Source organism: Salmo trutta, unplaced genomic scaffold (assembly GCF_901001165.1).
Source record: "Salmo trutta unplaced genomic scaffold, fSalTru1.1, whole genome shotgun sequence".
Taxonomy (NCBI): domain Eukaryota; kingdom Metazoa; phylum Chordata; class Actinopteri; order Salmoniformes; family Salmonidae; genus Salmo; species Salmo trutta.
Genome location: NW_021823110.1, coordinates 1 through 57400, shown reverse-complemented (window position 1 = coordinate 57400; position 57400 = coordinate 1). Strand labels below are relative to the sequence as shown.

Here is a 57400-nt window from a genome sequence, read left to right as displayed (position 1 = left end):
GAGAGACGGGGGAGAGAGAGACGGGGAGAGAGAGAGACGGGGGGAGAGAGAGACGGGAGAGAGAGCGGAGGATGGGAGAGAGAGACGGGGGATGAGAGAGACGGGAGAGGGCGAGAGAGAGACGGGGGAGAGAGAGAGCCGGGGGAGAGAGAGGACGGAGAGAGACGAGGGGAGAGACGGGGAGGGCGAGAGAGATGGAGAGAGAGAGGGGAGAGAAGAGAGAGAGATGACGGGGGGATGAGAGAAGAGCGAGGAGACGGGAGAGAGAGAGAGAGACGGGGAGGGAGAGAGGACGGGGAGCGAGAGAGACGGAGCGAGGACGGGAGAGACGAGAGAGACGTGGGAGGAGAGAGAGAGAGAGAAGACGGGGGGGGAGAGAGGTAGGAGAGAGATTTTTTAGGAGCGCGAGAGATAGAGAGGAGACGGGGGGAGAGAGAGAGAGAGACGGGGGGGACGGAGAGAGAGAGAGGACGGGGGGAGCGGAGAGAGACGGGTGGGGAGAGAGAGAGACACGGGGGGGAGAGGAGAGACGGGGGAGAGAAGACGGGGGGGGGAGTGGGGGGAGAGCGGAGAGGACGGGGGGATGAGGGGAGAGAGAGAGCGGGGGAGGAGAGGAGACGGGGGAGAGAGAGAGAGTCGGGGGGAGACGAGAGAGACGGTGGGGAGAGCGAGAGACGGGGGAGAGAGAGAGGACGGGGGAGAGCGATGAGACGGGGGAGAGAGAGAGACGGGGAGAGAGAGAGACGGGGGGAGAGAGAGAGACGGGGGGAGAGAGAGAGACGGGGGGAGAGAGAGAGGTTATATACACTCAGCAACACAACGGGTTAAAGGTTGGAAACTCCTAAGGCTACTCAGTACTTACTGTCGACAGCCACCAGTACAGCAGTTCGTCCTCTGCGTTCATGTTCATTCATGGTCTCATCAACATCAGGTCTGATCTGCAGTCCGTTCCTCCTCATCCACTCCCTGTTCCCTATCAACACCACGTAGGATGCTGTCTGCTCCAGGGCTATAGAGGAACACAGAGAGGTTACTGGCTGTCTGCTCCAGGGCTATAGAGGAACACAGAGAGGTTACTGGCTGTCTGCTCCAGGGCTATAGAGGAACACAGAGAGGTTACTGGCTGTCTGCTCCAGGGCTATAGAGGAACACAGAGAGGTTACTGGCTGTCTGCTCCAGGGCTATAGAGGAACACAGAGAGGTTACTGGCTGTCTGCTCCAGGGCTATAGAGGAACACAGAGAGGTTACTGGCTGTCTGCTCCAGGGCTATAGAGGAACACAGAGAGGTTACTGGCTGTCTGCTCCAGGGCTATAGAGGAACACAGAGAGGTTACTGGCTGTCTGCTCCAGGGCTATAGAGGAACACAGAGAGGTTACTGGCTGTCTGCTCCAGGGCTATAGAGGAACACAGAGAGGTTACTGGCTGTCTGCTCCAGGGCTATAGAGGAACACAGAGAGGTTACTGGCTGTCTGCTCCAGGGCTATAGAGGAACACAGAGAGGTTACTGGCTGTCTGCTCCAGGGCTATAGAGGAACACAGAGAGGTTACTGGCTGTCTGCTCCAGGGCTATAGAGGAACACAGAGAGGTTACTGGCTGTCTGCTCCAGGGCTATAGAGGAACACAGAGAGGTTACTGGCTGTCTGCTCCAGGGCTATAGAGGAACACAGAGAGGTTACTGGCTGTCTGCTCCAGGGCTATAGAGGAACACAGAGAGGTTACTGGCTGTCTGCTCCAGGGCTATAGAGGAACACAGAGAGGTTACTGGCTGTCTGCTCCAGGGCTATAGAGGAACACAGAGAGGTTACTGGCTGTCTGCTCCAGGGCTATAGAGGAACACAGAGAGGTTACTGGCTGTCTGCTCCAGGGCTATAGAGGAACACAGAGAGGTTACTGGCTGTCTGCTCCAGGGCTATAGAGGAACACAGAGAGGTTACTGGCTGTCTGCTCCAGGGCTATAGAGGAACACAGAGAGGTTACTGGCTGTCTGCTCCAGGGCTATAGAGGAACACAGAGAGGTTACTGGCTGTCTGCTCCAGGGCTATAGAGGAACACAGAGAGGTTACTGGCTGTCTGCTCCAGGGCTACAGAGGAACACAGAGAGATTACTGGCTGTCTGCTCCAGGGCTATAGAGGAACACAGAGAGGTTACTGGCTGTCTGCTCCAGGGCTACAGAGGAACACAGAGAGGTTACTGGCTGTCTGCTCCAGGGCTATAGAGGAACACAGAGAGGTTACTGGCTGTCTGCTCCAGGGCTACAGAGGAACACAGAGAGGTTACTGGCTGTCTGCTCCAGGGCTATAGAGGAACACAGAGAGGTTACTGGTTGTCTGCACCAGGGCTATAGAGGAACACAGAGGTTACTGGTTGTCTGCACCAGGGCTATAGAGGAACACAGAGAGGTTACTGGCTGTCTGCTCCAGGGCTATAGAGGAACACAGAGGTTACTGGCTGTCTGCTCCAGGGCTATAGAGGAACACAGAGAGGTTACTGGCTGTCTGCTCCAGGGCTATAGAGGAACACAGAGAGGTTACTGGCTGTCTGCTCCAGGGCTATAGAGGAACACAGAGAGGTTACTGGTTGTCTGCACCAGGGCTATAGAGGAACACAGAGGTTACTGGTTGTCTGCACCAGGGCTATAGAGGAACACAGAGGTTACTGGTTGTCTGCTCCAGGGCTATAGAGGAACACAGAGGTTACTGGTTGTCTGCTCCAGGGCTATAGAGGAACACAGAGGTTACTGGTTGTCTGCACCAGGGCTATAGAGGAACACAGAGGTTACTGGTTGTCTGCACCAGGGCTATAGAGGAACACAGAGGTTACTGGCTGTCTGCTCCAGGGCTATAGACAGAATGTATAACATCCATTTAAATCCATGCAGTGGAAACAGGGGAATCGTTAGGCCTCATGGTGAATAATAATTGACAATAAGGGCTAATTGAAGACTGTATTTTCCATTGGGCTTTAAAACATTTGAAAATAGCTGTCCTATTTTGCACTACACATCCCAGTACGCACTGCGAGGTTGCGGGTCCATGATGAGAGGGTGAGATCCTGGCTGGGTTCTGGAGTCACTGATATGGACCAGAACACTGTTTCTCTGGTTGTTGTCTTCACTGTCCCCGTCCTCCTGATGTTGTCTCAGCAGGGTCTCTGTGTTACTGACCTAACACACACACACACACACACACAGGTTTAGTTTATTACACAGCCATCACTGTCCTCTCCAGATGGTCTCTGTGTTACTGACCTAACACACACACACACACACACACACAGGTTTAGTTTATTACACAGCCATCACGGTCCTCTCCAGATGGTCTCTGTGTTACTGACCTAACACACACACACACACAGGTTTAGTTTATTACACAGCCATCACGGTCCTCTCCAGATGGTCTCTGTGTTACTGACCTAACACACACACACACACACACACAGGTTTAGTTTATTACACAGCCATCACGGTCCTCTCCAGATGGTCTCTGTGTTACTGACCTAACACACACACACACACGTTTAGTTTATTACACAGCCATCACGGTCCTCTCCAGATGGTCTCTGTGTTACTGACCTCACACACACACACACACACACACACGTTTAGTTTATTACACAGCCATCACTGTCCTCTCCAGATGGTCTCTGTGTTACTGACCTAACACACACACACACACACACACACACAGGTTTAGTTTATTACACAGCCATCACGGTCCTCTCCAGATGGTCTCTGTGTACTGACCTGGCATCGTACTCCACAGCCCGGCACAGCCTGGAAGTCAGTACACGCACCAAGGGACTCTGTACCCAGCTCCTAATACAGAGACACACATTAGTACACTTTATCTGGATCCACAATGACAGATAGGGACCAGATATTTCAAGTCATCAAGACACTTGGAATGATCCACTCACGTGGACCCACAACCAGTCTACTACCTGTCAGCTGTAGGACCGAGGTTCAGGTGGACTCAGACCCACCCGTTTGCAGTACTTGGTAACGGAATCAGACCCACCCGTTTGCAGTACTTGGTAACGGAATCAGACCCACCCGTTGACAGTACTTGGTAACGGAATCAGACCCACCCGTTGACAGTACTTGGTAACGGAATCAGACCCACCCGTTGACAGTACTTGGTAACGGAATCAGACCCACCCGTTGACAGTACTTGGTAATGGAATCAGACCCACCCGTTTGCAGTACTTGGTAACGGAATCAGACCCACCCGTTTGCAGTACTTGGTAACGGAATCAGACCCACCCGTTTGCAGTACTTGGTAACGGAATCAGACCCACCCGTTTGCAGTACTTGGTAACGGAATCAGACCCACCTGTTTACAGTACTTGGTGATGGCAGCTCCCAGCGGGTGTTCACTGTTGTTCTCTGCAGTCCCTACGATGGCCAGCAGACGGGAGCGAGGCATCCTGTTCCCTTCCACTACAATCTTCACCTGGATGACTTTAGGAGCTCCGTAAGTGATGGTACCAGTCTTATCAAACACCACTGTCTGGATCTGTAAAATATACCGGTTTTTATAACGAGTTAGGAATAACACCCAGTAACTGCAACAGTCGCAAACAATCTGACTACAAACATGAGGCATAACATATCAAACCTAATTATTTTTACTATCAATATGTTATTATTAGTGATCGACTATGGTCTGATTGGTAGTCTTCTGCCCTCACCTTGTGTGCCATCTCTAGTGGTTCCCCTCCCTTGATGAGGATACCGTTCTGAGCACCCACCCCCGTGCCCACCATCACAGCTGTCGGGGTTGCCAGTCCCAGAGAGCAGGGGCAGGCGATACACAGCACCGTGATGGAGGCCTGGAAGGCAAACCTGATCACAGCTTCTGCCTTGGAGATGCTCTTATCATAGCCCTGTAGAGGGAGACAGAGAGACGTTAGACAGGGTAGTCTACAGCTTGGAGATGCTCTTATCATAGCCCTGTAGAAGGAGACAGAGAGACGTTAGACAGGGTAGTCTACAGCTTGGAGATGCTCTCATCATAGCCCTGTAGAAGGAGACAGAGAGACGTTAGACAGGGTAGTCTACAGCTTGGAGATGCTCTCATCATAGCCCTGTAGAAGGAGACAGAGAGACGTTAGACAGGGTAGTCTACAGCTTGGAGATGCTCTCATCATAGCCCTGTAGAAGGAGACAGAGAGACGTTAGACAGGGTAGTCTACAGCTTGGAGATGCTCTCATCATAGCCCTGTAGAAGGAGACAGAGAGACGTTAGACAGGGTAGTCTACAGCTTGGAGATGCTCTCATCATAGCCCTGTAGAAGGAGACAGAGAGACGTTAGACAGGGCAGTCTACAGCTTGGAGATGCTCTCATAGCCCTGTAGAGGGAGACAGAGAGACGTTAGACAGGGCAGTCTACAGCTTGGAGATGCTCTCATCATAGCCCTGTAGAGGGAGACAGAGAGACGTTAGACAGGGTAGTCTACAGCTTGGAGATGCTCTCATCATAGCCCTGTAGAGGGAGACAGAGAGACGTTAGACAGGGTAGTCTACAGCTTGGAGATGCTCTCATCATAGCCCTGTAGAGGGAGACAGAGAGACGTTAGACAGGGTAGTCTACAGCTTGGAGATGCTCTCATCATAGCCCTGTAGAGGGAGACAGAGAGACGTTAGACAGGGTAGTCTACAGCTTGGAGATGCTCTCATCATAGCCCTGTAGAGGGAGACAGAGAGACGTTAGACAGGGTAGTCTACAGCTTGGAGATGCTCTCATAGCCCTGTAGAGGTTTGACACAGATATCAGTATAGTAAAGGTTTGACACAGATATCAGTATAGTAAAGGTTTGACACAGATATCAGTATAGTAAAGGTTTGACACAGATATCAGTATAGTAAAGGTTTGACACAGATATCAGTATAGTAAAGGTTTGACACAGATATCAGTATAGTAAAGGTTTGACACAGATATCAGTATAGTAAAGGTTTGACACAGATATCAGTATAGTAAAGGTTTGACACAGATATCAGTATAGTAAAGGTTTGACACAGATATCAGTATAGTAAAGGTTACTCACAGGGAAGTATTTCTCCACCAGTGGAAAGTCAACAAAGCCAATGAGGATCCAGGCGAACAGAGTGAGGAGAGAGACCCCAACGATGAACGGGACAAAGTAACCACTGATCTTATCTGCAAACTGCTGTATGGGAGCCTGCAGGGGAGAGGTCAGAGGTGAAGGTTTTACCATGAAGGTAATAGGTTAAAGCATAGGTCAGAGGTGAAGCTCTTCCAGCTCAGAACAACTGAAAAATTTATTCTGAGACAAATCCTCCATGTGTTGCCCAAGGTCAGTCCTGTCAAAATCAAATATTGACAAATATATATCAAATATCCCTTATATCCAACTCAAACTCCAGGAAACAGAAGATCATTTACACAAAAATGAACATATTACCACCACCACCCTCACCTTAGATGTCTGAGCCTCCTCCACTAGTTTAACTATCTGAGACAGGGTTGTGTCCAGGCCGACGTGTGTAGCACTGATGAGCAGAGCGCCGTTCTGGTTGATAGAACCAGCTATCACTGAGCTGCCTGGCTTCTTAGTCACTGGCATGGCCTCGCCTGGGACACAAAACACATCACAGATGAGACATCAGCTTTGAGATGTATCTTCTCCAGTATCCTCAGAGTTGATCTTCCACTGTAACCCACCTGTGATGAGAGACTCGTCAGCCATGCTGTGTCCCTCGATGACCCTCCCATCAACGGGGAACTTCCCTCCAGGGACCACCCTGATCACGTCTCCTCTCTGGACCAGCTCGACATCTACCTGCTCCTCACTGACATGGACAGAGAGATAGGCATGTAGTCGTCACCAATCTGGACCAGCTCTACATCTACCTGCTCCTCACTGACATGGACAGAGAGATAGGCATGTAGTCGTCTCCTCTCTGGACCAGCTCTACATCTACCTGCTCCTCACTGACATGGACAGAGAGATAGGCATGTAGTCGTCTCCTCTCTGGACCAGCTCTACATCTACCTGCTCCTCACTGACATGGACAGAGAGATAGGCATGTAGTCGTCACCTCTCTGGACCAGCTCTACATCTACCTGCTCCTCACTGACATGGACAGAGAGATAGGCATGTAGTCGTCTCCTCTCTGGACCAGCTCTACATCTACCTGCTCCTCACTGACATGGACAGAGAGACAGGCATGTAGTCGTCACCTCTCTGGACCAGCTCTACATCTACCTGCTCCTCACTGACATGGACAGAGAGATAGGCATGTAGTCGTCTCCTCTCTGGACCAGCTCTACATCTACCTGCTCCTCACTGACATGGACAGAGAGACAGGCATGTAGTCGTCACCTCTCTGGACCAGCTCTACATCTACCTGCTCCTCACTGACATGGACAGAGAGATAGGCATGTAGTCGGATGTATAATTCACTGGTTCTATGTCATGTCTCAAAAGAGTTTGCTGTTCAATGTTGGCATGCGGTCAGTTCTGATTACCGTAATTTCCGGACTATTAAGCGCACCTGAATATAAGCCGCACCCACTGAATTTAAAAAAATATATTATTTTGAACATAAATAAGCCACACGTCACCAAGCCGCAGGTGCCTACCGGTACATTGAAACAAATGAACTTTACACAGGCTTTAACGAAACACGGCTTGTAACAAAAATAAATAACGAAACACGGCTTGTAACAAAAAAATCAAAATTAGCAGTAAGCTTTAGTGGTCTTTTTGCACTGAGTCAATTCCTCACGCTGCTGTTTCCAACGTCTTATCATCGACTCATTAAGACCAACCTCCCGTGCAGCAGCTCTATTTCCTTTTCCAACAGCCAGATCAATCGCCTTCAACTTGAAAGCTGCATCATATGTATTTCTCCGTGTCTTTGCCATGATGAGGGTGACAAAATGACTACCATAATCAGAATGATGGGAAGTTTGAGAGCGCTCGATTTAATCTAAACAGTAAACAAAAAAGTTGTTTGACCGTAACCCGTTCGGCAATTTCATTGGTCTAATGAAAGCTTCATGCCGCCAAAAAACTGAGCACGTCACAGAATGTGTTTTTTTGGAGGAAAAAAAATTTGAAAGCGGGAAAAATCCATATATTAGCCGCATCATTGTTTAAGCCACGAGGTTCAAAGCCTGGGAAAAAAGTTGCGGCTTATAGTCCGGAATTTACGGTAAACATCGAAATGAAACTTAAAACACTTGAAATAGTGTAAAATATCTTACAGCCTACCTTATCCAATTCCTAATCTCAGTGGCAGAAACTGTTTTGGTTAAGAGCAGAAACACCCAGGCTATCCGACGCCAGGTCTAGAAACAGGAGATCTTTAGTGAAGTACCTGAGTACAGACATGTCCGTGTTGAGCGTGACCACCGTGGCCTCGCTGGCCTGGAGGGACATCAGCTTGGACAGAGCTTCTGAAGTCTTACTCTGCAGGGGAGACAGAGCAGGTCAGGAGCATATGGTTGCAATAGCTACAGAGCATTCGGCCGGATGTGATGCTGGTTTCGAACCAGGGACTGCAGTGACGCCACTTGCGCTGAGGTGCAGTGCCTTAGACCGCTGCACCACTCGGGAGCCCATGTCTTATAGAAGATATGCTTCTACATCTTTATAGCAACAGACAGTAGTAGCTGCAGAGCATGGTGTTATTTCTGTAGCTAGAGTACATCTCTATTCATGATAAGTTATCCCTTTGTGTTATAGCTAAAGTATGCTTTTATATACACAGTGCCTTCAGGAAGTATTCAGACCCCTTGACTTTTCCCACATTTTGTTACATTACAGCCTTTTTCTTAAATTGATTAAATTGTCTGTCCCCCCTTATCAATCTACACACAATACCTCAATGACAATGCTGCGTTGTCTTGGCTGTGTGCCTAAGGTCGTTGTCCTGTTGGAAGGTGAACCTTTTCCCCAGTCTGAGGTCCTGAGCCCTCTGGAGCAGGTTTTCATCAAGGATATCTCTACTTTGCTCCGTTCATCTTTGCCTCTGTCCTGACCAGTATCCCAGTCCCTGCCTCTTAAAAACATCTTAAAAGCATGATGCTGCCACCACCATGCTTCACCATAGGGATGGTGTCAGGTTTCCTCCAGACGTGACACTTGGCATTCAGACCAAAGAGTTCAATCTTGGTTTCATCAGACCAGAGAATCTTGTTTCTCATGGTCTGAGAGTCTTTAGGTGCCTTTTGGCAAACTCCAAGCAGGCTGTCATGTGCCTTTTACTGAGGAGTGGCTTCTGTCTGGCCTCTCTACCATAAAGGCCTGATTGGTGGAGTGATGCAGAGATGGTTGTCTTTCTGGAAGGTTCTCCCATCTCCACAGAGGAACTCTGGAGCTCTGACAGCGTGACCATCGGGTTCTTGGTCACCTCCCTGACCAAGGCCCTTCTCCCCCGATTGCTCAGTTTGGCCGGGCGGCCAGCTCTAGGAAAAGTCTTGGTGGTTCCAAACTTCTTCCATTTCAGAATGATGGAGGTCACTGTGTTCTTAGGGACCTTCAATGCTGCAAACATTTATTATCAAGGCTTGGTATTTGCTCTGACATCCACTGTCAACTGTGGGACCTTATATAGACAGGTGTGTGCCTTCACAAATCATGTCCAACCAATTGAATTTACCACAGGTGGACTCCAATCAAGTTGTAGAAACATCAAGGATGATCAATGGAAACAGGATGCCCCTGAGCTCAATTTAGAGTCTCATAGCAAAGGGTCTGAATACTTATGTAAATAAGTATTCATATTAAATATGTTTCAGTTTGTGATTTTGTAAATTTGCAAAGACTTCTAAAAACCTGTTTTCGCGTTGTCCTTACGTGGTATTGTGTGTAGATTGCTGAAGGAAAACAATTATTGAATCCATTTTAGAATAAGGCTGTAATGTAACAAAATGTGGGAAAAGTCAAGGGGTCTGAATACTTCCTGAAGGCACTGTATATAAAAGCATACTTTAGCTATAACACAAAGGGATAACTTATCATGAATAGAGACGTACTCTAGCTACAGAAATAACACCATGCTCTGCAGCTACTACTGTCTGTTGCCTGGCTGCATCACATCTGGCCGTGATCGGGAGTCGCATAGGGCGGCGCACAATTAGCCCAGCGTCGTCCAGGTTTGGCCGGGGTAGGCCGTCATTGTAAATAACAATTTGTTCTTAATTGACTTGCCTAGTTAAATAAAAGGTTAAATAAAAGAGATATATAGGTTCAGTACCTTGGCGATCTGCTCCAGCCAGCGCCCCAGGGAGATGAAGACAAAGAGCATGGGGGGCGTGTCAAAGAAGGTGATGGGGTTGACCTTTGCCCTCTCTACCATGGCGACCATGAGGATGACCACGGAGTAGGTGAAGGCTATGGAGGTGGCCAGCACGATGAGCACGTCCATGTTGGCTGTTTTGTGTTTCAGGGCCTTGTAGGCCTGGGTGTAGAAGTAACGTCCACCAATAAACTAAAGACAAGAATGTTAGATCTTAAAAATCTGGAAAAATATTTGTTTCAGGTTTGATTAGAAAATGACTTTCACACTTGAGTCACAAATGGTGATTATTATTTAAGTAAGTATTGTGTTACTTAGAAAGCTACACAAGATTACCAAAAGTATGTGGACACCTGCTAGTCGAACATTTCATTCCAAAATCATGGGCATTAATATGGAGTTGGTCCCCCCCTTCGCTGCTATAACAGCCTCCACTCTTCTGGGAAGACTTTTCACTAAATGTTGGAATATTGTGGCAGTGACTTGCTTCCATTCAGCCACAAGAGCATTAGTGAGGTGGGATGTTGGTCGATTAGGCCTGGATCGCAGTCGGTGTTCCAATTCATCCCAAAGGTGTTTGATGGGGTTGAGGTCAGGGCTCTATGCACACCAGTAAAGTTTTTCCACACCGATCTCGACAAACCATTTCTGTATGGACCTCGCTTTGTGAACAGGGGCACTGTCATGCTGAAACAGGACAGGGCCTTTCCCAAACTGTTGCCACAAAGTTGGAAGCACAGAATCGTCTAAAATGTCATTGTATGCTGTAGCGTTAAGATTGACCTTCGCTGGAACTATGGGGCCTAGCCTGAAACATGAAAAACAGCCCCAGACCATTTTCCCCCCTCCACCAAACTTTACAGTTTGTACTGTGCATTCAGGCAGCTAGCGTTCTCCTGGCATCCACCAAACCCAGATTCGTCCGTCGGACTGCCAGATGATAAATTGGGATTCATCACTCCAGAGAACGCATTTCCACTGCTCCAGAGTCCAATGGTGGTGAGCTTTACACCTGTCCAGCCAACACTTGGCATTGCGAATGGTGATCTTAGGCTTGTGTGTGGCTGCTCGTCCATGGAAACCCATTTCATGAAGCTTCTGACGAACAGTTCTTGTGCTGAAGCAGCTTCCAGAAGTATTTTAGAACTCGGTAGTGAATGTTGCAAACGAGGACAGACCATTTATACACGCTTCAGCACTCGGCGGTCCCGTTCTGTGAGCTTGTGTGGCCTACCACTTTGCGGCTGAGCCGTTGTTGCTCTTAGTTGTTTCCACAATAACAGTACTTACAGTTGACTGGGGCAGCTCCAGCAGGGCATCCTTGTTGGAAAGGTGGTATCCTATGACGGTGCCACGTTAAAAGTCACTGAGCTCTTCAGTAAGACCATTCTACTGCCAATATTTGTCTATGGCGATTGCGTGGGTGTGTGCTCGATTTTATACCCGTCAGCAACGTGTGGCTGAAATAGCCAAATCCACTAATTTGAAGGTGAGTCCACATACTTTGGTATACAGTGCCTTCGGAAAGTATTCAGACCCCTTGACTTTTTCCATATTTTGTTAGGTTACAGCCTTATTCTAAAATTGATTAAATTGTTTTTTTTGCTCATCAATGTACACACAATACTTCATAATGACAAAGCAAAATCAGGTTTTTGAAATGTTTGCTAATTCACTAAATATAAAAAAACATTTACACAAGTATTCAGACGATTTACTCAGTGCTTTGTTGAAGAACCTTTGGCATTGATTACAGCCTCGAGTCTTCTTGGGTATGACGCTACAAGCTTGGCAGACCTGTATTTGGGGAGTTTCACCCATTCTTCTCTGCAGATCCTCTCAAGCTCTGTCAGGTTGGATGGGGAGCGTCGCTGCACAGCCATTTTCAGGTCTCTCCAGAGATGTTCGATCGGGTTCAAGTCTGGGCTCTGGCTGGGCCACTCAAGGACAATCATATACTTGTTCCGACGCCACTCCTGCGTTGTCTTGGCTGTATGCTTAGGGTCGCTGTCCTGTTGGAAGGTGAACCTTCGGCCCAGTCCGAGGTCCTGAGCAAGTTTTCATCAAGGATCTCTCTGTACTTGACTCCGTTCAGCTTTCCCTTGATCCTGACTAGCCTCCCAGTCCCTGCTACTGAAAAAAATCCCCAAAGCATGATGCTGCCACCACCATGCTTCACCGTAAGGATGGTGCCAGGTTTCCTCCAGACGTGACGCTTGGCATTCAGGCCAAAGAGTTCAATCTTGGTTTCATCAGACCAGATGATCTTGTTTCTCATCGTCTGAGTGTCTTTAAGGAAACGCCAAGCGGGCTGTCATGTGCCTTTTACTGAGAAATGGCTTCCATCCGGCCAATCTACCATAAAGGCCTGATTGGTGGAGTACTGCAGAGCTTGTTGACCTTCTGGAAGGTTCTCCCATCTCCACCCCAGGAACTCTGGATCTCTGTCAGAGTGACCATCTGGTTCTTGGTCACCTCCCTGACCAAGGCCCTTTTCCCCTGATTGCTCAGTTCGCCCGGGCGGCCAGCTCTAGGAAGAGTCTTGGTGGTTCCAAACTTCTTCCATTTAAGAATGATGAGGTCACTGTGTTCTTTGGGACCTTCAATGCTATAGACATTTTTTGGTACCCTTCTCCAGATCTGTGCCTCAATACAATCCTGTCTCAGAGGTCTAAGGACAATTCCTTCGACCTCATGCTTGGTTTTTGCTCTGTCAACTGTGGGACCTTATATAGACAGGTGTGTGCCTTTCCAAATCATGTCCAGTCACTTGAATTTACTACAGGTGGACTCCAATCAAGTTGTAGAAACATCTCAAGGATGATCAATGGAAACATGATGCACCTGAGCTCAATTTCGAGTCTCATATCAAAGGGTCTGAATACTTATGTAAATAAGGTCTCCGTTTTTTTTTTTTAATTTGCAAACATTTCTAAAAACCTGTTTTTGCTTTGTCATTATGGGTTATTGTGTGTAGATTGTTGAGAATTAAAAAAAAGTATGTAATTCATTTTAGAATAAGGCTGTAACGTAACAAAATGTGGAAAAAGTCAAGGGGTCCGAATACTTTCCCGAGGCACTGTATATAGTGTATGTCTAATTAGAAATCAGTGGCGTATTCAGTCTGATATGATCTATTCAACAGAGTCTTGTTGTTTTACATAATATATTTCTATCTGAATGTTCTATAACCTTGCACTCTTTTGAATACGCCCCAACTGACTGCTCCCTCCCTCCCCCAGTCTATACGCCCCAAGTGACTGCTCCCTCCCTCCCTCCCCCAGTCTATACGCCCCAAGTGACTGCTCCCTCCCTCCCTCCCCCAGTCTATACGCCCCAAGTGACTGCTCCCTCCCTCCCCCATCTATACGCCCCAAGTGACTGCTCCCTCCCTCCCTCTCCATGTATGCCTCCCTCTCTCTCTCCATCCCTCCCCATCTATCTATCTATCTCTATCCATCTATCTATCTATCCATCTATCTATCTATCCCTCCCTCCCAATGTATGCCTCCCTCTCTCTCTCCCTCTCCATCCCTCCCCATCTATCCCTCCCTCCCCATCTATCCTCTCCCCTCCATCTATCCTCTCCCCTCCATCTATCCCCTCCCCCTCCCTCCATCTATCCTCCCCATCTATCCCTCCCTCCATCTAGCCCTCCCCATCTAGCCCTCCCCATCTAGCCCTCCCTCCATCCCTCCCCATCTATCCCTCCCTCCATCTAGCCCTCCCCATCTAGCCCTCCCCATCTAGCCCTCCCTCCCTCCATCCCTCCCCATCTATCCCTCCCCATCTATCCCTCCCCATCTATCCCTCCCCATCTATCCCTCCCTCCATCCCTCCCCATCTATCCCTCCCTCCATCCCTCCCCATCTATCCCTCCCTCCATCCCTCCCTCCATCCCTCCCCATCTATATCTATCCCCCCCTCCATCCATCCCCATACCTCCCTCTATGCACCCATCCCTCCCCCCTCCATCTATCCCTCCCCATCTACCCCTCCCTCTTTTTCTCCTACCTGTACAGGGACACAGAAGAGGAATGAGATCAGGTTCATGATGGAGAGGCCTGGAAGCAGCTGTCTCTCCAGGAACATGGTGGAGTGGTAGTGTTCCCGGTCCTGTGCGGTGGCGTTGTGCTGGTGAGACGTGCTGATCTGGTGATCTACTATGATCATGTAGGTCATCATCCCCATGACTGGGACGCAGAAGAACAGGCTGACCAGGAACGACTTCCTCCATCTGGGAGAAGAGAGAGAGAGGATGTGGTACGGAGATGGAGAGAGAGGGGTACGGAGATGGAGAGAGAGGGGTACGGAGATGGAGAGAGAGAGGTACGGAGATGGAGAGAGAGAGGTACGGAGATGGAGAGAGAGAGGTACGGAGATGGAGAGAGAGAGGTACGGAGATGGAGAGAGAGAGGTACGGAGATGGAGAGAGAGAGGTACGGAGATGGAGAGAGAGAGGTACGGAGATGGAGAGAGAGAGAGGTACGGAGATGGAGAGAGAGAGAGGTACGGAGATGGAGAGAGAGGTACGGAGATGGAGAGAGAGGTACGGAGATGGAGAGAGAGGTACGGAGATGGAGAGAGAGGTACGGAGATGGAGAGAGAGGTACGGAGATGGAGAGAGAGGTACGGAGATGGAGAGAGAGGTATGGAGACAGACGTATGGAGATGGAGACAGACGAGTGATCTCGTCTAAATAGCCAGTGAGGAAAAACCCAAGCAGCTGAACTACTGTCGCCCGCTATCCCCCCCACCACCTCCCGCTATCCCCCCCACCACCTCCCGCTATCCCCCCCACCACCTCCCGCTATCCCCCCCACCACCTCCCGCTATCCCCCCCACCACCTCCCGCTATCCCCCACACCTCCCGCTATCCCCCACACCTCCCGCTATCCCCTTCCATTACTGTGTGATCTCTCTGCTGTGGTCCAGGTGACTGCCTGTGCGATCCTTCTTCACCAGAGATGCCTCGAAGCCCAGGTTCTGATAAACAGACAAAATGAATGAATCAATTTAACCCTTTAATTTACGAGGTAAACAAACTGATATCACATTGTCATTTAAAGAAACAACCCGGGGGATGAGATGAAGGGCAGAGGAGAGGGGTTGGACGACTGAAGATAAATGAAGTACCTCTATGAGTTTGATGACGTCTCTCGGTCCTGTCACCTCCGGGTCGTACTTGATGTGGGCTTTGTTGGTTGCCAGGGCAACAGAGGCGTAGACGATACCGTTCTCTTTCATCATGCGGGACTCTATTTTGTGAACGCAGGAGGCACACGTCATTCCCCTGACCTGGAGAGAGGTGGAGAGGAGAATGTACTGTTAATACACAGTTTAGAGGAAAAGGGGACATCTAGCAGGAGTGTAGCACATAGAGACATCTGGAACAGAGGCAGCGGAAATATCACTAGCCCTATAAAACATAATGATTGTGAGAATCCTCCAAAACACCAGATCACACCATTACGGTGTGGTGATTAGAATCAGAACACCAAACAGCAGATCACACCATTACGGTGTGGTGATTAGAATCAGAACACCAAACAGTAGATCACACCATTACGGTGTGGTGATTAGAATCAGAACACCAAATCACACCATTACAGTGTGGTGATTAGAATCAGAACACCAAACAGATCACACCATTACAGTGTGGTGATTAGAATCAGAACACCAAACAGATCACACCATTACGGTGTGGTGATTAGAATCAGAACACCAAATCACACCATTACAGTGTGGTGATTAGAATCAGAACACCAAACAGCAGATCACACCATTACGGTGTGGTGATTAGAATCAGAACACCAAATCACACCATTACAGTGTGGTGATTAGAATCAGAACACCTAACAGATCACACCATTACAGTGTGGTGATTAGAATCAGAACACCAAACAGATCACACCATTACGGTGTGGTGATTAGAATCAGAACACCAAACAGCAGATCACACCATTACAGTGTGGTGATTAGAATCAGAACACCAAACAGCAGATCACACCATTACGGTGTGGTGATTAGAATCAGAACACCAAACAGCAGATCACACCATTACGGTGTGGTGATTAGAATCAGAACACCAAACAGCAGATCACACCATTACGGACTTGTTTACGTGCTGCTGTGCGTTTTGTTGCCGATCTTACTTTGCTACCCGACTACCTCACGGTTTTTACTTTTTCATTACCGTATATTTTTAGTTTTTCCCTCACTCAACTTTTTTCATTCAACTTCTTCACCCCGGAGGTTTTATCTGGACATGGTTCGTCAGGACTTCAAACAGCCGAAGCTAAGTAACATTAACACAATGCCTTCTAATTGCAGTCGTTGTACTTATAATATACAGGAGAACGATCGCCTTATGGCGAGGATAGCTGTGCTGCAAGCCCAGCTTCAGACGCAATCATTAGGCAAGGGTCATTTCAGTGTAGGAAAGGATGAAACAGCGTCTGTGCCACCAGTAAGTACAGATAGTAACGTTAGTATAAACCCCCTCGCACGGTCCCCGCAGCCGGACATCTTTCTCATGGCTTCTGGAGGGAAACGCTGTAGGAATGCTCAACCGGTGTCGCTTATTCAGCCGACAGAAACTTTCAACCGGTTCTCCCCATTAAGCGAGTCGGAGGCCGAAACTTCTCTGGTCTCTACTCCTCCCATTGTGGGGTCTGAGACGTCGAAGGCTCCCACCATTAGCTCTGACAAATTGAAAACCCTAGTCATTGGCGACTCCTTTACCCGCAGTATTAGACTTAAAACGAATCATCCAGCGATCATACACTGTTTACCAGGGGACAGGGCTACCGACGTTAAGGCTAATCTGAAGAAACAGGACAACGACCTTAGGCACACAGCCAAGACAACGCAGCATTGTCATTGAGGTATTGTGTGTGCTAAAGCTAAAACTGGCGAGTGTAGAGAGTATAGAGATATTGTTATCCACGTCGGCACCAACGATGTTAGGATGAAACAGTCAGAGGTCACCAAGCGCAACATAGCTTCAGCGTGTAAATCAGCTAGAAAGATGTGTCGGCATCGATTAAATTGTCTCTGGCCCCCTCCCAGTTAGGGGGAGTGATGAGCTCTACAGCAGAGTCTCACAACTCAATCGCTGGTTGAAAACTGTGTTCTGCCCCTCCCAAAAGATAGAATTTGTAGATAATTGGCCCTCTTTCTGGGACTCACCCACAAACAGGACCAAGCCTGGCCTGTTGAGGAGTGACGGACTCCATCCTAGCTGGAGGGGTGCTCTCATCTTATCTACGAACATAGACAGGGCTCTAACTCCTCTAGCTCCACAATGAAATAGGGTGCAGGCCAGGCAGCAGGCTGTTAGCCAGCCCGCTAGTTTAGTGGAGTCTGCCACTAGCACAGTCAGTGTAGTCAGCTCAGCTTTCCCCATTGAGATCATGTCTGTGCCTCGATCTAGGTTGGGCAAAATTAAAGATGGCGGTGTTCGCTTTAGCAATCTCACTAGTATAAAGACCTCCTCCGTTCCTGCCATTATTGAAAGAGATTGTGATACCTCACATCTCAAAATTGGGTTACTTAATGTTAGATCCCTCACTTCCAAGGCAGTTATAGTCAATGAACTAATCACTGATCATAATCTTGATGTGATTGGCCTGACAAACATGGCTTAAGCCTGATGAATTTACTGTGTTAAATGAGGCCTCACCCCCTGGTTACACTAGTGACCATACCCCCCGTGCATCCGGCAAAGGCGGAGGTGTTGCTAACATTTATGATAGCAAATTTCAATTTACAAAAAAAAAAACAATGACGTTTTCGTCTTTTGAGCTTCTAGTCATAAAATCTATGCAGCCTACTCAATCACTTTTTATAGCTACTGTTTACAGGCCTCCTGGGCCATATGCAGTGTTCCTCACTGAGTTCCCTGAATTCCTATTGTAGTCATAGCAGATAATATTAAAATTTTTGGTGACTTTAACATTCACATGGAAAAGTCCACAGACCCACTCCAAAAGGCTTTTGGAGCCATCATCGACTCAGTGGGTTTTGTCCAACATGTCTCTGGACCTACTCACTGCCACAGTCATACTCTGGACCTAGTTTTGTCCCATGGAATAAATGTTGTGGATCTTAATGTTATTCCTCATAATCCTAAATTATCGGACCACCATTTTATTGCGTTTGCAACAAATAATCTACTCAGACCCCAACCAAGGAGCATTAAAAGTCGTGCTATAAATTCTCAGACAACCCAAAGATTCCTTGATGCCCTTCCAGACTCCCTCTGCCTACCCAAGGACGTCAGAGGACAAAAATCAGTTAACCACCTAACCGAGGAACTCAATTTAACCTTGCGCAATACCCTAGATGCAGTTGCACCCCTAAAAACATGTCATAAGAAACTAGCTCCCTGGTATACAGAAAATACACGAGCTCTGAAGCAAGCTTCCAGAAAATTGGAACGGAAATGGCGCCACACCAAACTGGAAGTCTTCCGACTAGCTTGGAAAGACAGTACCGTGCAGTATCGAAGAGCCCTCACTGCTGCTCGATCATCCTATTTTTCCAACTTAATTGAGGAAAATAAGAACAAACCCGAAATGTATTTTTTATACTGTCGCAAAGCTAACTAAAAAGCAGCATTCGCAAATGGAGGATGGCTTTCACTTCAGCAGTAATACATTTATGAACTTCTTTGAGGAAAAGATCATGATCATTAGAAAGCAAATTACGGACTCCTCTTTAAATCTGCGTATTCCTCCAAAGCTCCATTGTCCCGAGTCTGCACAACTCTGCCAGGACCTAGGATCAAGGGAGATACTAAAGTGTTTTAGTACTATATCTCTTGACACAATGATGAAAATAATCATGGCCTCTAAACCCTCAAGCTGCATACTGGACCCTATTCCAACTAAACTACTGAAAAAGCTGCTTCCTGTGCTTGGCCCTCCTATGTTGAACATAATAAACGGCTCTATCCACCGGATGTGTACCAAGCTCACTAAAAGTGGCAGTAATAAAGCCTCTCTTGAAAAAGCCGAATCTTGACCCAGAAATTATAAAAAACTATCGGCCTATATCGAATCTTCCATTCCTCTCAAAAATTTTAGAAAAAGCTGTTGCGCAGCAACTCACTGCCTTCCTGAAGACAAACAATGTATACGAAACGCTTCAGTCTGGTTTTAGACCCCATCATAGCACTGAGACTGCACTTGTGAAGGTGGTAAATTACCTTTTAATGACGTCAGACCGAGGCTCTGCATCTGTCCTCGTGCTCCTAGATCTTAGTGCTGCTTTTGATACCATCGACCACCACATTCTTTTGGAGAGATTGGAAACCCAAATTGGTCTACATGGACAAGTTCTGGCCTGGTTTAGATCTTATCTGTCGGAAAGATATCAGTTTGTCTCTGTGAATGGTTTGTCCTCTGACAAATCAATTGTAAATTTCGGTGTTCCTCAAGGTTCCGTTTTAGGACCACTATTGTTTTCACTATATATTTTACCTCTTGGGGATGTCATTCGAAAACATAATGTTAAATTTCACTGCTATGCGGACGACACACAGCTGTACATTTCAATGAAACATGGTGAAGCCCCAAAACTGCCCTCGCTAGAAGCCTGTGTTTCAGACATAAAGAAGTGGATGGCTGCAAACTTTCTACTTTTAAACTCGGACAAAACAGAGATGCTTGTTCTAGGTCCCAAGAAACAAAGAGATCTTCTGTTGAATCTGACAATTAATCTGGATGGTTGTACAGTCGTCTCAAATAAAACTGTGAAGGACCTCGGCGTTACTCTGGACCCTGATCTCTCTTTTGAAGAACATATCAAGACTGTTTCAAGGCCAGCTTTTTTCCCCATCTACGTAACATTGCAAAAATCAGAAACTTTCTGTCCAAAAATGATGCAGAAAAATTAATCCATGCTTTTGTTACTTCTAGGCTGGACTACTGCAATGCTCTACTTTCCGGCTACCCGGATAAAGCACTAAACAAACTTCAGTTAGTGCTAAATACGGCTGCTAGAATCCTGACTAGAAACAAAAATTTGATCATATTACTCCAGTGCTAGCCTCCCTACACTGGCTTCCTGTTAAGGCAAGGGCTGATTTCAAGGTTTTACTGCTAACCTACAAAGCATTACATGGGCTTGCTCCTACCTATCTTTCCGATTTGGTCCTGCCGTACATACCTACACGTACACTACGGTCAAAAGACGCAGGCCTCCTAATTGTCCCTAGAATTTCTAAGCAAACGGCTGGAGGTAGGGCTTTCTCCTATAGAGCTCCATTTTAATGGAATGGTCTGCCTACCCATGTGAGAGATGCAGACTCAGTCTCAACCTTTAAGTCTTTACTGAAGACTTATCTCTTCAGTAGGTCCTATGATTAAGTATAGTCTGGCCCAGGAGTGTGAAGGTGAACGGAAAGGCTGGAGCAACGAACCGCCCTTGCTGTCTCTGCCTTGCCGGTTCCCCTCTCTCCACTGGGATTCTCTGCCTCTAACCCTGTTACAGGGGCTGAGTCACTGGCTTACTGGTGTTCTTCCATGCCGTCCATGGGAGGGGTGCGTCACTTGAGTGGGTTGAGTCACTGACGTGATCTTCCTGTCCGGGTTGGTGCCCCCCCTTGGGTTGTGCCATGGCAGAGATCTTTGTGGGCTATACTCGGCCTTGTCTTAGGACGGTAAGTTGTTGGTTGCAGACATCCCTCTAGTGGTGTGGGGGCTGTGCTTTGGCAAAGTGGGTGGGGTTATATCCTGCCTGTTTGGCCCTGTCCGGGGGTATCATCGGATGGGGCCACAGTGTCTTCTGATCCCTCCTGTCTCAGCCTCCAGTATTTATGCTGCAGTAGTTTATGTGTCGGAGGGCTAGGGTCAGTCTGTTACATCTGGAGTATTTCTCTTGTCTTATCCGGTGTCCTGCGTGAATTTAAATATGCTCTCTCTAATTCTCTCTTTCTCTCCTTCTTTCTTTCTCTCGGAGGACCTGAGCCCTAGGACCATGCCTCAGGACTACCTGGCATGATGACTCCTTGCTGTCCCCAGTCCACCTGGCCATGCTGCTGCTCCAGTTTCAACTGTTCTGCCTGCGGCTATGGAACCCTGACCTGTTCACCGGACGTGCTTGTTGCAACCTCGACAACTACTATGATTATTATTATTTGACCATGCTGGTCATTTATGAACATTTTAACATCTTGACCATGTTCTGTTATAATATCCACCCGGCACAGCCAGAAGAGGACTGGCCACCCCTCATAGCCTGGTTCCTCTCTAGGTTTCTTCCTAGGTTTTTGGCCTTTCTAGGGAGTTTTTCCTAGGGAGTTTTTCCTAGCCACCGTGCTTCTTTCACATGCATTGCTTGCTGTTTGGGGTTTTAGGCTGGGTTTCTGTACAGCACTTTGAGATATCAGCTGATGTACGAAGGGCTATATAAATAAATTTGATTTGATTTTGATTTGGTGATTAGAATCAGAACACCAAACAGATCACACCATTATGGTGTGTTCATTAGAATCAGAACACTCACCACAAGTTCCAGGCTTCCATCAGAACCCTCATAGTTCTCCATGACAGAAGCAGTGAAGCCCAACTCTCTGACATACTCTGCTATCTTCAGAGGGTCCATCACCTCAGGGTTATAACGGACCTCAGCCTTACTAGCCATCAGGGCCACCAGCACAGAGTAGATACCTGCACAGAGGAACGCAGGACAATGTTAGACTAATGCAACATACCCATTTTAAATCACTTTTCTATGGAACTGATACATGAGTTATGCTAAAGGGAGACAACAGTAAATATATAAGTGATTAATGCCTTTACTAAAGGCCTGGGGTTTCCTGACCAGATGAAGGCTGTGGACTTGTACAACCCCCTCCACGTTTCTCCCATGTTACTTAAAAACTGCCATTGTACATCTTAAACTGACACCGTTTGTGACACTTTTCCATCCCAGATACGACAGCTAGCTTCTGTAAAAAACAGGCTCCACGTCAGTGTTCCTAATAGAACAACACCATAGTTCCCATCACTCACTAGTCAGTACCGGGTTGTGTTAATTACCAAAGAAAATGGACTGAAACAGGTAGTAAATCGTTGCAAAAATCGCATGTCCTAATGAACATAACCCTGGCATGCACTAATGAACATAACCCTGGCATGCACTAATGAACATAACCCTGGCATGCACTAATGAACATAACCCTGGCATGCACTAATGAACATAACCCTGGCATGCACTAATGAACATAACCCTGGCATGCACTAATGAACATAACCCTGGCATGCACTAATGAACATAACCCTGGCATGCACTAATGAACATAACCCTGGCATGCACTAATGAACATAACCCTGGCATGCACTAATGAACATAATCTCCTCTCACCGTGTTCATTCTTCAGGTTCCTCTCAATGTTAGCCACACAGGATGCACAGGTCATTCCACCAATCTGGATGAAGCATTTAGCGAGGGTGTTTGGGGCCCCCTTAACACACTGTGCAGCGCCCCTCTCTGGGTCGCTGTCCAGCTCCTTCTCCTTGACAGGGGTGGGGGACAGGGAAGGGGGCGAGGGGGGACTGATAACTGGGACGGTCAACAGAGAGTTGGTTCCTAAAAGGACAACATAGCAACAATGAGTTCCCATTTCATGTCGGTTTCTCATTCTGCTTTCAATGGCTGTTCTTCAGCAACTGTTCTGGGAAGTTTACATGAGTTACAAATAGACACAGATTCATTTGTTTTGCTTCACAGCACAGCCTTTAGGCTAGAGATACTATTAGGTGTAGGGTTGCAAAATTCCAGAAACTTCCCCAAAGACAGACATTTGTGTTGTATGATTCCCAGACTAAGTAGAGAGGGAATCCTCCCAACCAGGATCTTTGAAAATCCTGGGAATGTATGGTACGTTTGCTGAATTTTGAAACCCTAGTTAGGAGGATAAAAGAATACAAACCGCCCATCAACTCACCAGGCAGGAAGGCATCAAATCCCATGTCCTCTATGGCCTCTCTGAGCTCCTCTGGTTGGGTGAGGAGAGGGTCAAACTCAAACTTCCCTCTGTGATTGGCCAGCGACACCTTGGCAGACCGCACCCCCTTCTTCTGAGAAAGCATCCCCTCGATGGACTGAACACAGGACCCACAGGTCATCCCCTCTATATGGATCAGGGCCGTGGCCGTCAGAGGCTGGCTGTAACAGGGCTGGGTGGAGGAGAGGCCGGACTGGGACGATGGTGGTGGTGTGGTGGATGTAGGGCTCCAGGGTTGAGTTTTAAACGTCCCCGGTGGAAGGGCCTCGATGGCTTGCTGTAGCCCAGACACAGTCACCCTCCCTGGGTCGTAGTGGATGGAGGCACTCTCTCTCTCCAACAATACCTCTATGGAGGTCACCCCAGCCAGCTTGGAGATGTTATCCTGGATATTTACCACACAGGAGTGGCAGTGCATGCCAGTCACCCTGAGGATAGTCTGGGCAGAGTCTGTAGACACCTCAGAATCCTCGGTGGAAGATTCCACTGGTGCTGGGGGTGATAGGGCAGCGCTTAGCAACCGCTCCATCTCACTGACGGACAGCTGCAGGGGGCGGGGCTTGGACTTGGGTGTGGCTTTGAAGCCGGCCTTGGCGATCTGGGCGATGATGTCGTCGATAGTGATGAGGTATGGCAGGTAGAGAACCGTGGCCTCCTGGGAGTCTAGAACCACTGGGGGAGAACACAACGTTCATAAATTATAATCTCCAGGAATCCAAAAGTATCACAGTGTTGAGGGTTTTTTCCAGATTATTCCTGACCCTGAAATGCAAGTTAATGTTAAGTGAGAATACTAGACTATAACTTCCCATATTCATTCATCGCTATAGAATGCTAAGTCAGATAAAGGACCAGTGCAGTCAATTTTTAATTTTCCTGTGTTAGATAGATAGATATATATATATCCATCTCTCTCACACACACACACTATGAGATTGAAATAATACTGTGAAATTGTGAAAACAGCTGTTTCAAAATAAGTTTCAACCTGTTTTAGTGGGATGGAATTTTGGCCTGCCTGATGACATCACCAGCTAGTAAATTAAACTTTAAATTAAACGCAACATGCAACAATTTCTAAGATTTTACTGAGTTACAGCTCATAGAAGGAAATCAGTCTGTTCAAATAAATTCATTAGGCCCTAATCTATGGATTTCACATGACTGGGCAGGGGCGCAGCCCTGGGTGGGCATAGGCCCACCCACTTTGGACGCAGGTCCAGCCAATCAGAATGAGTTTTTCCCAACCAAAGCTCTTTATTACAGACAGAAATACTCCTCAGCACCCCCCCACCCACCCTCTGATGATCCCACAGGTGAAGAAGCCGGATGTGGAGGTCCTGGGCTGGCTTGGTTACACATGGTCTGCGGTTGTGAGGCCGGTTGGACGTACAACCAAATTCTGTAAATTGACGGTGGCGGCGTCTTGTGAAATTAACACTAAATTATCTGGCAACAGCTCTGGTGGACATTCCTGCAGTCAACATGTCAATTGCACGCTCCCTAAAAACTAGAGACATCTGTGGCATTATGTTGTGTGACAAAATTGGACATTTTAGAGTGGCATTTTATTGTCCCCAGCTTCTCTTTTATTTCAACTCATGAAACAACTTTACATGTTGAGTTTATATTTTTGTTCAGTGTAGTTAACCTGTTTGGGATAGGGGGCAGTATTGAGAATTTTGGAAAAAATATGTGCCCATTTTTAACTGCCTCCTACACCAACTCAGAAGCTAGAATATGCATATTATTGTTCAGGTTTGGATAGAAAACACTAAATTTTCTAAAACTGTTTGAATGGTGTCTGAGTATAACAGAACTCCTATGGCAGGCAAAAACCTGACAAGGTTTCAAGCAGGAAGTACCCTGTCTGACAAGGAGTCGTGCGTCTTGCATCTGTTTATTGAAAAGTAAGGATCTTAGCTGTAACGTGACAATTCCCAGGGCTCCGATAGGCTCTCAGAACCCGGGAAATAACTGAAGGTTGACGAGGCAGCCTCAGGCTGAAACACATTATCGGCTTTGGTAAGTGGCGGCTCAGAGGACCTTTGAATGAGGCGCGTGCACGATTCGCTCCTGAGGAGAAATTTAATTCGGCTGTTTAGGCTCAATGCATATTCCCGGTCGGAATATTATCACTTTTCTATGAGATAAATGGCATAAAAGTTGGTTTTAAACAGCGGTTGACATGCTTCGAAGTACGGTAATGGAATATTTAGACATTTGTCGTCACGCCAATGCGCCATGCTCGAGACCGTGATGAAGCATTCTGATAGTGTCTAGAACTCACGAACAAAACGTCACTGTTTGGATATAACGATGGATTATTTGGGACCAAACCAACATTTGTTATTGAAGTAGAAGTCCTGGCAGTGTATTCTGACGAAGAACAAGCAAGGTAAGAACATTTTTCTTATAGGAAATGTGATTTTGGTGGAGGCTGACCTGGGTGGGTGTCTAAATAGCTAGCCCTGTGATGCCGGGCTATGTACTTAGATTATTGCAAAATGTGCTTCATCCGAAAAGCTATTTTAAAATCGGACATATCGAGTGCATAGAGGAGTAATGTATCTACAATTCTTAAAATAATTGTTATGCTTTTTGTGAACGTTTATCGTGAGTAATTTAGCAAACTGTTAGTAAATTCCCCGGAAGTTTGCGGGGGTTATGCTTTTTCTGAACATCACATGCTAATGTAAAAAGCTGTTTTTTGATATAAATATGAACTTGATTGAACAGACATGCATGTATTGTATAACAATGTCCTAGGTGTGTCATCTGATGAAGATCATAAAAGGTTAGTGCTGCATTTAGCTGTGGTTTGGGTTTATGTGACATGATATGCTAGCTTGAAAAATGGGTGTCTGATTATTTCTGGCTGGGCACTCTGCTGACATAATCTAATGTTTTGCTTTCGTTGTAAAGCCTTTTTGAAATCGGACAGTGGGGTTAGATTAACGAGATTCTTGTCTTTAAATAGCTGTAATATAGTCATATGTTTGAGAAATTGAAGTAATAGTATTTCTAACGATTCAAAAATCGCGCCACTGGATTTCAGTGGCTGTTACGTAGGTGGGACGAGTTCGTCCCACATGCGCCAGAGGTTAAAAGACTAATAAGAGAGTTCAACATCTCTGCCAATAACAGCTAGTTTTCCTCTCCCCACTCAGACCACTCCCAGACAATCCTAGCTAAATTCTTGCTTGAGAAATTGCTCTTTGCTAAGAAGCTATTTCTGTTTCTTTTTGACCATTTTAATTGAAAACAATCAAAGTAAGGTACTTCATTGTTACCAAGAAATGATTTGATATTGAAATGGCTGCATTGAACCTTTAGCAAGATCAGCACTACACTTGATCAGAACTCATTGAGTCACATATCAAATGATAATGGCCTTCAGTGTAAAACGGCTGACTACTACGCAATTACAAAGTAACCTTTGATTTTCTCAACTCCTTTGAGCTTGCCAATCTTCCCTTCGATGGTGGTGGTGCAGGACAGACAGACCATGCCCTCGATCCGCATCTTCACCAGCTGAGGCTGTGAGGATGTGGCCGGGGTTGACACTGTGGCAGGAGCTGGGACAAGAGTTTCCTCTGTAGGGCTATTGGATGTAGGGACCTCCAGGAGAGGGGCCATGCTACTAACCACCTCCCTCAGCTGCACTACACTGATCAGGGAAGGGACGAAGGTAACGGACACCCCCCTCTGGTCCTTGTTCTCCTGGACCTCCAGGACCGCCTGGAGCTGAGCTAGCCTCGTCAGAGCCTCCTGTTGGGCTTCAGGGGTGAGAAGGGCTGGGATGGGGACCAGCTGGGTCTCCGTGAGGACCACGGAGGCTGTGGTAGTGTCTGAGAGGATGGAGTCAAACCCCATGTCCTCCACGGCCTCCGCCAGGGACTCTGGGGTGTGATGACTGTGGTCGAAGATGATGCTGGCATTCTTCAGCTCCAGAGACACCTACCAGAAAAAAATATCAAACAGAATAATTAAAAACACTTTATACTGAATCAACAGAAGTGACAGTTGATGTACAGTAATGCAGTTTCTAAAACTAGGCTTTGAAACTAAACAGAATTATACAGCTGTTATAAAATTATGCCATGGAGACATGCAGTCATTGACAGCCATAAAAATCGTCATGTCATGGTTACTATGTAAATCAGCATAATTCTGAGATTCATGGCATGGGCTGAAATCACATACACTGAGAGGGTTACTAAAACGTTACGATCAATAGGACATCAAATCTATTCCACATAAACAAGTAGTCTGAAGATAATCCTTGTGCAGATTCAAGAGGAAGTCACCTGGAATGCATTTCAATTAACATCGACCGGATCGGTGTGTGTGTCCCCGCGGGACGGTTGAGCTAACGTTGGCTAATGTGATTAGCATGAGGTTGTAAATAACAAGAACATTTCCCAGGACATAGACATATCTGATATGGGCAGAAAGCTTAAATTCTTGTTAATCTAACTGCACTGTCCAATTTACAGTAGCTATTACAGTGAAATAATACCATGCTATTGTTTGAGGATAGTGCACAATTATGAACTTGAAAATGTATTAATAAACCAATTAGGCACATTTGGGCTGTATTGATCTAAATTCCGCCTGGGCTAGAATAACACAATATGGCCTTTATCTGGAAATTCAAAGATGGTACAAAACACAATACATGTTTTTTTCCTTTGTATTATCTTTTACCAGATCTAATGTGTTATATTCTCCTACATTATTTTAACATTTCCACAAACTTTAAAGTGTTTCCTTTCAACTGGTAACAATAATATGCATATCCTTGCTTCAGGTCCTGAGCTACAGACAGTTAGATTTGGGCATGTCATTTTAGGTGAAAATTTAAAAAAGGGGCGGATCCAAATTAACAGGTGAGCATTGTTAAAAGTTAATTTGTGGAATTTCTCTCCTTCTGAATGCGTTTGAGCCAATCAGTTATGTTGTGACAAGGTACGGTTGGTATACAGAAGATCGTCCTATTTGGTGAAAGACCTATTTGGTGAAAGACCAAGTCCATATTATGGCAAGAACAGCTCAAATAAGCAAAGAGAAATGACAGTCCATCATTACTTTAAGACATGAAGGTCAGTCAATATGGAACATTTCAAGAACTTTGAAAGTTTCTTCAAGTGCAGTCGCACAAACCATCAAGCACTATGATGAAACTGGCTCTCATGAGGACCGCCACAGGAAAGGAAGACCCAGAGTTACCTCTGCTGCAGAGAATAAGTTCAATAGAGTTACCAGCCTCAGAAATTGCAGCCCAAATAAATGCTTCACAGAGTTCAAGTAACAGACACATCAACTGTTCAGAGGAGACTGCGTGAATCAGGCCTTCATGGTCGAATTTCTGCAAAGAAACCACTACTAAAGGACATCATTAATAAGAAGAGACTTGCTTGAGCCAAGAAACACAAGCAATGGACATTAGACTGGTGGAAATCTGTCATTTGGTCTGATGAGTCCAAATTAGATTTTTGGTTCCAACTGCCTTGTCTGTGTGAGACGCAGCGAAGGTGAACGGATGATCTCCGCATGTGTGATTCCCACCGTGAAGCATGGAGGAGGAGGTGTGATGGTTCTTTGCTGGTGACAGTGTCAGTGATTGATTTGGAATTCAAGGCACACTTAAATAGCATGGCGACCATAGCATTCTGCAACGATACGCCATCCCATCTGGTTTGCGCTTAGTGGGACTATCATTTGTTTTTCAACAGTGTGATGTGAGAGAGTAATGGAGTGCTGCATCAGATGACCTGGCCTCCACAATCACCCGACCTCAACCCAATTGAGATGGTTTGGGATGAGTCGGACTGCAGAGTGAAGGAAAAGCAGCCAACAAGTGCTCAGCATATGTGGGAACTCCTTCAAGACTGTTGGAAAAGCATTCCAGGTGAAGCTGGTTGAGAGATTGCCAAGAGTGTGCAGAGCTGTCATCAAGGCAAAGGGTGGCTATTTTGAAGAATAAAAAATATATTTTGATTTGTTTAACTACATGATTCCATGTGTGTTATTTCATAGTTTTGATGTCTTCACTATTATTCTACAATGTAGAAAATAGTAAAAAATAAAAATGAGTAGGTGTGTTCCAACTTTTGACTGGTACTGTATATAAAGAGGAGGAGTGCATTGGCCTCAGAAGCTTCCAGCATGTTCTAGTAGCAAAACAATGAACCCATATCTCTAACACACACACACACACACACACACGGAAACTTGTGATTAACTGACGCCATCACATGACCACTCAGCCCTGACTGAACTGCAAGTTAAAAACACAGGAGGGAAGTGTGTGTTCACGCACCAGAGATGATCTATGTTTTCCTAAATATGTGTGTGTGTGTGTGTGTGTGTGTGTGTGTGTGTGTGTCAGGGAGAGCGAGAGTAAATGAGAGAGAAAGACTGTCCTTTCCTCATACAGTCTACTACTGTTTTGAACTTTGACACTAGTCAAAAACTATCCTACAGGCCTACCGTCCACGTGCAACAACAATCTATTCACTCCTCACTTAAAGGACATGTACTGTTCCTTACAATGACACACATTACTGTCCCCAGACCCTTTAAAGGAATTGATGACATTGCCCATCCTCCGTCTGCTACCCGTTCAGCCGGTTATCGACCCACAATAACCAAATGACAGTCCTGTAAAGACCAGCTCTCTGTCAGGAACAACGCCATTACATTACATCCTCATTAGCCTGTGCCTGAGGGGTAAACACACAGAGAAGGCCAGGCCACATTTACTGCCATCTAGGACATTATTACAGCTGCTACACGGAATTAAGGATCACTGTATATCTTCAATTAAGCTATATAAACAAGCCACCCCCTTAGGGGAGAGGAGGAGGCTGAGGTGCATCCCAAATCACACCCTATTCCCTGATTCCTTGGTCAAAAGTAGTTGAGAATAGGGTGCGATTTGGAATGCAGCCTGGAAATCAGATGCTATGGGATATTTAGTTGGGTGAAATGAATACAAATTATAGTTGTTAAGAGATAAAATAAGGAAACGTTTTTGCTGCTTTCTCAATTCTAGCTAGTTAGTTTCACATCTGGTTTATAAAATGTTCTGAAACTGAAGAGAAAAAAAAAATGAAAAAAAAAAATAAAAATAAGCAAACTCCGCTATTTTCTCTGGAAATTGTGCAATGGTGTCAAGTCTATGGAGGAAATGCAGACTTGGCAGTTTGAAGACATTCTGTTTGAAAGGTGAAAGACTGATGAACACAAAGCTGTAAGGGTGAAAACATCCTTCAGATCCGGTCAAATCAGTTGGATGTGTAGGTTATAGTCTAACGCATTTACATGTCACACAAAGGCCTATCCTATAAAGTTGTGATACACATGTTAAAACACATTGGCCAAGTTCCCGGATTGCGCCTAGTCCTGGACCCAAAAAATAAAAATCATGCTCACTGGAGTCCAGGACTAGGCTTAATGTGGGTCTGGGAAACCTCCCCTAAATGTGTACCGGACCCACCTTGACGTGTACGACTCCAGGAAGACCCCCAATGCGCTGCTCAATAGACTGAACACAGGAAGCACAGGTCATCCCCTCTACACCCAGGCAAACTGAGCTCAGCTTGACCTTCAGCGTCATTGTAAGTCCTTAGTCTGGAAACAAAACAAAGGACATAGCTTGGTTTAACAAAGAAAACATTTCCACATTCCAAAAAGCAAACAAGAAGGTCATAAGCTAGACTATTTATGAGCACATGACAAGGATCTCGTTTCCCTAAGCAAGAGAGTAAACAGAAATTAAACAGGCCAGTGAATATTACATTGACATCATACACTCCAAGATAAGGATTCGTCAATGGGCTGATGTGCAGCAGCCCCTCTCAATAAATCACAAGGTCCAAAACTAAAAAATTTCTATTTCTTACATGTCACTCAGAGACCCTTTCATACCCCTATTTCTTACATGTCACTCAGAGACCCTTTCATACCCCTATTTCTTACATGTCACTCAGAGACCCTTTCATACCCCTCATTCCTACCTAACATCACACATATCTCCATCACACTCTGAAAAGCTGTAAGGAAAAACATTTTATGAACCCCCAAAAAATTATCTACTTACCCATCAGCTTCACATACATACATATATATAGATATATATATATCTATATCTATATCTCCGAAAATAAAATCTGCACTACTGCTGTTTTGAGGATCAATCCATATTGTAGCTACCAAATACCAGACCAAACACAAGGCATTGGACGTATACAAAAGAAATCTTGCTCATCCCAGCTCAGGAGCCACTGACAGTGCAGTAGAAGAGGAACATGTCGTTGCTTTGACAGTAGAGAGGTAGGGGCTATTAGCTACATCATTGTGTGGCAGGGGATCTGATGTGATGACGCTCCAGCAACTCCACTTGCCATGAACGACTTCAAGGAACCAAAAAGAGGAGAATAGTCCGCCAGAAGCCAGAAGTTCAATCAAATTCAATATGCTGATTGTTAGTAGGGTTGATACTTATGCAGGGGGGGGGGGGGGGGGGGGGGGTCGTTCCATATCATTTCAGCAAGTCATGACACCCACCATCTCAGATTCTTCTGAAATTGTTTCTGTAGTTAGAAAGATTATCATTCCTGAAACATTTTTTGTTGTTGAACTATAATTAGATTTCTGAGAAATAAAGCTAACTTATTGCACCCAAATTGGCATTATAAATGTATAGGATTCATATAATCTTCAATAAATATAGTACCTAAGATCCGATTTGGACCACAATTCTTCCTAACAATGAGTACGACATGAGGAATCAAATAAAAACATTTTAAAGGCCACCCTATGTTATTTCATAGTTTTGATATCGTCACAATTATTCTACAATGTAGATAATAGTAAAAAATAAATAAAAACCCTTGAATGAGTAGGTGTCCAAACTTTTGACTGGTACTGTATGAATGTCTGTATGTATATACAGTTGAAGTCGGAAGTTTACATACACTTAGGTTGGAGTCATTAAAACTCGTTTTTCAACCACTCCACAAATTTCTTGTTAACAAACTATAGTTTTGGCAAGTTGGTTAGGACATCTACTTTGTGCATGACAAGTCATTTTTCCAACAATTTACAGACAGATTATTTCACTGTATCACAATTCCAGTGGGTCAGAAGTTTACATGTACTAAGCTGACTGTGCCTTTAAACAGCTTGGAAATTTCCAGAAAATTATGTCATGGCTTTAGAAGCTTCTGATAGGCTAATTGACATCATTTGACATCATTTGAGTCAATTGGAGGTGTACCTGTGGATGTATTTCAAGGCCTACCTTCAAACTCAGTGCCTCTTTGCTTGACATCATGGGAAAATCAAAAAGAAATCAGCCAAGACCTCAGAAAAAAACTGTAGCCCTCCACAAGTCTGGTTCATCCTTGGGAGCAATTTCCAAACGCCTGAAGGTACCACGCTCATCTGTACAAACAATAGTACGCAAGTATAAACACCATGTGACCACACAGCCGTCATACATCTCAGGAAGGAGACGTGTCCTGTCTCCTAGAGATGAACGTACTTTGGTACAAAAAGTGCAAATCAATCCCAGAACAACAACAAAGGACCTTGTGAAGATGCTGGAGGAAATGGGTACAAAGTATCTGTATCCACAGTCAAACGAGTCCTATATCGACATAACCTGAAAGGCCACTCAGCAAGGAAGAAGCCACTGCTCCAAAACAGCCATAAAAAAAAGCCAGACTGCAGTTTGCAACTGCACATGGGGACAAAGATCGTACTTTTTGGAGAAATGTCCTCTGGTCTGATGAAACAAAAATAGAACTGTTTGGCCGGAATGACCATCGTTATGTTTGGAGGAAAAAGGGGGATGCTTGCAAGCCGAAGAACACCATCCCAACCATGAAGCACGGGGGTGGCAGCATCATGTAGTAGGGGTGCTTTGCTGCAGGAGGGACTGGTGCACTTCACAAAATAGATGGCATCACGAGGGAGTAAAATTATGTAGATATATTGAAGCAACATCTCAAGACATCATTCAGGAAGTTAAAGCTTGGTCGCAAATGGGTCTTCCAAATGGACAATAACCCCAAGCATACTTACAAAGTCGTGGCAAAATGGCTTAAGGACAACAAAGTCAAGGTATTAGAGTGGCCATCACAAAGCCCTGACCTCAATCCTATAGAAAATTTGTGCGCAGAACTGAAAAAGTTTGTGCGAGCAAGAAGGCCTACAAACCTGACTCAGTTATACCATCTCTGTCAGGAGGAATGGGCCAAAATTCACCCAACTTATTGTGGGAAGCTTGTGGAAGGCTACCCGAAACGTTTGACCCAAGTTAAACAATTTACGGGCAATGCTACCAAATACTAATTGAGTGTATGTAAACTTCTGACCCATTGGGAATATGATGAAAGAAATAATAGCTGAAATAAATCCCTCTACTATTATTCTGACATTTCACATTCTTAAAATAAAGTGGTGATCCTAACTGACCTAAACAACAATTTTTACTAGGATTAAATTTCAGGAATTGTGAAAAACTGAGTTTAAATGTATTTGGCTAAGGTGTATGTAAACTTCCGACTTCAACTGTATGTATTTGGATGGCGTATCAATACACCCAGTCACTACAAAGATATAGGCGTCCTTCCTAACCCAATTGCCAGAGAGGAAGGAAGCCGCACAGGGATTGGTGACTTTAGGTCAGTGGTGACTTTAAAACAGTTAAAGTTCAATGGCTGTGATAGAAAACTTAGGATGGATCAACAACATTGTAGTTACTCCACAATACTAACCCAATTGACTGAGTGAAAAGAAGGAAGCCTGTACAGAATAAATAATACTCCAAAACATGCATCCTGTTTGCAACAAGGCACTAAAGTAATACTGCAAAAATTTGGCAAAGCAATTCACCTTTTGGCCTGAATACAAAGTATTGTATTGGATTTGCCCCAAACATATTACATTACTGAGTACCACACTCCATATTTGCAAGCATAGTGGTGGTTGCATCATGTTATGGGTATGGTTGTAATCGTTAAGGATTTGGGAGTTTTTCAGGATTCATTTTTTTAACGAAATGGACCTAAGCACACGTAAAATCCTAGAGGAAAACCTGGTTCAGTCTGCTTTCCACCAGATACTGGGAGATGAATTCACCTTTCAGCAGGACAATAACCTAAAACACAAGGCCAAATCTACACTGGAGTTGTTTACAAAGAAGACCGTGAATGTTCCTGAGTGGCGAGTTACAGTTGACTTAAATCTACTTCAAAATCTATGGCAAGACCTGAAAATGGTTGTCTAGCGATGATCAACAACTAATTTGACAGAGCTTGAAGAATTTTGAAAAGAATAAAATGGGCAAATGTTGCACAATCCAGGTGTAGAAAGCTCTTAGAGACTTACCCAAAGATACTTACAATTAAATATTTCTGTACTTCACCAAATTTTCTAAAAAACTGTTTTCACTTTGTCATGAGTGAGAAATGGTTGAGAAAAATATATATTTAATCAATTTTGAATTCAGGCTGTAACACAACAAAATGTGGAATAAGTCAAGGGGTATGAATACTTTCTGAAGCCAATATAAATACTAGTGTTGCTAAAAGCAGATACAAGGATCCTGCCTACCTACCCATCTCTTCTTAAAATGTATTGGAATGACAAAGGATGTTTGTATAGTGAATGGAATCCTTTCATGGGTACTCCAAAGCCAGAATAGATCATCATGAGTGACACAGATAGGACTGGATGGTCACAGTAAGCAACATTTGGAGACCTCTAGGACTGTCAGTACTCGCTACATCGACCTCAGAAAACAAGTTACATCATAAGTTAGCTAGCCATGGCATGAAAGTCCTTTGGTTAGCTTCGCGTCACATAGCTAAACGTATTTATTGGATGCGTACTAATAACATTAATGCAATGGATACATTATTGGCTTAATAGCTACTGTAACTATGACACCACAGCAAATGTTCAGTAACTTATTTTCGTACAATCTGTATTTTAATCATAGCTATATTATATTAGCATAGCTAGCTAGCCCAATATTGGACTAAAGGACCGTAACGTTACTCCTATGGGGCTAAGACCGTTGCTAGCTAACGTTAACGTTACTCCTATGGGGCTAAGACCGTTGCTAGCTAACGTTAACGTTACTCCTATGGGGCTAAGACCGTTGCTAGCTAACGTTAACGTTACTCCTATAGGGCTAAGACCGTTGCTAGCTAACGTTAACGTTACATGTTCATGTTAAAGATGCATTGGCTCTGGAAGCCAAATACTCCATCTAACGTTAAACGTGAATCGATGTATTGAAACATAGCTAAATCCCTCTACTTTCATATCACATCAAAAATAATTACACAAATGCAAACTACACACTCACTGTATACTGTTTTAACCTGTTTTACGAGTTGCAGCCGACAGGATTTTACGTCGGAGATAAACTCCCACATACAGAAGAAGACTTTGTCCAATGACTCATGTGTAACGTTAATATAATGGAACTGAGAGTCATGATCAACGGCTGGCTAGCTTTTATATAAAAAACAAAACAAATGCAACTGCTTTCTGATCAAGCACCAACAAACTAGCTACTGAACCTAGTTAGCTAAAGTAAACGTTGTTTTCAAGATAAACCATTTTGAGATATTTACCTGTTTAACGAGAAGATAATCATGTAGCTAGCTAAGCAGGAGGGTGTTGACGTAGCAAAAACGATATTCGGATGCTACGGGGGAGAAACGTGGCTTGCTAGCGATCTCCTTATCGCCGCAACCAGCGCTGTGCTACAGCTTGTAGATAAAATACAAGAATATTGACATTACTTGTGTTTAGGTTGTCGATGAGTGGTTTTTCATGCTGACTTCACACGGTTCAAATTGCGTCGGATCTGCGCAGGAGAGATGAGCTGGGGAGGTGACGTGGGCAGCGTGTGATGAACTTCGGGGTGCATCTAAATATTCTCGGCTGGTGTCCTACATTGGTTTCGTCTCCTTCCCTTCATTTTCGCTGATCAGTGAATATCTTTTGCACAGTTCATATTTTGTAGCCTATGTTGTTCAAAAGCTGTACAAAGGCAAATTAAAATGTGTCGATTAGGCTTAGAAATTTAGTTTTTCTATTCCATTCTATTATTTTCTATTCCAACAAGTGTTCGTTTATGGTCCGACCAACCCAACCTGTAATGCAACGTGAGTAGGGGCCAAGGTTATTATTACAGGCATAGCAGTTAGACCAGGAATGCAGGTTCAAACATAGGACTAACAATGGCATCGACTTTCAAACAATAAAATAAAAACGTGTTTTGCCTAATTATCCGCTGTGTAGGCAATTGAAAGCTGTATGCCTTTATCCCTCACTGTGAACTGATGTCCTATGATAATATGACAGATCGTTTGTCATTCTAAATGTGTGCCTGTAAATTCTTTACCCTTTTTAAAACTAAGAGTTTTCTGATATTTACTGCCTTTACATAGATGTGATTTAAGAAAGTAATAACTAAAGGCTTTAGTAAAAATATTTTTTCTCATGTTTTGTGCACAAATTTGTTTACATCCCTGTTAGTGAGCATTTCTCCTTTGCCAAGACAATCCATCCACATGACAGGTGTGGCATATCAAGAAACTGATTAAACAGCATGATCATTACATAGGTGCACCTTGTGCTGGGGACAATAAAAGGCCACTCTAAAATGTGCGGTTTTGTCACACAACACAACGCCACAGATGTCTCAAGTTTTGAGGGAGCGTGCAATTGGCGTGCTGACTGCAGGAATGTCCACCCAAGCTGTTGCCAGAGAATTGTATGTTCATTTCTCTGCCATAAATCGCCTCACATGTCATTTTAGAGAATTTGTCAGTACGTGAAACTGGTTGTTGGGTTTTGCAACGGACGAGTAGCCAGCAGTTGAAGCTTACATTTTTCTGCATCGGCATAGCCTCTGTCTGGGTGGAAAGGTAACTTTTGAAAGTGCCATGCTTAGATTCATAAGGATGTCTAAGATTTAATTATTTGCAAACAGCGTTGCAAACAAGACACTCTGGTTTGACATGGAGAAATATGGTAAGAATGCCTAGTTCTCTGTCCATTCTTCCCTGAAACGTCTATTTTCATTATTTTGAGTCTTTTTCAACATTTTGTGTTGATTGCAAGCTGATTTTCCTCAATCAACACACAAATAAATATTAAAAACATATTTAATAGAGAAATTGGTGATTTTATCAATGTAAAGAGATTGAAAATATTAGGCTATGTTATTTGACATTGACATTAAACTGATTGTATAGCGTACTAACCAGATGTGTTAAAAATTGTGTTTAATTTGTAGTGTAGGCCTATGAATTGGGCTGCTATTATGTTCTGTTCCTCAGACTTTTAGCTGAGAAAAAATCGGCCCAAGGTCAAATCTATTGCTGACCCCTGATGTATGTACATACTTTAGCAGGAATAAGAGTGTGGCAGAAGTTTTTGTCTCACCTAGGGCGGCAGAACGCCCTGGTGGAATCAGCCAGACGGGTGTTTTCCCTATCTGAACGTGCACTAGCTGCTGGTGCAGATGCGTGTGTACCAGAAACTTATTACGGACGTTCCTGACCTATATTATCAGCGACAGAGCGGCAATTCTCCAGCTATCTACACTCAGTCCTAATGGCTGGTCTTCTGGAAGGCGTTTCACAGACGAATTGAATGAGAAAAGTACATTTGCTATTCTTTTTTCCTTACTGTACTATTGTATTATTATAACCAAACTTATTCGTTCAACTCTGTCATTGGTTTACGACTCAACAGTTATTTCAGCATTGCAGTCAGCAGCAGATAGTAGTAACAAGCTTATTATTAAAAATGCATGTTTTATTATGTCTAGAGCTCACAGTCCACTGACTCACTGTTATGAATTGGCTCGAGCGTGGTTCTTTTAAGCTACAATCTGCTCCACTATTTTATGTTGCTGATGTAAATCCCGATTGAATAATTAACATTATGGTGGGCACTAAAGTGTGTGATTGTGTGATTGACCACTCCGTTTTTGTTATAACAATGTTGTTATATAATAATAATATAATTATTATAATGCATATAAACTACAATCTCTATGATTACACAGACACATTATAACATGCATATAGACACATTATAACATGCATATAGACACATTATAACATGCATATAGACACATTAAAACATGCATATAGACACATTAAAACATGCATATAGACACATTAAAACATGCATATAGACACATTAAAACATGCATATAGGCACATTATAACATGCATATAGACACATTAAAACATGCATATAGACACATTATAACATGCATATAGACACAGGTCTGTGGAAGACTGGGACAAGCTGTCACACCCACACAGGTCTGTGGAGGAGTGGGACAAGCTGCTGTCACACCCACACAGGTCTGAGGAGGACTGGGACACGCTGTCATCCCCACACCAGTCAGACGAGGACTGGGGTAACCAGGACTGGGGCAATCTCCCCTGGGTCTCGTTTGTGTGCCAGCACTGGAACAAAGTCTTCCACATCCCTGACCTCTGAAGACGCTTTCAGTTTAAACTGAACCAGCCTGCCACATCCTACCTGCGGTCCACACACCCAGACCTCATACAGCTGCTCATCAAGAGGCACTCCAACCATCTGCATTAGGTCAACTTCAAGGTAAAGATCTGTAGACAAAAATAGTGCACTATATAGGGAATAGGGTGCCGTTTGGGATGAAGACCTATCTAGGATCAGTTTACCTAACCCAAAATCGTAACTGTTAACATTAGTGTGAAAAGCGTAAAACTGCTCTTAGATAAGTGTCTATGGACATGTTCCTACTGGGACACCAGCACTCACCTTCTTCCCCAACTGCCTCACCCCTTTCAATCCATCCCTTTCAATCCCACCTGTTCTCCCCTCCTTAACCTCCCTTCCCTCTCCCTCCCTCTCTCCTTCATTAACCGACACCCGGCCCCAGCCAAGCCCTGGAGGCAGAGGTGTGCAGCAGAACGCCCACAACAAAGGGAAAGGGAGAGAGAGAAGGAGAGAGTGAGGGAGAGAGAGAGAGAGAGATGGCTGTCTGTCTTAAACAATGTGTGACCTCCTTTATTCTGGCCATCCGTCTACAGCAACCATTATGACTCATCGCTCCTAATGTAGCCTACGTAACACACTGCCTGATGCTAGGAGACTGTGTGTGTGTCAGACCTGGGTTCAAATAGTAGTTGAAATATTTGAAATACTTTGTGTGTTTGCTTGAGCCAGCCTTGAGTGTATAAAGCGTGATTTGCTATTTTAGGACTATTTCATTGGTTTCATTGCACCAGGGAAGTTCAATCAAGCCCAGACAGAGAAAAGTATTTTAAATTATTTCAAATTCGATTTGAACTGAGGTCTGGTGTGTGTATGGAATAAATTGGTTTAGCTAACTTATGCAAAGAGTGCCGACGTCAACAATAACACCCTATTCCCTATGTAGTGCACTACTTTTCTCCTATGGGTTCTGTCCCCATAGGAGAATCTTCTTTGGTTACAGGTAAAAACTCTTTTGGGTTCTATGTAGAACCCTTTGTGCAGAGGGTTCTACATGGAACACAAAAGTGTTCTACCTGGAACCAAAACGGTTCTACCTGCAACCAAAAAGGGTTCTTGAAAGGGTTCTCCTATGGGACAGCCGACGAAGCCTTTAAGGTTCTAGATTTTCTAAGAAAAACTACAGTAAATAGGATGCTATTTCAGACACATCCAGCGTTTGTTGACTGTTAGGAGTTTTGTTCGTGTTCCAAAAATAATGATCCCTGCCTCTCCTCCTACTCCATCCTCCTCCCTCCTCATCTCCTTCCCCCTTCTCCTCCTCCTCCTGCTCTCCCTCCTCCTACCACTTCCTCCTCCTCCTCTCCCTCCTACTCCTCCTCCTCCTCCTCCTCCTCCTGCTCTCCGTCCTCCTGTCTCCTCTCCTTCCTCCTCCTCCTCCGACGGAAGTCGTGAAGGTACCCCCCCCTGACGTGCGGCTCCAGCAGCGTGCCGACACCGGCCTCGGGGATGACCCGGAGGGCGAGGCACAGGGCGATCCGGATGGAGACGGTGGAACTCCCGCAGCATCGATGGGTCTAATACGTCCTCCACCGGCACCCAGCATCTCTCCTCTGGACCGTACCCCTCCCACTCCACGAGGTACTGAAGGCCCCTCGCCCGACGCCTAGAATCCAGTATGGATCGAACTGCATACGTCGGTGCCCCCTCGATGTCCAGAGGGGGCGGAGGAACCTGCCGCACCTCAGACTACTGGAGTGGACCAGCCACCACCGGCCTGAGGAGAGACACATGGAACGAGGGGTTAATTCGATAATTGGGGGGAAGCTGTAACCTGTAACATACCTCGTTCAGTCTCCTCAGGACTTTGAATGGCCCCACAAACCGCAGGCCCAGCTTCCGGCAGGACAGGCGGAGGGGCAGGTCTTGGGTCGAGAGCCAGACCCGGCCTCACTGCGGTGGCGATCTGCGCAGGTTTTCTGGCGCCTCACGGCCCGCTGAAGGTGCACATGAGCGGCGTCCCATGACTCCTCAGCGCGACTAAACCAGTCATCCACCACCAAGGCGCCAGAACCGGTTGGTACCCCAGTACGCACTGGAAGGGGGAGAGGTTAGTGGAGGAGTGGCGGAGTGGCGGAGTGAGTTCTGGGCCATCTCTGCCCAGGGCACGAACGCCGCCCACTCCCCCAGCCGGTCCTGGCAATAGGACCGCAGAAACCTACCCACATCCTGGTTCACTCTCTCCACCTGCCCGTTACTCTCGGGGTGAAAACCCGAGGTAAGGCTGACCGAGACCCCCAGACGTTCCATGAACGCCCTCCAGACCCATAACGTGTACTGGGGACCTCAATCAGATACTATGTCCTCAGGCACCCCGTAGTGCCGGAAGACGTGTGTAAACAGGGCCCCCGCAGTCTGTACGGCCGTAGGGAGACCGGGCAAAGGGAGGAGACGACAGGACTTAGAAAACCGATCCACAACAACCAGGATTGTGGTGTTACCCTGTGATGGAGGAAGAACCGTTAGGAAATCCACCGACACGTGCGACCACGGCCGTTGTGGAACAGGTAAGGGTTGTAACTTCCCTCTGGGCAAGTGCCTAGGGGCCTTGCACTGGGTGCACACCGAGCAGGAGGAGACATAAGCCCTCACGTCCTTAGCTAAAGTGGACCACCAGTACTTCCCACTAAGACAGCGCACTGTCCGGCCGATGCCCGGATGACCAGAGGAGGGTGACGTATGGGCCCAATAGATCAAACGGTCGCAGACAGCAGACGGAACGTACAGACGCCCAGCTGGACACTGGGGGGGAGTGGGCTCTGTGCGTAATGCCCGCTCGATGTCCGCGTCCACCTCCCACACCACCAGGCAAGAGGCTGGGAGTATGGGAGTGGGATCCATGGGCCGCTCGTCTGTGTCATACATCCGGGACAGTGCGTCTGCCTTCGCGTCCTGGGAAACTGGTCTGTAGGATAGGGTGAAAACAAAACGGGTAAAAAACATGGCCCACCTTGCCTGGCGAGGATTCAGTCTCCTCGCTGCCCGGATGTATTCCAGATTGCGGTGGTCAGTCCAGATGAGAAAAGGGTGTTTAGCCCCCTCAAGCCAATGTCTCCGCGCCTTCAAAGCCTTGACGACAGCCAACAACTCCCGATCCCCAACGTCATAGTTTTGCTCCGCCGGGCTGAGATTTTTCGAAAAGAAGGCACAGGGGCGGAGCTTTGGTGGCGTACCCGAGTGCTGAGAGAGCACAGCTCCTATCCCAGCCTAGGACACGTCCACCTCCACTATGAACGCCAAAGAGGGATCCGGATGAGCCAGCACGGGAGCCGAGGTAAACAGAGCCCTCAGGTAACCAAAAGCCCTGTCCGCCTCAGCTGACCACTGCAAACGCACCGGTCCCCCCTTCAGCAGTGAGGTAATGGGAGCCGCTACCTGACCAAAGCCCCGGATGAACCTCCGGTAGTAGTTGGCAAACCCTAGAAACCGCTGCACTTCCTTTACCGTGGTGGGAGTCGGCCAATTACGCACGGCTGAAATGCGGTCACTCTCCATCTCCACCCCTGAAGTGTAAATGCGGTACCCTAGGAAGGAGACGGACTGTTGGAAAAACAGGCATTTCTCAGCCTGGACGTACAGGTCATGCTTCAACAGTCGACCAAGCACCCTGCACACCAGGGACACATGCTCGGTGCGTGTAGCGGAGTATATCAGAATGTCGTCGATATACACCCTGCCCGTGCAGGTCCCGGAAAATGTAGTCTACAAAAGGCCTGGAAGACTGATGGAGCATTCATTAACCCGTACGGCATGACGAGGTACTCATAGTGCCCTGAGGTGGTACTAAATGCCGTCTTCCACTCGTCCCCCTCCCAGATACGCACCAAGTTGTAAGTGCTCCTGAGATCCAATTTTGTGAAGAAGCGCGCCCCATGCATTGACTCAATCGCACTGGCTATGAGAGGTAGGGGGTAACTGTACCTCACGTGATCTGGTTGATGCCTCGATAGTCAATACACGGGCGCAGACCTCCATCCTTCTTCTTCACAAAAAATAAACTCGAGGAGGCAGGTGAAGTGATCCTCCCGCTTCACCATGCCCAGTGGAGCGGTGGCCACCCTAATTAGCCCCGACCCCAATGGTCGACTATCTAGGGCGTGAACTGGGAAGGGCATATCCACTGGAAAAATAGGGATCCCTAAACTATGGGCAAATGATCTGTCAATAAAGTTCCCAGCTGCGCCTGAATCTATGAGCGCCTTATGCTGGGAATGCAGGGGAAACTCAGGAAAATTAATATACACAAACATGTGTGCAACAGAGGGCTCTGGGTGAGCCTGGTGCCCGACTCACCTGGGGTGACATAAGAGTGCCCTGCCTGCTGCCTCGACTCCCAGAGGAACCTCTCCAGCACCGACCGGCAGTGTGCCCTCTGCGGCCACAGATGGTGCATGGACCGGCCCCTCCTCCTGTCGCTCTACGTGCAGCACCTCCCAGCTCCATGGGCGTAGGAGCTGTGGTGCTGGGGGATGGAATCGACAGACCCCGATCTGGACGTCCATGGGTAGCCAGCAGGTTATCCAACCGGATGGACAGGTCCACCAGCTGGTCAAAGGTGAGAGTGGTGTCCCTGTAGGCCAACTCCTGATGGACGTCCTCGCTCAAACTACAATGGTAGTGATCGATCAGGGCCCTGTCGTTCCATCCTGCGCTGGCGGCCAGGGTCCGAAAGTCCAGAGAGAACCCCTGTGTCCTCCTCGTCCCCTGCCTAAGTTGGACGAGCCGTTCACCCGCCATCAAAAACTGCCCGGAAGCGGGTGAAATCTTTGAATTGGTCCAACACCGCTTCTCCTTCCTCCCAGACGGCGTTGGCCCACTCCAGGGCTTTCCCTGAGAGATAGGAGATGAGGGCGGACACACTCTCACTGCCCGAAGGAGCCGGGTGGACAGTCGCCAGGTAGAGCTCCAGCTGGAGTAGGAACACCTGACATTCCATCATACTCCTTCGGAAGATCGAGCTGAATTCCACTGGGACCGGGTGAAGGAGGGGTGAGTAGTGGTGTCCTTGGTGGTGATGGTGGAGGCACTGGAGGAACTCCTCTTCTCTCCCAGTGGTCCAGATTCTGCAGGACGCGATCAATGGCGATGTCGCGATGTTGTAACATGGTCGCATGCTGCTGGACGCGTTCCTCGACCCCTAATCCGGGGTTGTCTGCTCCTGCTGACTCCATATGGTTTGGTGCGTGATTCTGTCAGAAGGTGAGTGTAGCTGGTGCATGAAGTCAGGCGCAGGAGAGCAAAATGAGTGAGCAACGTACTTTACTCAAAAAATAAAGGCACAAGGTCAACAAATACACTTGACCAAAAACCAACGGTAACCATTACGCACGGGTGAACACAGCACCCGTCAAAAAAACCAGCCATCATGAACCGAACTGAACATAGAAATAATCACGCACAACAAACATGGGGGAAACAGAGGGTTAAATACATGAACATGGAATTGGATAATGAAAACCAGGTGTGTAGAAAATTGTCACGTCCTGACCATAGTGAGTGTTATTTTCTATGGTGGAATAGGTCAGGGGCGTGACAGGGGGTGTTTGTCTGGGTTTTGTATGTCTATGTTTTGATTCTAGGTTTGCATTTCTTTGTTGGTGGTGTTTGGCATGACCTCCAATTAGAGGCAGCAGGTTGTCGTTGTCTCTAATTGGAGGTCCTATTTAAGTTAGGTTTGTCCCACAGGTGTTTGTGGGTGATTGTTCTTCGTGAGGTTATTGTTCCTCCAGCGTCACGGTTTGTTGTTTTGTATATACTTGTAATGTTTAATGGTCGCATTCGGTTTCACTGATTTAAGAAAACGTGGAACTACGAAAACGCTGCATCTTGGTCCGCTCATTCAAGCAGCCGTGACAAAAATAAAGACAAAACCAAGGGAAAATGAAAGATGGATCAGCGATGGCTAGAAGACCGGTGACGTCGAACGCCGCCCGAACAAGGAGAGGGACCGACCTCGGCGGAAGTCGTGACACGTGGCCTCAGGGAACTAGCGTTGAACTTCCACCTGCTGAGCGATGAGCTGCTATTGGCCCTCTCCTCTGTCAGTGATCACTGTGTGGTTGCTTGTGTTAGAAATACAAAAATGACCAAAACCCCAATTACATTTTTAAAAAACATTTCAGACAGTTTGATGAGCAAGCGTTCTTACATGATCTGTATAATATTAGCATAATAATACCATAATATTGACAGAGTAAGTCTGATTCCCCATGTTGACACTGCCTGGGACTATTTTTATATGAAATGTGTGTCCATTTGTGATAAGCATACCCCTGTGAAGAAATGTAGAATCAGTGGTTGGGACAATCCCTGATTTTCAGATAACTTGGCAGGATTAATTAGAAAGAGAAATGTCTCTTGGGCTCAAGCTAGACGTACAAATGCTCCTGTTGACTGGGCCTCCTTCAGAGCACCAAGAAACAAATGCACAGGTTTGATCAGGAAGTCCAAATCAGATTACTATTTAAATGCAGTCACAGAGAACCTAAACAACCCTACCAAGTTCTGGAAGCTAATCAAGTCAGTGTCAGGTTCTAATGTATCCTCTGACCTTCCTGACCATTTAATGATGGATTCTAATGAAGTGAAGGATAAAGCTGATATTGTAGGGGTGATAGTCTGGTCTCCTTCACCACCAGCATTTACCAAACCCATTCTGCTATGTGGTTGCTACTTAAAGTCCCCAGGACATTTACAGTATTAGGCAAGACTGCCTTCTCGTCTTGTGCACCAGACACATGGAATAGTCTACAATCCATGATTCATCTAGATACGTTGGTGCCACTAAATTAATTAACATTTTTGATGGGAGACTCTGTTACAGAGGAGTGTAAATGTTTTTTTTTAGACTGGATCATGTTGTTGTGTTGTATTGGTGTATGTTTTAATTCTGTAATGTGTTGATTGTTGCTGCCTTCTTGGCCAGGTCTCCCTTGAAAAAGACACTCTGGGTCTCAATGAGCTTTTCCTGGTTGAATAATGGTTAAATAAAAAGTTAAACAAAGAAACATATCAACCTGGAACACCTGCAAACATCAACTTAGTCAGTGAGCACCCAGGTCAGACACTCTTCTACTCCATCAAGAAGAACAGCTGGGATGCCCAGGTCAGACACTCTTCCAATCCCATCAAGAAGAACAGCTGGGATGCCCTGGTCAGACACTCTTCCAATCCCATCAAGAAGAACAGCTGGGATGCCCTGGTCAGACACTCTTCCACTCCATCAAGAAGAACAGCTGGGATGCCCAGGTCAAACACTCTTCCAATCCCATCAAGAAGAACAGCTGGGATGCCCAGGTCAGACACTCTTCCAATCCCATCAAGAAGAACAGCTGGGATGCTATGGTCAGACACTCTTCCACTCCATCAAGAAGAACAGCTGGGATGCCCAGGTCAGACACTCTTCCACTCCATCAAGAAGAACAGCTGGGATGCCCAGATCAGACACTCTTCCAATCCCATCAAGAAGAACAGCTGGGATGCCCAGGTCAGACACTCTTCCAATCCCATCAAGAAGAACAGCTGGGATGCCTTGGTCAGACACTCTTCCACTCCATCAACAAGAACAGCTGGGATGCCCCGGTCAGACACTCACCCAAGGTCATTCAATCAATCACTCAAACTTTATAGGCCGGTTTCCCGGGCACAGATATCGTCTTGGACTAAGAACAGTGCATTTCAGTACTGGGCTAGGCTTAATCTGTGCCCGGGAAACCGACACTATTTGTATAGCACATTTCCTACAAATCAAATCAAATTTTATTTGTCGTATACGCCGAATACAACAGGTGTAGACCGTCACTTTACCGGGAAATGCTTACTTACAAGCCCTTCACCAACAATGCAGTTTTAAGAAAAATAAGAGTTAAGAAAATATTCACTAAATATTTGTCGCACTGCTTTGCTTTATCTTGGTCAGGTCGCAGTTGTAAATGAGAACTTGTTCTCAACCGGCCTACCTGGTTAAATAAAGGTAAAATTAAAAATTAAAAAATTAAATAAACAGTAGTCGCTAGAGCGCGATGGGACAAGGACATCCCGGCCTAACCCTCTCCTAACCCGGAGGACGCTGGGACAATTGTACGTTGCCTCATGGGTCTGCGGTCGCGGCCGGATGTGACACAGCCCGGGTTCGAAGCTGGATCTGTAGTGGCACCTCAACCACTGCAGTTCCTTAGACCCCTGCGCCACTCGGGAGGCGCTTTGAGCCAATTAGTATGAAATATTAAGTTTGACCGCTTTAGTATGACATATTATGTTCAACTGCTTTAGTATGACAGGTTTTGTTAGATTATGGGTTAAGGTTAGGGTTAAGGTTATGGTTAAGGTTAGGGTTAGGGTTAGGAGTTAAGTTAAAGGGTTAAGGTTAGGGTTAAGGTTAGGAGTTAAGTTAAAGGGTTAAGGTTAGGGTTAAGGTTAGGGTTAGGAGTTAAGTTAATGGGTTAAGGTTAGGGTTAAGGTTAGGGTTAGGAGTTAAGTTAAAGGGTTAAGGTTAGGGTTAGGAGTTAAGTTAAAGGGTTAAGGTTAGGGTTAAGGTTAGGGTTAGGAGTTAAGTTAAAGGGTTAAGGTTAGGGTTAGGAGTTAAGTTAAAGGGTTAAGGTTAGGGTTAGGAGTTAAGTTAAAGGGTTAAGGTTAGGGTTAGGAGCTAAGTTAAAGGGTTAAGGTTAGGGTTAAGGTTAGGGTTAGGAGTTAAGTTAATGGGTTAAGGTTAGGGTTAAGGTTAGGGTTAGGAGTTAAGTTAAAGGGTTAAGGTTAGGGTTAGGGGAAGGGTTAGTTAACATGCTAAGTAGTTTCAAAGTTGCTAATTAGCTAAAATACTAAAATTGTCTGTGATGAGGTTCGAACACGCAACCTTTGGGTTGCTAAATGTTCGTGTTGCTAAACGTTCATGTTATACGCCCACCCTTCCACTCCAACCAACTACCCTCCTTTATTCTTTTGCCTTAAGTAGCCTACTGTCATACCAAACACATCACACTAATTTGAGTGTCCCGGATTTATGTAGGCCAATGTAATGTTGCCTAACATAAAGTAACATATCATACTAATAGGAGTGGCACGGATTTTAGTTAAATATAATACATTTTGCTCTGAGACCAGGCTGTTCTTTTTGACCATTATAACTGAAAACAATCACAGTAAGGTACTTAACTGTTACCCAGAAATGATTTGATATTGAGATTAAAAACGGCTGCATTAGACTTTTAACAATTCGATTTTATTTGTTTTACCACTTTGAAAAAAGTTAGATATTTAAGCCGACGTGAATGCGATCTTCGCAAACACAGTAACAATGCCAGTAAAAGACGCATTGTCGACAACCTGCAATCGGATTAAATCCCAGCCGAAATGGTTTAACGCTACCTACATGTACATATTACCTCAATTACCGAGACTAACCGGTGCCCCTTGTATATAGCCTCGCTACTGTTATTTAGCTGCTGCTCTTGAATTATTATATATTTTTTTACACTCTTTAATTATCTATTTTTTACTTAACACTTATTTTTCTTAAAACTGCATTGTTGGTTAAGGGTTTGTAAGTAAGCACCCCCCCCCCCCCAAAAAAAACTGTTGTATTCGGCCCATGTGACAAATACAATTTGATTTGAAGAGCTATCCTCTAGCATTTTAGCTCAAATAATTTATCCCCCAAAAAATGTAAATTCACTTCATTCAATTCACAGCGATGCTGGGTCGTATCGGGCTGCACAGCCTAGTCTAGAGGAGCTGGTGGTCTGTGCCAACGAGCTGCAGCCATTGGATGAGGAACCGTTCAGGATTGCTGAGCGCTGTAAGAGCCTATCAACCATTGGTCTTGGGTAGTGTGAGGTCACCTGTAGAGGCTTCGTGGAGTTTGTGAAGATGTGTGGAAGAGACGAACTCAGATGTCCATCATGGTGCATATGTCGGCTCAATCGGAAATTACCTTTACATTTCAATCGTGCGGAATCTGTAATGCTTCAGCGTTCAGATTGAATAGAGCCTCCTGTCTCTATTTTTAAACACGCAATGTTATTTGTTTTTGTCACGATTGTCGTAAGGTGTGGATCAAAACGCAGCGGGAAAATGTATACTCATCTTTTTTTTTATTTGAAGAAGGAAAAACAAAATAAACACGTATACAAAACAAACGACTCCAAACAGTCCCGTCAGGTGCAACAAATACTAAACCAGGAAATAACTACCCACAAACCCCCATAGAACAAACACCCCTATAAATAGGACCTTCAATCAGAGGCAACGAGAAGCAGCTGCCTCCAATTGAAGGTCAACCCAATAAACACCACATAGAAATAGACCAACTAGAAATAACATAGAAATACACTAACATAGAACATAACACAAACAACCCCGAAACACCCTAAACAAACACCCCCTGCCACGCCTTGACCAAACTACAATAACCTGTCTGTGCTAGGGGGCAGTATTTTCACGGCCGGATGAAAAACGTACACAATTTGAACAGGTTACTACTCTGGCCCAGAAACTAGAATCTGCATATTATTAGTAGATTTGGATAGAAAACACTCTGAAGTTTCTAGAACTGTTTGAATGGTGTCTGTAAACATAACAGAACTCATATGGCAGGCAAAAACCTGAGACAAATACAAGCAGGAAATGAAAATCTGGTGCCTGTAGGATTTTCAAGTCATTGCCAATCGAACACAGGGACTAAGGATTCATTTTGCACTTCCTAAGGCTTCCACTAGATGTTTGAGGTGTCTATGATGAACAGAGACCGAATGAGAAGGCTGGGAAGTTGGTCACCCAGGGAAGGACATCACTTCATTGGCGCGCATTCATGAGAGAGGAAGCTCTGTTCCAAAATATTTTTCAAGACACAGGAACCGTCCGGTTGAAATATTACTGAATCTTCACGTTCCAAAGGCCCTAAAGATTGATGCTATACAACGTTTGACATGTTTGAACGAACGTAAATAGGATAGATTTTTAAAAACTTTTCGTCGTCACATTTTCCGCATGCTTCCTACATTCGGAGTAGCTGAACTGAACGCGCGAACAACAAGGAGTTATTTCGACATAAATTATGAACTTTATCGAACAAAACAACATTTGTTGTGGACCTGGGATGCCTGGAAGTGCCTTCTGATGAAGATTATTAAAGGTAAGTAAATATTTCTAATGCTATTTATGCATTTAGATGACTCCAAAATGGCGGCTATCTGTATTGCGTAGTGTATTTTTCTGAGCACAGTACTCAGATTATTGCGATGTGTGCTTTCCCAGTAAAGTTATTTTGAAATCTGTCAATGCGGTTGCATTCAGGAGATGTTAATCTATAATTCTTTGAATAACAGTTTAATATTTTATCAACGTTTTTGACAAGTATTTTTGTAAATTGTAATACTGATTCACCGGGAGTTTTGGTGGAAATACATTTTCTGAACGTCACGCGGCAATGTAAAATGCTGTTTTTGGATATAAATATGAACTTCATAGAACAAAAAATGCATGTATTGTCTAACATAATGTCCTAGGAGTGTCATCTGATGAAGATTGTCAAAGGTTAGTGCATCATTTTAGCTGGTTTTCTGCTTTTGGTGTACTGTCCTAACATAATCTAACTTTATGCTTTCGCCGTAAAGCCTTTTTGAAATCGGACAACGTGGTTGGATTAAGGAGATGTTTATCTTTCAAATGGTGTAAAATAGTTGATTGTTTGAGAAATTGAAATTATTCAATTTTTGCTATCTTGTCAAGCATTCCCGTTACCGGGATGAGAACGGGAAGGGGGTCCCATAGAGGATAACAAACAGCCCCTTTACTGGTCAGGACGTGACAGTACCCCCCCCCCCCCCCCCCCAAGGTACAGACCCCGGATGCACCTTAAACAACAAAAAAAAACACAAAAATAAACCCTAACACAAAAATAATCACCTAACTAAAGGGAGGGAAGGGAGAGTGGCCACCGTCACCGACGGTTCTTGTGCTACACCCCCCCTCCCCAACCTCCTACTACGGAGGTGGCTCAGGCTCCGGCCTTACTCCCCAACCTAACCTGTCCACCCCCGCTAACTGCTTATTATTATTTACCCCTCCCGAAGTCTCTTGACTAAGGCGCGTCGCTGAAGACCTCGGGCTGAGGCGTTTGCTGGAGACCTCGGGCTGATGCGTGTCGCTGGAGACCTCGGGCTGATGCGCGTCGCTGGAGACCTCGGGCTGATGCGCGTCGCTGGAGACCTTGGACTGGAGGGCGACTCTGGGAGCTCCGGACTGGAGGGCGACTCTGGGAGCTCCGGACTGGAGGGCGACTCTGGGAGCTCCGGACTGGAGGGAATCTCTGCTGGCTCTGGACTGGGGGCCGTCTCTGCTGGCTCCGGACTGTGGGCCGTCTCTGCTGGCTCCGGACTGTGGGCCGTCTCTGCTGGCTCCGGACTGTGGGCCGTCTCTGCAGGCTCCGGACTGGGGGCCGTCTCTGCTGGCTCCGGACTGTGGGCCGTCTCTGCTGGCTCCGGACTGTGGGCCGTCTCTGCTGGCTCCGGACTGTGGGCCGTCTCTGCAGGCTCCGGACTGGGGGCCGTCTCTGCAGGCTCCGGACTGTGGGCAGTCTCTGCTGGCTCCGAACTGTTGGCCATCTCTAGATGGGGCACTGTCGCCGGAAACTCTGGACGGGGCACTGTCGCCGGAAGCTCTGGACGGGGATCTGTCGCCGGAAGCTCTGGATGGGGAACTGTCACCGGAAGCTCTGGACGGGGAACTGTCGTCGGAAGCTCTGGACGGGGACTGTGCACTGAAGGCCTGATGCATGGGGCTGGCTTTGGAGGCGCCAGACTGGAAACACGCACCACAGGGCTAGTGCGAGAAGCAAGAGCAGGATGAACTGGACTGGGCTGACGCACTGGAGGCCTGGTGCGTGGGGCTGGTACTGGAGGTACCAGACTGGAGAAACGCACCCCAAGGCTAGTGCAAGGAGCGGGAACAGGACGTACTGGACTGGGCTGACGCACTGGAGGCCTGGTGCGTGGTGCTGGCTTTGGAGGCGCCAGACTGGAAACACGCACCTCAAGGCTAGTGCGAGGAGCGGGAACTGGATACACTGGGTCATGAGTAGGCACTGGCGGTCTGGAGCGCACAGCCTGCACAACCCGCCTGGTAATGATCTGGGAAGAGGGGTGAGGCCAGCCAGCCTGGTAATGATCTGGAGGAGGGGTGAGGCTAGCCAGCCTGGTAATGATCTGGGAAGAGGGGTGAGGCCAGCCAGCCTGGTAATGACCTGGAGGAGGGGTGAGGCCAGCGAGCCTGGTAATGATCTGGAAGGGGGGGTGAGGCCAGCCAGCCTGGTAATGATCTAGGAATAGGAGTGAGGCCAGCCAGCCTGGTAATGATCTAGGAGGAGGGGTGAGGCCAGCCTGGTAATGATCTGGGAGGAGGGGTGAGGCCAGCCAGCCTGGTAATGATCTGGGAGGAGTGGTGAGGCCAGCCAGCCTGGTAATGATCTGGAGGGGGGGTGAGGCCAGCCAGCCTGGTAATGACCTGGAGGAGGGGTGAGGCCAGCCAGCCTGGTAATGATCTGGAGGAGGGGTGAGGCCAGCCAGCCTGGTAATGATCTAGGAGGAGGGGTGAGGCCAGCCAGCCTGGTAATGATCTGGAGGAGGGGTGAGGCCAGCCAGCCTGGTAATGATCTAGGAGGAGGGATGAGGCCAGCCAGCCTGGTAATGATCTGGAGGAGAGGTGAGGTCAGCCTGGTAATGATCTGGAGGAGGGGTGAGGTCAGCCTGGTAATGATCTAGGAGGAGGGATGAGGCCAGCCAGCCTGGTAATGATCTGGAGGAGAGGTGAGGTCAGCCTGGTAATGATCTAGGAGGAGGGATGAGGCCAGCCAGCCTGGTAATGACCTGGAGGAGGGGTGAGGACAGCCAGCCTGGTAATGATCTGGAGGAGGGGTGAGGCCAGCCAGCCTGGTAATGATCTGGAGGAGGGGTGAGGCAAGCCTGGTAATGACCTGGAGGAGGGGGTGAGGCCAGCCAGCCTGGTAATAATCTGGAGGAGGGAGTGAGGCCAGCCAGCCTGGTAATGATCTGGAGGAGGGGGTGAGGCCAGCCAGCCTGGTAATGATCTAGGAGGAGGGGGTGAGGCCAACGAGCCTGGTAATGATCTAGGAGGAGGGGTGAGGCCAGCCAGCCTGGTAATGATCTGGAGAAGGGGTGAGGCCAGCCTGGTAATGATGTAGGAGGAGGGGTGAGGCCAGCCAGCCTGGTAATGATCTAGGAGGAGGGATGAGGCCAGCCAGCCTGGTAATGATCTGGAGGAGAGGTGCAGTCAGCCTGGTAATGATCTGGAGGAGGGGTGAGGACAGCCAGCCTGGTAATGATCTGGAGGAGGGGTGAGGCCAGCCAGCCTGGTAATGATCTGGAGGAGGGGTGAGGCCAGCCAGCCTGGTAATGACCTGGGAGGTGGGGTGAGGCCAGCCAGCCTGGTAATGATCTAGGAGGAGGGATGAGGCCAGCCAGCCTGGTAATGATCTGGAGGAGAGGTGAGGTCAGCCTGGTAATGATCTGGAGGAGGGGTGAGGACAGCCAGCCTGGTAATGATCTGGAGGAGGGGTGAGGCCAGCCAGCCTGGTAATGATCTGGAGGAGGGGAGGAGGCCAGCCAGTCTGGTAATGATCTGGAGGAGGGGTGAGGCCAGCCAGCCTGGTAATGACCTGGAGGAGGGGTGAGGCCAGCCAGCCTGGTAATGATCTGGAGGAGGGGTGAGGCCAGCCTGGTAAGGATCAAGAAGGAGGGGTGAGGCCAGCCTGGTAATGATCAAGGAGGAGGGGTGAGGCCAGCCAGCCTGGTAATGATCTGGAGGAGGGGTGAGGCCAGCCAGCCTGGTAATGACCTGGAGGAGTGGTGAGGCCAACCAGCCTGGTAATGATCTGGAGGAGGGGTGAGATCAGTCTGGTAATGATGTGGAGGAGGGGTGAGGCCAGCCAGCCTGGTAATGACCTGGAGGAGGGGTGAGGCCAGCCTGGTAATAATCTAGGAGGAGGGGTGAGGCCAGCCAGCCTGGTAATGATCTGGAGGAGGGTTGAGGCCAGCCTGGTAATGATCTGGAGGAGGGGTGAGGCCAGCCAGCCTGGTAATGATCAAGGAGGAGGGGTGAGGCCAGCCTGGTAATGATCAAGGAGGAGGGGTGAGGCCAGCCAGCCTGGTAATGATCTGGAGGAGGGGTGAGGCCAGCCAGCCTGGTAATGACCTGGAGGAGTGGTGAGGCCAACCAGCCTGGTAATGATCTGGAGGAGGGGTGAGGTCAGTCTGGTAATGATGTGGAGGAGGGGTGAGGCCAGCCAGCCTGGTAATGACCTGGAGGAGGGGTGAGGCCAGCCTGGTAATAATCTAGGAGGAGGGGTGAGGCCAGCCAGCCTGGTAATGATCTGGAGGAGGGTTGAGGCCAGCCTGGTAATGATGTGGAGGAGGGGTGTGGGCCAGCCAGCCTGGTAATGATCTGGAGGAGGGGTGAGGCCAGCCAGCCTGGTAATGGCCTGGGAGGAGGGGTGAGGCCAGCCAGCCTGGTAATGGCCTGGGAGGAGGGGTGAGGCCAGCCAGCCTGGTAATGATCTAGGAGGAGGGGTGAGGCCAGCCTGGTAATAATCTGGGAGGAGGGGTGAGGCCAGCCAGCCTGGTAATGATCTAGGAGGAGGGGTGAGGCCAGCCAGCCTGGTAATAATCTAGGAGGAGGGGTGAGGCCAGCCAGCCTGGTAATAATCTGGGAGGAGGGGTGAGGCCAGCCAGCCTGGTAATGACCTGGAGGAGGGGTGAGGCCAGCCAGCCTGGTAATGATCTGGAGGATGGGTGAGGCCAGCCAGCCTGGTAATGATCTAGGAGGAGGGGTGAGGCCAGCCAGTCTGGTAATGATCTGGAGGAGGGGTGAGGCCAGCCTGGTAATGACCTGGAGGAGGGGTGAGGCCAGCCAGCCTGGTAATGATCTGGAGGAGGGGAGGAGGCCAGCCAGTCTGGTAATGATCTGGAGGAGGGGTGAGGCCAGCCAGTCTGGTAATGATCTGGGAGGTTATTACAAATGAGTCATGGTTTTATAACATGTTTATTAAGCATTAGTTGCTCACTTTCAACCAAATTTAAATATGCTTGTTTTTATTGTGGACTGAGCTACTTTGTGCATCTACATATTGCTGGCACAAATATTATCATAATATTTGCACGCAAATCAAAATATGTTTTATATTTCTCTGAAATAAAAGAGGAGGCTTCATCAACAATTGTCTAATATTTAGGTGTTATATTATTATGACTGTATTACCAAATGTATCTAATGTTAAGGTGTGCCACACGTTGAATAGAAAAGGGATCTTAGGCATCTGTTGATTCTTGGAGGAAATGTAAAACAACAACAGCAAGTAGCCCTCATGTGCAGCTGCATTTTATGTGAGATTATAATGGTCTGGATAAACCATACAATACTACTGTATCTGGCGTAAGTTAACTGATATTGCACTTTCTGGGGATTTCACCTTTTCAAGATTGAAATATTTCCCATTTACTATGGGACCTGTAATTCTTGCAGTGGGAACTGTAAAGCCAAGCATTTGATCTATTCCTCGCAAATCAAATCAAACTTTATTTGTCACCTGCGCCAAATACAACAGGTGTAGACCTTACCATGAAATACTTATATACAAGCCCTTAACCAACAGCGCAGTTCAAGAAAGACTTGAGAAAATATTTACCAAATAAAGTAACGTAAAAAATTATAAAAAGTGACAATAAAATAACAATACGAGGCTATATACAGGGGATACCTATACAGAGTTAATGTGCCGGGCTACGGGTTAGTCGAGGTAATTGTAGTAGACCTATGGCACCAAATGTCCTCTGATCAGAGATTTCATGTTTGTCAGTTTTACCATGCCAACGGCATCCATGCACAACACTGTCAATGATTGAATCATGGTGTGGGTTGTTTGTGGGCTACATACTGTATCACCCTCATCAGTAAACATGAGATGTCACTTCAATGACATTGTCCCAGTTCTCAAATGACCTTTTTGCAGTTCCCACATCAGCCACTAGAGAGCAGAGATGTTCTAAGAAGGAGGCGGTAGAGTAGACTAGGAAGTTACATAAACAAGTACTATAAAATGCATTTGACCAATGGAATCACAGCTAGACCTTCTCACCAGAAGCCTGTTGAGAACACACTTGAATTACACAAATGCTCAACATGAACTTTACCATGACGTTTCTCTTTCTTTGATTAATACATTTTCAGGTGATCGCATCTCATTTACAAATCTCAAATGTATGTGGGTCTATTTATTTATTTTATTGAACCTTTATTTAACGAGGGAAGTCAGTTAAGAACAAGTTCTTATTTACAATGACGGCCTAGGAACAGTGGGTTAACTGCCTTGTTCAGGGGGAGAACAACAGATTTTTACCTTGGCAGCTCGGGGATTCAATCTAGCAACCTACTGGCCCAACGCTCTAACCACTAGGCTACCTGCTGGTTACTGGCCCAACGCTCTAACCACTAGGCTACCTGCTGGTTACTGGCCCAACGCTCTAACCACTAGGCTACCTGCTGGTTACTGGCCCAACGCTCTAACCACTAGGCTACCTGCTGGTTACTGACCCACGCTCTAACCACTAGGCTACCTGCTGGTTACTGGCCCAACGCTCTAACCACGAGGCTACCTGCTGGTTACTGGCCCAACGCTCTAACCACTAGGCTACCTGCTGGTTACTGGCCCAACGCTCTAACCACTAGGCTACCTGCTGGTTACTGGCCCAACGCTCTAACCACTAGGCTACCTGCTGGTTACTGGCCCAACGCTCTAACCACTAGGCTACCTGCTGGTTACTGGCCCAACGCTCTAACCACTAGGCTACCTGCTGGTTACTGGCCCAACGCTCTAACCACTAGGCTACCTGCTGGTTACTGGCCCAACGCTCTAACCACTAGGCTACCTGCTGGTTACTGGCCCAACGCTCTAACCACTAGACTACCTGTAAAATAACTTACCTCTGCTATTAAATCAATCAAATATATACATTTATTGACGTTGAACAATTAAAAAAAGAGACACATTTAATGAGGAAAAGATGAAGGAATCTCAGACAGGCCAGCCTTATTCCAATCTCTGTTTGGGGTTTTCATCCTGACACCTTCATACATAACTGTTTTAAATGTTACCAATCTAGACACAGGAACTGTGTTCCAAATGTCACCCTATTCCATACATAGTCCACCCATCTGACCAGATTGGGCCCTGGTCAAAAGTAGTGCACTATGTAGGGAGTAGGGTGCCATTTGGAGAAAAAGAATCCATGAACTGAAAACGGCGCTACACGTTGCACCATCTGCAGTGTACCAACTACGTCACGATGGGTAGCTTGGGAGTTGGACAGGGACACGTGAGCTAAGGTGTGGTGTGACTGTGTGCTTCAGAGGCCACAGAGCGAGAGGTGAAGTGGATTTGGAGCGTCCGTCCATTGAGCAAATTACTCTCAGGTGTCTAGGTCAGTCTTGTGTCCCAAATGGCTCCCTATCCCT

General features: G+C 46.6%; 1 protein-coding gene across 1 annotated transcript; it reads right to left on the bottom strand.

Annotated features, from left to right (window-relative positions):
* Positions 1-862: 862 nt before the first annotated feature.
* LOC115188980 (copper-transporting ATPase 1) lies at positions 863-30911 on the bottom strand (the record flags this gene model as incomplete). Its single annotated transcript, XM_029747789.1, is given in 18 exon segments — positions 863-1009; positions 3020-3167; positions 3747-3818; positions 4336-4518; positions 4694-4888; positions 6051-6185; positions 6444-6598; positions 6689-6816; positions 8350-8441; positions 10231-10464; positions 14287-14509; positions 15182-15258; positions 15409-15570; positions 21784-21947; positions 22645-22869; positions 23228-23959; positions 26725-27247; positions 30792-30911. Coding segments are annotated over 18 exon segments (3715 nt in total), but the record flags the coding sequence as incomplete, so codon positions are not given.
* Positions 30912-57400: the final 26489 nt, after the last annotated feature.